The sequence below is a fragment of the Triturus cristatus genome, chromosome 3_2 (genome assembly GCF_964204655.1).
Source record: "Triturus cristatus chromosome 3_2, aTriCri1.1, whole genome shotgun sequence".
NCBI classification, from domain to species: Eukaryota; Metazoa; Chordata; class Amphibia; order Caudata; family Salamandridae; genus Triturus; species Triturus cristatus.
Genome location: NC_140584.1, coordinates 777,269,974 through 777,342,062, shown reverse-complemented (window position 1 = coordinate 777,342,062; position 72,089 = coordinate 777,269,974). Strand labels below are relative to the sequence as shown.

At 43.2% G+C, this 72,089-nt stretch overlaps 2 protein-coding genes across 2 annotated transcripts in view; one reads left to right on the top strand and one right to left on the bottom strand.

Moving 5' to 3' along the window:
• Positions 1-13,863: 13,863 nt before the first annotated feature.
• Positions 13,864-31,852, bottom strand: LOC146858087 (gamma-crystallin-3-like). Its single transcript, XM_085648848.1, has 3 exons — positions 31,786-31,852; positions 27,667-27,909; positions 13,864-14,214 (listed from the first exon to the last, which is right to left on the bottom strand). Exons 1-3 carry the CDS (start codon positions 31,792-31,794, stop codon positions 13,939-13,941), a joined length of 528 nt encoding a protein of 175 aa, XP_085504974.1. The 5' UTR covers positions 31,795-31,852; the 3' UTR covers positions 13,864-13,938.
• A 35,734-nt stretch (positions 31,853-67,586) lies between these two features.
• The window catches only part of LOC146858086 (gamma-crystallin-3-like), a 13,696-nt gene continuing 9,193 nt past the window's right edge, over positions 67,587-72,089 (top strand). The window contains exon 1 of the mRNA XM_085648847.1: positions 67,587-67,664. Coding sequence (XP_085504973.1) covers positions 67,656-67,664 — 9 coding nt within the window. The 5' untranslated portion in view covers positions 67,587-67,655. The remainder of the gene's footprint in view (positions 67,665-72,089) is intronic.

The window sequence follows — 72,089 nt, the reverse complement described above, 5'->3', positions numbered from 1 at the left end:
ATGACTTCCATCGCAGAATAGACAAGCAGATAAACAAATTCCTATGGCGGGATAAAAAAGCAAGAACAAGCCTTAAAATATTATGGCTAGACAAAAAAATGGGGGGACTAAACGTGGCTGATTTCAAAACATTCTAAACGGCCTTCTTAGCAAAACAAGCGGCCTACTGGGTCCTGCCTAGCCAGGAATACATGCCGGTCTGGCTTACAATTGAGAGAGCCATACTAGACAACCTTGACCCAATAGTCCTCCTCACATCCAGAAAGCAAGCATTAGCCACAAACTCAATACTCAAAAACACAAGAAATGCCCTGCTTAAAATAGACCAAAAAATGGAACACAGCATAAACAACTCAAGATGGGAATCCCTGTGGGCAAACACAAAGATAAAATATAGGGGGAAACCGCTAGCCATAGATACATGGAAAAAAACTAGGTATCTCATACCCAGCCCAGTTGGAGGAGGGGGAAAGCCCCGCAACCTTCAACATGCTAAAGCAAAAACACAATCTACCAGACATAGAACTGTACAACTTTCTTAAAATCAGGAAAGCCCTATCCAAAGCAAAACTCAATAAGCACAAGCCCTCAATCATACAATACATGGCGGACCTCAACAGAACAGGCCATCACGTATCACACATGTACAGACTACTTCGACACTGCTCGACCAAAATTAATGACAAATTAATCACATACTGAGAGAAACAACTCGGAGACTCACTCAGTGCGAAAGAGCGCCACCTACTGTGGTCCTCCCCCATGCAAAATAACTTCTCCCCGGTTTTGGCACAGACAAAATTCTAGCTCCTTCACAAAACTGGCCCGCCTGGCGACTCTGGACCTGATGGAGAATGACCTGTGCTGGAATTGCGACAAAGAAGTAGGGGACCTGGCACAACTTATCTACCACTGCCCCAAAGTCAAAAAATTTCTGGGAGAGGATTCTCGCCTTCATATCCAAAATGCTGGGCTGCACACTTAAAGCAGAATTTGCCACACTTGCCATCGCATTTTTAACAACAGAGCTAAACTCCCAACAAGATAGAGGCCTATTAGATTTCCTACTAACAACATCAGTTAAAATAATACTCACCAATTGGAAAGACACCTCTAAGGCAACCTTCAAGGGCTGAATCAATTGGGTGATGTACCTTAGAGGCGCTGATACAATTGCCCTACGAATCTCTCCGTGGAGACAACCGTATAGGGGAATGTGGGAGTCTCTGGACAAATTCCTAGGCCCTTACGACCCGCCGTGAATAGGCCCTTCATAACAAACCATTCGTAGCTCAAGCATACCACCGCCGGATCAAGAAATAAACGAGAACAATAGTAAAACTTCCTGTATGCTACCTCTCTCTCTCTACCTTAATTTCTTTCCCGCCCCCTTTCACCCTTTCACTTCCTCCTACTGTGACAGTGGATAGGGGGAACACCCGAACATACGTAAACCAGATATATACCGCAACCAACACGGCCAGTTTGGGCTACTACCCTGCAACAACAAAGCGAGGCCTATTACACGTTATATGCTATATGTTGTAAAAAAAAAATCAATAAAAATATACTTAAAAAAAGAAAAAGTCTGGAAGATATAATTCTGAAGAATACAATTCCGGGAAATGCAGTTAACCAGCCCAGTATTTTTAGTTCTGGGGCCAGGTACAACCTCACCTGAATCAGTCTAGAAATCTTTTCAAACATCAGTGCATAATAGCTAACTGTGCACCTACATGTAAAAAAGAAAACAAGCATTGGCAATGCAAATTGGTCTTGCATTTGTGAGAGTTAGAGGTATTGGTGCTGTAAATGAGATTGTCCTTTACTCGTCTTTTGGATTGTAGTGGATGCATGTGGTGTGGAGTGGAATTATGTGGCTTGGAATTGTTAGTTGTGGAATTGTGTGTGGTGGAATTATGTGGAGGTGTTGTTGTGTGGATTGGAGATATGTGTTGTGTTTGTGTGTTGAATTGAAATGTTTTGTTTTGTTGTCGACTTATGTTGTGTGAAATGTAAATGCGTAGAGTTTAATTGTGCGGCATGGAAGTGTGTAACCAAGAGTGAAATTATACTGATTACATCAGTACCAGATGGTGCTAATGTGAAGCTTCTGGAGAGGAGATAGCGGAGAGGAATGACCAAAAACAGGTGGTGAGGAAGGATATTGTTAGAACTAGCTTTACCGCTCCAATTCAAATCCTCTCCTACTGGGGTAAGAAGGGAAAGTGAAGAAAGAAGGACTATTCTTGTTCTAGTTTGGCAGGCCTCAGAGCTTGTGCTTTTTGCCTTAACTGTGTTTTCAAATCCTAGTCAGTAGTACAAATATGCTCTTTCCCTAGTTTATCAATAGCTGCGGGTGCAACGAAGAGCAGATGACTCTGTTTTAGCCTACGCTGCCTAGCATACAAAAATTTAAAAAGATATATAATTTATCCTGGGGAAACTCCATCAAAACGAAGGGAAGGCTCATTTTATTTTACTTGGAAGTTTAAATCCATCTGACATGTCGAATTTAACAAATACATTTGTTTTGCTCATAACCTCAAATTTTTAAGTATGCAGGCCTTCCCTGTTAATTCCGAATTCATTTTTTTGCAGTAAATGTATGTACCTTTTTTAATGCCTCTGAGGTGAGTAGACATTGCACTCGGCTCTGGAATGGTTTGCCAGCCCTGTCTATGGGCTAAGCAGATACTTAGGGGCAGATTTACAAGCCCCGTGCGCCACTTTTGCGTCACTGTTCCCATGTTAAACGTGACGCAAAAGTGGTGCAAAGGGCTTGCAAATCTGCCCCTAAGTTCTTGTGACTATGTGTTTTGACTTAATGTTTTTAGGGACCTTGTACGTTGAAGTAGATCCACGTCATTCAGGTACTCCTCAATATAGGTGTATACCTAAGGGTCAATCTTATGCTTCTACTGTATGAATCATTATGTAATATGATTTTTCTCACAAGCATACTCACAAAACACGTTGTTGCTAACTATTATCTGAGCAGCCACTACAGTCACACTTGTGGTATATAATATCATGTACAGGCTATGTAATCAAGGATTGGCAAAGCCAGTAAGTCTAGCTATAATATGGTAACACATGAATAGTGAATACTATTCGCATGGATTAAAGACAGACTGTTGGACTTGGCCCTTTTTGCAGGGTCATCCCTGAACTTTTTGCCTTCCTCGTATATTTTTTCTGACCTTTTGTTGGCTGTTTTATGACTCGGGGCACTTTACCACTGCTGATCAGTGCTAAATTGCATATGCTCTCCCCATGGTAAATTGATGTAAGAATTAGGGATTCCATGATTGGTTGGTTTGGTTTACCTGTCAGACCCTAGTACAGTGCACCAGGAGTGCCCAGGGCTGGTAATCCAAATACGGCTGGTGGGCCTGCAGCACTGGTTGTGCCACCCACAGAAGCAGCCTGTAAAAGTGTGTCTAAGGTCTGCCATTGCAGAGCCTGCGTGCAGTCTGGTACTATCATGCTGACTGGGCAAGTGCACCCACTTGCCAGTCCCTAAACCTTACCTTTTCTTCATATCAGACACCCCTATGTTAGGCCCAAGGGCAGGGTGCATTGTAAGTATAAGGTAGGGAATGCCCTGGTTGTGTGGCATGTTCTAATAGTGAATTACAGCCATTTTCGTTTTTCACTATTGCAAGGTTACCTGTTCTCCATAGGCCAGAATTGGCAGTTTGATTGTTACATTTTATAATCCTAACTGACTCAGGGAACATGGCAGAAATTCGAATCTAGTATGTCTGAACTCAGAATGATAAAATACATCTTTTAGTGAAGTTGGTTTTAACATTCTGTGTTTGAAAATGCCACTTTTAGAAAGTAGGCATTTTCTTGTCGAACCATTCAAACCTGTCTCTGCTAGGTTGTGTATTCCTTGTCTGGAGTTTGAGTGACAGGGCTGGGGAATTCCAGGAGACAGGGTGAGGTAGCCCAGTGGTGAATAGAGAGATCTGCATCTCAATGGGAGGAAGGAGTTGCACCTGGTACCTGAATAGGGCTGTGCCTTCCCTCCACAATGCTGGCTCCACCTCCTGTGTGCTGCATCTGATGTCTCTGCCATGCACTCTGAAAGGAAAGGAGTCATGTAAACAAAGTGCTCCAGGAATGACCAGAACTGGTTTGGACTAGGCAAAGGCCCCGGTGTTCACAGAGGACAGAGGATTTTGGGGTATAAGTATTGGGACCCTGATCCCAAGAATTTAGATCACTTTGGGAAACAAGACGAAACCTCTGCTGAGGAGAGGAACCAAGAAGAAACTGAGGAGAGACTATCCCTGAAACTGGGGGATTGGCCTGCAGGGGTTGTCTACTGCCAAAGAGAGGAGAAAGGAACTTTGTGTGTACTTTTGCTCAACTTGTGAAAGATCTCCAAGGGCTTGGAAAAGAGCTTGCCTCCTGCTGAAGTCTCAGGGACAACAGACTTCAACCACCAGCTCCCCAGAGTTCTTTGGAAGTGCCTGCTGCTGTTTTGGGCCTTCTGAGGAACTGCGTGTCGCAAGGAGCTGGAAGCGCGACTCACTGAGAGGATGTGTGTTGCAGTCGCAGCCGCTGCCATCGCATCACTGAACAAGGGTGTCACCGCTGTAGCTGTCGCATTGCACCGCATCCCGAGAAGTGCCCCGCAACACCAAAGAAGCGTATCGCCGTCGCAGCCATCGTAGCTGACACATTGCACCTCATCAAGAGAAGAGTCTTGCATCAAAGTAGAAGTGTGTCGCCATCGCAGCCGCTGCCGTCGCATCTTGGATGACGCCGCTGTAGCTGTTGCATTGCACCGCATCAAGAAAAGTGCCTCGCATCCACAGAGAAGCGTGCCGCTGTCAGAGCTGCTGCTGTCGCATCACTGAACAGGGGTGTCGCCGCTGTAACTGTCGCATCGAGCGGAAGCGTCTTGCATCGCTGGAGAAGCGTGTCGCCGCCACAGCCGCTGTCGTCGCATCACTGGACAAGGGTGTTGCCGCTGCAGCTGACACATCGAGCCGAGATCTCTCGCAACATCGGAGAAGCGTGCCGCATCAGGAAGATCTTCACGTCTTTATTTCTTTGCACCAAACTTTCATCGCATCAACATCGTGGCAACACTTTTGTTGCCCTGCGTGTCGCATCAACAGGTACATTGACTTAAAGTGGCGCATTTAAGAACGAAGGAGAACTAAGCTAAATTCTACCATCTTAAAGTAACAGTATTGTGGATTTTTGTCGTTTATGGTCTTGTGGTAAATTTTTATAAAGAATACTTATTTTTTATATAAAACTTGTGTGGTGTCCATCTGTAGTGTTGTTACTTGATTACTGTATGTGTTCACAAATGCTTTACACACTGCCTCTGAGATAAGCCTGTCTGCTCGTGCCAAGCTACCAAGGCGGTGAGCAGGGGTTATTTTAGGAGTGTAACCCCTTACACTGACTAGAGGCGAGGGTCCCTATTTTTCACAAGTACCTACCTGTGCCAACCAGAGACCCCCAAGTCTAACACAGACCTATAGACTTTGCCAGTGCGTGTATTAAAAATGTGGCTCCTGACCATATCTGCAACCTCATGTGTTGCTCTGGAGAGTTATGCATCGGTAACAGCGCTGTAGCAGCTCTGTCTTTTTGCGTTAAGTCCTTAGTCACTAAACACCCTTAAATCTAGAGGCAAAGACCAATATTTAGATTACAAACCCGTCTCTGCCTCCCTGAACTTCACACTTTGTACAAAAAGTAAAGTTGAAATAGTTCCAAACATAACAAGTCAACCATAGATTCAAAGATCGTGCACTTACACATTAAAAGCTAACACCTAAGTATAATTTAGAAAGGATGTTATACAGATGTTACCTGATAAAATAAAGGACAACTTCTACTTGTTAATACTTAATTAAAGAATGCTTCATTAGCTCCATTCATTGTGTCCATTTAGGGGAAATGGCAGTGTCCTGCCCTTGTTCATTTGGCCCTTCGGTTTGCAGCATTAGAATTCCCCATTTTGCACTACCTGCAACTGGAATGTATGCAGCGCTGTGTGTGCTGCAGAGGGTGAGATTGAGAGGGCTGCCCCAAAATAGAACAAACAAAAAATAAAAAAACATGAACACTTTAAAGTGGGCACAGCGTCCAATGGAAAAAAACAACGCACACAAAGGGCATTGAAGGAGGCGGGATCTACCTACTACAGCAGTCTCGCAGAGCGAGCAGCGCGTGCACGTTACCGCTAGGCCCGACCTAATGAGTATTGTCAGCCATGTATACCCCAGATCCAAAGCATTCAGATTTAGAATGAAATCCCCAATTGTATAGTCTCTTAGGAGTATAATTTAGATCGTGAATGACCAAATAATTATGTAATTTAAGCCTGGAAACATTTACTCATTGATTGTTTAGTCTGAAGAATTTTTCTCTATAAGCAACCTCGATAATCTTTTCTGAGCCATTTTGTGCTAGAGCAGATAAATGATCTGGTTATCTTAAATTAGCATCCCGTATGTCTTGCCCATCAGCCCTTTCCACGTATTGCTCCAAAGCAGTTCGACACATGGTATCTTGGAGAAACATAATTTATCCCGAATCTGATTTGGAAAAGATGCGTCAAATCCGCAAGTATTTACAAATGACAGACAGGTCAACGAAACAGCGTGAGAAGGTATCAAATCAGAAGAAGAGCATATTTCCTGTCCCTCAAATAACTGTGCAACATTCTGTAGCCAGATTTTGCCCATTCATTCGTAAAACAATGGTGTGACGAAGAAGGAAGATGTGCAGTTAGTTATGGGGGAATGCCAAGTTTGTCCCTTATGATCTAAAATATGACAAATTCTGACAGTCCTTAAATGGGTGCGCTTAAAATAAGAAGGGTTAATAAAACCCATTTGTGAGCCCACCTCAGAATATAATGGTCAAAGGTACCATGTATTTTGAAATGGTATAACCTAGGAGAGCCGGTCGGTAAAGGAAGCCTAAAAATAGAATCTTAAAATAGGAAGAGCCCAACCTCCTTCTTCTAACGGAAATTGGATAAGACAGAGAGTTTGACGAGCATGTTTATATTGCCATATGAACTTTTCCATAATCCCCCTACTCTGCAAAAGAAAATAGCAGGTAGGTGCATTGGTATCGCACTGCAGAGATACAAAAATCTGGGCAATGCCATAATTTTAAAGTGATTACATCTCCCAAAGAAGCCTAGAAGTAGTTGATTCCACTGACTGAAACATTGCTTAATTTTTTGGACAAAAATGTCATAATTCAATTATAATATTTTATGCATGAAGGGAGATAGCTGAACACTCAGATAAATAGACAACATAGAAAATAGAAAAGCCCAAGTTTGAGTGTTCCATGGCATCTCATTGAGGGACAAACCCCATGTTGCATGTTATCTACCCAGTTTACTTTTCTTAGTGCTAAGAGATTTGTCGTCATTTTAGCATACTTCTTGGTGTCACTATATATCGGTGAAATGGGCCAGTAAGAAGAGCAGACCTCAGGATGCTTGCCTTATTTAGGAAAAGCTGTGGTGAAAGTTTAGTGGCAGAAAGAAGGTGCATCTCTGTCTTCTTTCGTGGACTCAAGTAGCATGAAAACATGGAGATAGAATATCTATGAAGGTTTTATAGAATTGAGAGAGAATTGCATCAGGTTCAGTCGCCTTGCCCGCTGGCAGAGATTGAAATGCTTTAGATTAGGATAGTGTTGCTTGAACATAAAATACCTTGTACAAACAAGATACGAGAGGCGTTTGGTAAAACAGGAATAGATTATTTAATTAAACAGAGCGGCCAGGAGAAAAGTTACAGGCACAGGACCTGAAGACTGTCTCAATTTACAATCGGTCTGAGGCCTCTTGTTATACAGCTCATCGTAGACAATAAAGTATTTCCAGAGGTCCATGTATGGTAAGGAATGCAACCTGCTGCATTTAGAGTCATAAATTAAATGTCTAATGGAAGGTACAGGTGGTCATCAACCTTGCGTTGGCACAATGAGGCCAGTGGGTAACATGTCCAGATGTCCTGTATCGTGATCCCATGATCGCTGAGTGTGCTGTGTCCTGATAGACTATATGTTCCTAACTCATGTAGTATCTGACCTTATGGTGCTTTGGGAGCATTCATACCCCTCCGGCAATGTGTGCTTTATTGGGGTCAATCTCCCTGGACAATTGTAGTGTTGCTGTGACTATCTGAGGGATTGATCCAGGGTGTCATGTTTGTGCGTTTGTCTGCCAGCTTTGTGCCACTCCACTTGTGCCCTATCATTCAGTGACCTCGGGCTAGGTCTCAGAGTTTGCCTAACAATGTATATGCGAGTTGGAGTTGATGTGGAGTTCACAATGGGCACATTCATTAATATAGATGTGATTTCATTCTCATACATGAATGTATCATTTTTCATATTAGCATCAACTTTTTCCATATTAACATTGCCCTTGCTAGTTGATTTCCAAACTACACTATCTGACTCATACCTTTCGACAGTAACTTTATTGGGGACTTGTTGCTTGTTATGATCACTCTCAATAATTACTACCTTCCTAGTTAACTGCATTTTTCCTATTTTGAGCACTGTGTTTTTGCAGCAGGTGATCCCCAATTTTCCAGATCAGCACAAAAACAGGAGCACAATGAAAATTGGCAACAGCGATTAGGACAAACCGGAGAACTACCGGGGGAGCCAGGAGAATCAATTAGAAAACCGCTCCTGCTCAGGTGCACCTCCCTCCTCACGCATGTCTCTCTGTAAGTGGTGCAGTGCTTGGATGACAGGCATCAGCATCCCATTGTCTGCGTCATTCCCTGGAATGAAGGTGCAGCAGGACGCACCGATCTTGGCACACAACCCTGCCTCTATCGCACAGTCATTAAGTCCAATACATATCGATGCTGCATTACCATGAGGTGGATTCCTCTCAGTTCTTCCTTGATTGAAGTAAGGCCGAGCAGAGCAGTATTCATAATTTTAAGCATTTCCCATCTTATTTGTAACCAGCGGGCATTGGCTTTTGTCTGCAGGGTGAAGAAGGGTATCGACCCTCCTGTCAAAACTTGTATATCAGTAAAAAGTCTGAATTCTTCGGGAACGTCCTTGTACTGATGCCAGCCAAAATAGTCTGCAGATCTCTATTTGTCAGCATGGTGCAGCAAGGTTGTCTTCTTCCTTAACGGGTGCTGATATAAGTCTGATAGTTCTTCTCCAGGAATGACCATCGTTGGGGTGTGCATGGTGACCAGGGAACAGAGTCTGTACCATCCAGGGATGAGCTGAGCATAAGCAAACTTGCTACACTGCCAGTAGAAATCCATCAGCGTGGAGGTGCCCCATTGCATATCCGGAATGTGCATTACCGTGCTGCAGTTAGCATTTGTGCTCATTGGAAGTATTTCTCTTCCTCTGAAACATAAGAAATACAGTGTAAGTTTCTGTACAGTTAGGGGTTGCTCCTTCCCTTCTAGTATATCCACCCACCTCGGTGTCCCAGATTTCCTGACAGTGGGTGATCATACTCTCGCTCAACCCTCCCCCCTGCGACTGATTCCCATTCCTATCCTCAAGCTGGACGGCCCCACACAAGAACTCCATGTCTCTTACTGTTAAAGAAGACTGCCCAGATACGCTAAGGGCCATTCTCGGTCTACAGAAAGATGCAGGAGTGTATGTGTTTGTGCATTGAGTTGGGGGTTTTGCTATCTCCAAGAATCTCTTCTCTGGGAAGTTTCGGGGCCAAGTAGTATTCTTCCCTATAGTGCCCTTGTTGCGCATCCTGTCCAGCTCGGTTTGGATGTCATTAGGTTCAGTGAAAAGGTATAATACAGTTGAGTTTGTTTCATATCAGGTCAAATTTACTACTACCCTGTGTGGTTCTACCATGTTAGGTTGGATCTTGGCACTTATCCTGTATAGGTATAGGTGTATAAGGCATTTTGCTTTCTCAGGGGCTAACTCCTGGGATAAATAAAGCCTGTCTGAGCCTACTGCATGCGGGATCAGCAAACAGATGTAACATGACTTGGCGGATATATGGGAGCCAACTTGTGGTCATATTTTGATACCATGTGTTGTGCAAAAGAGCGCTATGTAGTGAATGTAGGGTGCTGGTGTTCTGCTGAGTGTAATTGTGGGTGACATGGGAAAAGTCCCTATGCAAGTGCTTTGAATAGTCTTAATTTTACTCGGCAGTTCCTTGGCAGTGAGTCACAGAGGGTACATAACAATGCAATAATATGTAACTTGTCACATGACAATGCAGGTCATGGTATGGGTCCCCTGGGTGGCATCTGCAGTCCGCCAGTGGCTGTGGTTTCCTTTATCAGTTCAAACAAAAAGTTTGTGGTGTTAGTTTAAAGTTTTCAAAAGCATGTTTCTTGTCTGGGCTGGCGTGTTTGCTGCAGCAGCTGGGTGTTGGTGCACTTGAAGATTCAGTGGTTGACCTGTTTGGACAAGAACTTGGTTCATTTCTAACTCCAAAAACATTACATGTGCACTGTAATCTGGGTTCTTGTATTTTTTCTCTAGAGGTGTGTCTCCCACACTCCACTGGTCGCTATTTTGTGAGGCCCCAGAAGGTGGCCTCAGTGGGGTATCTTTTTGATAGTTCTGGGGCAATAAGGGAGATTATTGGTTATCCAGGCAGTTTTAGTCTCTTCTATGAGCCGTTGGTCCCCCTTCCTCTTTTATTCCTAAAATGGACACTTTATTTAATGCAGGATATTTCTGGGAAAGTCGTCAGAGGCGGAGGAATGGATAGCATCATGCTCTATCGGGAATTCCGAGGGCATCACCAGCTCTTCCAAGGACGTGTCTCGCTTGGTGTGTGCATGGTGGCGCTGTTGGCGTGAGTTGCGTCTTTATGGTTTACGTGTGCACAGGAGTACGCGTTGGGAAGGCGTGTCACTATTTAGTGCCACTGATGGTTGCAACGTGTCCCAAGATTCAAGTGCGTATGTATCACTCACTTCCTGGCAAGTAGCATGCTATTTGCCCCTCCCTTTTGGCACCAGGTATCTGGACCCGACATTTTCTCTGGAAACCTCTTTTTGGGCTAACTTTGGGCTGTTTATCTTTAGTTTTGGGCATTTCCCTAAGTCTGGCATGATCTTCTATCTCCTTTGTCATGTGTAAGGGACTCAGAGGCTACTCCATGGCCCCTTTTTCTCCTTTACCTATGCAGCCTAGTACTGTCTGAGGTCGGGCCGACTGCTTTCCCTGGATGGTGCATGCAAAGTTTCGGGCACTGGTTAGTCGCATGTTGATATGGAGGTGAGCGCATCCGGTGTCCTACCTTCATCTGGAGCTGCAGTGGACATTTGGGGCCCCTCTTCCCAGGCACCCATCTCTCCCTCGGCCGACACCCTGCTTCCCTTCATCGTAATTGGGCCTTTGTCCCTAGCTGGTGACTAAGATTGCTACAGTTTTGCAGTGTAGGGGCATGGCAACTGAACTTCAGAAAAGTGGGATAATGCCCAAAACACAGGCAAATGCTGGTCTAGTCAATATGTGCCTTGTGACCTCAAAAGCATGGAGCTCAGGGTTTTTGATCAATAATTTCAAAACGTCTGCTGTGTGACGATGGAAGCAGCAAACCTTGGAACTGCCTTCAGTGGTGGGAGCCAGTGTTACTGTGTGCCTGAGATAGTAAAACCCTAAAAAATCCACAGCACACGCGCAAAGAGCCAGTAAGCTGTGAGGCATCCGTACATCGAGCTCAAGCTTCCAGTGTGGGGGGATTCATTAGAGTGACCACACGTCTTAGAATGGCTAAGGCAGCATTAATAGTCAAGTGGAAAGTACATGAGGTCCTCGACCTTGCGTGGACACAATGTGGCCAGTGGGTAACTTGTCCGGATATCCGGCCTGGTGGGCGCGTGACTACTGGATGTGCTGTGTCCTGATTGGCTATATGTTCATAACACATGTGGCATCGGACTTTATAGCGTTTTAGGAGTGTGCATGTCCCTCTGGCCATGTGTGCTTTATTGGGGCCAATCTCCCTGGACCATTATCGTGTCGCAGCCCCTATCTGTGGGATTATTCCTGGGTTTCCTGTTTGTGCATTTTTCTGCTGGCTATGTGCTGCCCCACCTGTGACCTGTCAATCAGAGACCTCAAACGTAGGTCTCAGAGCCTGCCTGACTACATATTTGCTAGTCGGAGTTGATGTGCAGTTTACAAAGGACGTATTAGCTAATAAAGATGCAATTTCATTCTCATGCATCATTTCTCATATTAGCATTGACTTTTTCCATATTACAATGGATAATCGAGAATACATCTATCAGAATCAGTAACAGTTTCGGAGACCACAGGGATCATGTAGTGGTTAATCTCCATTAAGGAGACAGTAGTCTCTTCACCGTATAGAATACCACAACATTTTCAAAAGACCTGTGTTATTTTGTTTTGTTGAGCTGACCTGAATTTTGCCACTAGAATCAGTGATAGATTTAATACAACCTTTGTTTGCTTTTTCTTTAATTTGCAGGGATAGGAGATGGCCCATATCCTACAGCTGATTCTGAGGTTAATCTTGAATGTACTTTTGTGCATTTAGTTTTGCCATATAGAAGATTATTCAAACCATACTCAGGTTTTGTTATCTACATATGTTTTTGAAGGCTAGAAGCTACTAGGTTTCATACTTTTGTGGGGTTTATCGTCAGCCAATAAAGGAATCTATTGTCTGTTGTTGTTAGGTTGAACCGCCTGGGGCTACCTCTGGATTTACTTAAAGGTATCAGATTTCATAGTTGCAAATAAATGGATATGCCTGTACATGTTTTCAAATCTAATGAGCGACTATAACTACATCCTCAAACTAGGAGGATGCCCGAAAAAATACATTTGTTTGACAGCATATTTGTTAGTGGTCAGCTACTTACAGTCTAGTAATATGGCTGCAGGTGTGCTCTTTTGGCTTTCCTTTTCCTAAGTTTCGAGTTAAGCAGAGGTTTATTGATTGCCTAATAATCATGGCATTTTCTTATTGATATTCCCTGAATAGCACTCACTAGTTGCAAACTATAGAGCCTGCCATGATCAAGTCGCTATTTCATGATAATCAGGAGATGCCTTGACTGCAAATTATTTTCGTAAATATTAACGATTTAAGAGTAGTCTATTTAAAATTCCATGCCACTCAAACATCTGTGCAGCAAAGTACAACTACCTATCAAAAAGGTATCATTTTTTAGTTGCATATTTGTTTCTTTTATCTCTGTTTAGCTTCCTTTCCCTATCAATCAAAATCTCTCTATTTCTCCCTTTTCATAACCCCCACATCTTCCCACATCAAGGCATACATAAAATTGTCTCTTCGCCAGTTTCTAATACCGTTGCTTTTTCTCTCCTAGAACATTTGTAAGGTTTCGTTTACCTGCAAGTTACACCCAGTTCTGAAATGCTGTTTGTCCTAAACCTTGTAGAACATATACACTCCTTTCTGTAGTTTCCATCAATTATTTGTGAAGGATATAAAATCAAACAGGACATGTGGTAATGTAAAGAGGACAATAGACAATAGATGGCCTTTTCTGTTGAATATATTCTGCAAAATAAATGCCTACATTAAAATTAGTAACAATTATTAAAATAAAAGGTTGTTTTAAACTTTTTTCTTTAAACTATTTGGAGATATAATACAGTGCATTAGCTTTCAGTTAAAAGAGATACCTTATTTTGATGTGTAACTCATCAACACCATATTTAATTGTCCCTGGGGATCTATTTGGTCTCAATGCTAACAAACCATGAAATATAGAAAGAATTTCAAAATCTGATAATAGCACTTATATCCTTGAACATACAAACGTCTGCCAGTGAAAAACACATTCTGAAATAAAGGAAGAAATGATAATACAAACATTTAGCAGTCAATTTCAGAAGATTTTATTGTATTACATGCAGATTTCTGACTTGTATTTTATGATGACAATGATCTTAATATTTCTCTCTGAGTCGTCTAATGGATCCAACTCTGGGACTGATAGCACCCCAGTCGGTGTATTTCCTGTACTCTCCAGGTCTCAGGTAGTACTGGTGTCCTCTATAGTTGGGCTCATCATAGAAAATCCAGTGCCCCTCGAACACATTGCAGGAGTAAATGTCATTGTACTGAAATTGTTCAAAAACATTCGGACAGTCTTCAGAGAACTCCACCATCTGGCCTCCAAAGTTTTCTCTCTCATAAAGCCTTATTCTGTTAGAGCCATGGTGCTGAAATTGAAAGATAATTGAAATACTAAACAAACTTCTAATGTAGTAAATGTTGCAAAAGCATTACAATGTCTAATACACAATTATATTTGAAGTGCATCCATCTTACACTTCAAGCATTTCATATATAATATGACATTATGTTTGCTGAGATCTAGGTTTTTACTTTTAACTACAAGAGTAGATGGAGAGAAAATATTAAATGATGCAATGTATAAAACATGAGCATTTGTTAATGAGAAACTGAAGTATGTCATTATCAACAAGGGCATTAATGTTATGCATAAAATGAACACAAGTATCAATTACAAACAGCTAAAAGTTAACCAATCCTGAATTTCCATTGTGGGCTCAATTTTGAGCAGCATAGTGCAGGCGGGTGATATTAGCTGGGTTGAAATCATCGATTCCCACCATTAATTCCTCCACGCCACTTCACTGTTCAGCGTTTACATGACTGCGGTGGAGAATAACCAGCAGTACCAGGTCAATTCCCACATGTTTATGCTGACTGAGGCTGTGTTTCAGAGGAAGACACTTGGGGCTTTATTGCATAAAGTGAGAGGTAAGAGAGATACAAAGCTATCTCTGCCACGGTTCTAAGCTGGCTGGTGTCTTACACAGTTGAAGAGCTGAAGTATCGCTATTTTATCACAATTAAACAGTTGCAAATGCCCTAATTACTTACCAGATAATTACATTACTCTAAGTCTGACTCCCTTGCTTTAATTCATTACAGATGAGGCAGCACTACCTCTCAAGATACCAGTCCCAGCAGTTCAGCTAAAAGAAATGGCCATCTCCCTGCCACTCCTCGTCCAGCACAGACTACAAGCACTCAAGTGTCCTGGCTTATAAAGGGATAGTGGAAGGCAAGTATGAACTAAAGCAAGGCAGTAAGATTATGAGTAATACAATTACCTTCTAAGTAATATGGGAATCATCCTCCAGTACCTTCCTCACTTAAATTCATTACACGAAAATTAGCAAGCAATGACATCCAGACAACAGAAGGGTCTTTATAGGCAGACAGAAAGTAATACTGACATAAGTATACGTTCTCTAGTATTTCATAGAAGACAATACTTTAGACGCAAAAACCCTATATAATTCAAATGTTTGTATATTCTATAATGATTGTAAAGCAGCAACTTGAGCTTTGTCTACTATCTTTTTCAGATTTAAGAAATTGAGGTTCCCTGCAAATCAGCCATAGAGGATTTACCTTGAATACTGGTAGGGGGCACTTGCCCTTCTGAACTATAAGCCAAAGCAATCTCAGATCTGACCCATTAGAGTAAAGAAGCTGTCAATGGCTTCTTCTCTTTTTTGCTGGTCCAAAATTAATAAAAACAGATTTGGCCACTCTAAAAGAAGCCATCCTTTGTGGATAGATCAGAAGGGACCATTTTACATGAAGTCTAAGCTCGTTCTCCAAGATGGATAGAATTCAGGGAAGATTAAGTCCTGATATTTGTGGAAGGCCTAATTGACCTTAAGAATGAAAGCAGGAAGAGGCCTCAGTGCTATTCTATTTTGAAAAATTGTACAAAACTAATGTTTATATGACATGGTAGCAATTCTCCCCTCCTTCATGCGGATGTTATGGCAACCAGGAAGAAGGTCTTAAGAGTTATAAATGTAAAATCTATCCATTCTAGAAGCTCAAAGGGTGTCTTTTAAATCTTCCAGAACCAACAGGAGATTGTAAGGTGAAAACTGGCAAGGAGGAGGTGGGTTGGATGTTAATTAACCCTTTAAAAAGCTGAGCCAATAATCTATCCTCATCATCCAGATTTTCCCAGGAGCTTCAAATGCCTAAATGGCTGCCCACAACATTCTTAGCGTGGCTACTCTCAGTCCCAAATCAGAATTATCCCACAAAAATTCCAATACGTGAATTAAATCAACAGTAGTGGGACCAAGACCTCTTGTATCATACTCTGTGCTAAAAGACCTCCAGTGTTTGCCTTCAGATGTAAGTGTAGAGGACCTTCTAGAAGACTGTAAGGTAGAGTCAAATCCTGAGGCAGATGCTTGTCCCTAAGACCCCTCCTCTCAACTTCCAGGCTTGTCTTAAGGCTGAAAAAAGAAGAGGAGAATGATGCAACCAAGATCACTTGTGCTTTCTCTCTCTTGAGTCTCCCAGAAAAGCCTGAATCAGAGGAAAAGGCAGAAACGCATACAGAAGAACCAAAGGCGACCTGCATGACAGGACATGAACCGCTCAAGCTTTCTCCTCCATTGTTCTCAAACCGAACCTCTGAACCTTCATATTCTTATGGAAAGCAACAAGATCTATTAAGGGGTTTCCCCGTAAGTGTACTATGAGCGTGACAACCCTTGGATGAAGGAAATAATTCACTGAAAAGACAATCTCTCTGCTCAGGTTGTTTACCAGTGTATTGGTCACTCCCTGAATATGAATCAATGAGAATGACCCAACTCTCTTCTGGTTCGGTTTAAAATTCTGTCCAGGGAACAGGATATTGTTACTCCCTGCTTGTTGATGTAGGCTTTGGCCATTATCTTATCTGTTCTGATCAACACATACCTGTCCTTGATCTGAGGAGCAACCAACTTCAGAGCTTTTTGCACAGCCTCCAATACCCTCCAGGTGGAAAATCTCCAACTCTGATGAATAGACCAGAAACCTTGGATCTGGTGCACTCCTAACCATGCTCACCACACCCTTAGACATGAGTCTGATTGTGACGTGGTTACCTTATGCCAGGATAGAAAAGCGATTTTACATGCTCACACTCTTAAATGCATCATGTTTAGTTGCCTAAACATGATAGCATTTGACTCACATTGATTTGCATGCATATACATGATAATATTCTTCAAACTCAGTTTTGCTTACACTGCCACTTCATAGGCACCCTATCAAAAGACCTTGAACATTCTCTTCAAGGTCTAAGTTCAAGTTCAAGGGCATCAAGCACAATGTTATTTGCTTTGGCCACTGTGCAACAGCGCTATCACAATAGAATAAACACTAGCAGCAGCTTGCTCCAGCATATATATAACTTCTGGAAAAATCTGGGAACAGTCACTCTTTCCAAGTCCTGCCATTCAACCAAAACCAGATCTTTCTTTTTACCGTGAGAGAAGGCTTAGCATATTGCGGAAACAGACACTTGTCATCCTCCTCTGACTGGAAAAGTGGGGACAGAATAACTTACATATCCTCTGTTAGACTTGAAATCTTTTGATTTGCTATTTCCCAATACTAATTTGTATTCACTACTCTGTTTTTGCTGAATACGTGTTTGTTGGCATTAAGACTCTGCATGCTTTGCCACAGCTAACCATTGATAAAGCTGTTGTGCCCATTCCCTTACACATGGTAAAATTGATATACACCTAATTAGCACATTCAATTTACTTATAAGTCCCTAGTAAATGGTACTGTATATAGCCAGGGCTTGTAAATTAAAGGCTATATGTGGGCTGCAGCACCCATTGTACCAGCCACGGAAGTGGCACTGTAAAACATGTCTCAGGCTTGCCACTGCAGTCTGAAGTGCAGTTTTAAACTGACATTTCAACCGGGCAAAATAAACATTTGAAATGTCAAAACAATGTAGAATGCACATGAAATTAAAATAATCTGCGAAAACCTAAAGGTTTATAGGGCAGGGTGCATTATATTAAAAAAGCAGGACATATGTGCTTAAGCTTTAATTGTCACGACAATGAAAAACTCTGAAAGTCATTTTTTACTGTGGCAAGGCTATTTTTCCCATGAATTTATACTGGATTACCTTTTTACACTTAACAAGTAATAACTTAAGTGTGGGAACATATAGAAAAATGCTCCTTCTACATTGTAATTGTAATTTAAAATCCTCTTTCATGGTAAAGTCGAATTTTAAGTTATTATTGTGAAAATACCACTTTTAGAAAGTTGGAATTTTCCTGTCTAAACCAGAGGCGCCTATCTGCCAGTGTCCAGGGTCACATGACTGTGAATGGCTCTGCTGTGGTGTGTTGCATATTCCTTTCAGACATGGAGATACAAGGGGTCTGGGTGTGGAGGGAGTGGGGCTTTCCTGACAGGAGGGTTGAGGAGGAGCTGTGCCCTGCCATAATTATTCTTCAAAGGACCTTGCCTGCAACACACACAGAGTAAACTGACGCCAGACCTGTCCTTGTCCCTTAGACAGATTGGAGCCAAACACAGGAGAGGGGGAAGAAGAACAGGGCCAGGGAGTGCCTCCTGCACAAAGGCTGGAATTGGGTGTAAAACTGGCACCCTCAGAATTTATCATCACAAACCTCCTTGACCTGTGGGTGATTTAGAAGAAGGACTGCTCTGCTGTTTGAAGAAGGAAGACTGGACCTACTTACCTTGAACCCAGGATCCCCCAGAGGTGACTCCAAGGGTTAGTTGGTTGACCTGTTGTTTGAGCTTGTGGAGGCAATAGCTTTCTTAATCTTCCTGACGGCCCCCAGCGCCGGGACACCTCTCCGGAGGTAGCTGTGCGCTTTACAAATGCTGGCATTTACATTTTACAGGGACACAAAAAGCTTCCAGAAATTTCCCCTACAACTGTCCAGCAACACATGGGTCTGCCTAAGCCCTGCAGTTGACCTCTCCAGGGGTGAGTTCTGATCTCCAAGAAGGCCCCCAAGTCCTGGGTCCTTTCTGGCCTCAGAGTGTACTACCGCTTCAAATCTACAACATCTGCACTCCAGGTGAAAATCCAGATGACCTGGCGACTGTGAGTGGCCTTCTCACATCAGCAAATATCGCCGCAACTCCTGCCAGCATGAAGTTCTGACAGCGACCTGTTCTTTATGTCAAACAGCCGATAGTAATCTCCTCATGGCCCCCGCCAGTGAGCAGATCCAGCTGAGGTCCCTTCTGTGGACTTGGAGTCAGAGTAGGTCAACCCTTCACCATGATGAACCTGATCCACACTCCAACGTGGTCAGCCTGAACTTGGGTCTGACTCGGCCCTGGGCAACAAGATACCTGTGTCACTTTGTGTTTTTTGATGATATTTTCACCTTAAACTTTAAAAATTCATGAATCCCTTTCTACTTATTGGATTTTATGTGGTTTTGGTGTAATTTTATGTATTACATTTTACTCTAGTTTTCTGCATTGGATTGTGATTTTGCTTGTGTTGGGTTTTCACTTTATTACTGTTTGAGAGCTGCATAAATACTCAACACAGTGCCTCTAAGTTAAGCTTAAAAAATGTTGTGCCATGCTACCGGAGGGTTAAGCACAGGTTTATTCAGCAACTTTTTTGGTTCACCCTGACAAGGAGTGTTTTTATTATTTGAGTGGGGCTCTCACTCCTCCCAACTAATAATCCAAATTCTTACATTCTCCCTTCTAATATATTTCTCAGAGGAAATGTGGAAGTTTCCGAATTCAAGGGAGAGGAATCTTGTGCTGAACCTGAGTCAGAAGACTTTCAACCCTTAGATGTATTGGGATTGTTTTTAGAGTTATGTGCCATTGCTTTGGCCACCACCACTCAATCCTTTGCTGGATCTCTGCAGGCATCATCAGGGACAGCATGTCTCTGGGGGAAGATCAGGAGACCGATGCCATAGATCTCCTAGCTTGAATCAGACCCTCTTCATCAGAAGAAGTAGATGAAACTTGCTTCCTCATGGAAGATCTTTTTGTCCTCCATGGCTAACCAGAAACTGATAAAGAAACACAGTTCATCCTCTGCTAAAAACCCCAAGGAGAGCCTAAGCAAAAGCCCACTAGACTGTCCTTCTCAAATCAATACACCAATTAGCTTCAAAGATGGGACCACCATTCCAACTTCTACAGTTTTAGGCAGATTAAAGCATAACAATCAGGAGGAATATTTGCCCTTATAGGGCGACTTTTCCATGCCATGCATAATGTTCTAGTTGGAGACAGCCTTGCTGACTCCACTGTAATGTGCTGTTCTAGCATGAGTTGGCTGCTCCCTTTGCCCCTTAAACACATCCCCAGCCATTCGTGATTCAGCCGGACTCTGTCACTGCAGTTCCAGCTCCAGCAAACATCAGCATCAGACGCTACGTGTTCAGGAGGCTTGCGCCCCTAGACTGCTACTCCAAAACCAATGCTGCCCACAGCCATCCAGATAGTAATCCTTTACGTTCATTTTAAAATATGACTAAACCAAGATACCTCCACCGCTCCACCACCGCTCCACCACCGCTGCTAGGTAAGAGTGTTTTGAAGACAAAAGCACCTCCGCTGGGTAAGAGTGTTTTGAAGACACAAGCAAACAGAAGGAATGGTGAGGGGGTGGCCCTTTCTTTCAGTTAAACTGTTAGGATTGGAGTCTAGAGAGCAAGGCCTGTCTCATGTGTAATGAATTCAAGTGTGTGAGGGATGAGGGGATAATGGTTTCTTTTCACAGAAACTTTAAAGTCAGAATCCATTGGCTGGAAATGTAGCAGCATTTTTGAGATCTATAAAATAAAACACAGTAACATACACAAAATAACATAATACAATTACAAGGTACCATGGCACATTGCAACAAAACAGAACGCAACACAACAACTGCAGTACAGCACAACACAATCACATTGTAAAAAAGCACCACCAAAACATGAGAGAAAACAAAACAAAATATATAACCGCCACAATATAAACATACAAATACATTTTTGCTAGACATTTCCACATCCATAATCCAGTTTTCTTATTACCTTTAGCTAGTCCTTAATCCACTCGACTCATGATCAAGGCCTATGTGGTAAATGTACCAAGTATCGCACCTACCATTGAAGTTTCTGCAGAAATTCTAACAGAATGTAAACATTTCAGGTTAAATTTGGTGTGTTTTGGTGCCTTTCTGAAACATCCATTACCACGGCTGGACTGGCTGTAGCAGGCACTGGGCATTTCCCCGGTGGGCTGCCAGGGTGGGGGCCGGTTTTGGGTCCCTGGAGGCCGTTTTTGTTACAGAGCCGTTTTTGCAGCATAGCTACAATATTGGCCCCTGTAACAAAATTGGCTGAAACCAGCCCTGGCAAAAAGTTCAGCCACACCCCCAACCCCTGGGGGGGCCAGCCAAGCACTTTGCCAGGGCCGGTTTTGATTCTCTGTCCATTACAAACAATCAAACAAGAAGTAATAAATGGCCGCACTCTAGGTTACAATGAGGAGCTAAGTCAGCAGGCACCATTAGAGAGGTAAACACTACATACAAGTTTAAAATATTAAGGAATCTTAATAAAGATGGTCATCAAGTCCTTGCATAAGGACAAAACCAGGAAAGATTGACCTGAGCTTTATCTACGAGGATAGAGATCAGTAGGTCAAAATTTGTAATCATCACAGCCTCCATATTGTTCCAGAGCCACTGGTGGATTTTGTTTGGGGTGAATTTAGAGAAAGATTTGTCAAAGAGGAAAACTATGAGTTGTCTTTAGAAGGCTGGCTGAGATGCTAGAGTTCAGCTTTCAAGAGGAATTGAGTTCAAATTGTAGGAACTTGGGTGACCGTTTGAGGGGGAGTGAAACACTTCTCGAGCAGCAGCCACAATATTTATCAGAGTGAAGTCACAAGCAAATCCCAAATTTACCTGTGCTCAACCCTATGGTAGCTGGGCACAGAGCAGTCAGGCTTAACTTAGAGGCAATGTGTAACGTATTTATGCAGCACTTCAAATGTAATAAAGTGAAAACATAACACCAATTTAGAAAAATAGAGTAAAATGTAATAAATAAACTGACTCCAAAATGACAAAAATCCAGTCAGATTTAAGTGAAAATAGTGACACAAAGCCTAAAGTGCCACTCGTGGCTATCTAGTCATGCGAGACCGGAAGAAAGTCACAAGATCAGGCCGACCATGATGGAGTGCAGGTCGGATACAGGGTCCAGGTTACTACTGCTGAAAGAGTTACCTTCTCAGTTCGATAACAAGAATTCCATTTGCAGTGACGAGACCATAGGGAGCAGGGGGAGCTTCATGGGTATCCATCTAAGTTTCAGGCTCCGGTGAGGAGTTCTGGCTTAAGTCCTCATTGGGTGTAATTGTTAATCTTCAGATAACGTTTCTTACCTGGAGCATTTTAGTAATTGACTATCAGCACATCAATTTCCTAAAGGCAGAGATAGTATCACTCTCTTAGTGCAAGTAGGTAGTTGGGTATGGGAATCATGGAGGGAATGTCATTTTTCAATTCCAGAGACTCAAGCTTCAATATTTTTGTGCTTAAGATTTTAAGTTCTGTGAAGAGGGGCGTGATACAGTTTGGTAAGGAGCTAATGACCTTGGACAACTTTGAAAATGCACATCCTTACTTGGAGTGCCCTTCACCTCAGTTATCCCTAAACCCCTTAACAGAACTTTTACTAACAGATTTTGTTTGTACTTTGTTGAGATTATTGCAACCCGCCTAGTCAAAGCATACAGACTGACCTACGGGTGACAAAACCCAAGAAAACGTCTCCATTTAGCCATAAATAACCTGCACCTGTGCTTAAATCTAAAGCTTCTGTTTGTCTGTGTAGGAATTCCCACAGCAACCAGAGAATACTTTCCCTGTAGTGCTGCACATTTCTGATGTATACTCTTGAGCTATAGTGTTAATAAAGTGTGGAAGAGGTGTGGCGTAGCGGCCAGGGTGCCTGACTCTGGACCACGGGGTTCACGGTTCGATCGCCGGCGGCAGGTCAGCCCAGCACCATGTGACTCTCGCATAATCTCCCGAGGGCCTCCAGCGCCAGGAAACCACTTCGGAGGTAGCTGTGCGCTTTACAAATTCAAGGTATTATTATTATTAAAGTATTTCTCTTTTTTTTAAGAGGGCTGGACGTTCCCTTAATGTGTTTATTGTTTGACCTCTTGAGTTCAGAGAAGGGGTGCATGAAATTCATGTAGTTTGCCTTTGCGTAATTATGTGTAATTTCAGCAACATTATGAGAAAATTCATTTAATTGCGTAAATTCCAAAACAGACATTTGGTACTGTGTTTTAGCATGGAGCTGGACACCATGATGCTTTTCAAGAAAAACAAAAGTCCAAAAGAATGAAAAAACCGTGAACGAAAACATGCGCTCAGTTGTCTGTGATGTTTCTGTGAATTTGTGGTAAATTTCACAATAATTACGCACTGTGGCCTAATAGGGTCATTTTAGGACTTCAGCAAAATGACCAAAATTATTCTAATTATGCCGGCTAACACAAATGTTGCCTGGGCCTTGTTCAGAGCCTCCAGATCCCAAAGTCTCTTTGGACTGCTGTCCCTCCCTCCCTTGAATCTCAAGTGCTAATGAAATGTAGTTGGCCCATAGTAGGATGGGCTTCACAACACCAAGGGTGAATGACCCCAGACCCCACCACTGAGGTCCAGTAGCTCCTGTCTACCCTATGGCCGGAGTCTGATAACTGTATCAATCCATCGTTTATTCGGTTATTTCATTTGCTTGCTAACAAGCCAAAAAATATTGATATGCTGTCAAATCAGGAGGGTTTGGTACAGTGGGATAGTGAGTACATGTGGGTGAGATGGCCGGTGTCAGTCAAAGTTCAGGGAGTTTTTTGAGACAGATAAAAAGATGCATGCAGGAAAGATCTGAGGAGGTTCTGCTGCCTGTAACCTTGCCAATATTACTTGTGTGGTGCATCCAATCATTCTATAGTGGAAGACGACTGTGGTATCCTGTCTGCTTTGTCTTGGAGTTCTCCCTTACTGTATTCTATGTGTTTAGAATACAGTTCATGAAATTCCAAGTGTAGAATCTTATAGTTTAAATGTGAAGCCGGTTGGAGAAGGTAAGGGAGCCGAAGGAAGGAGGCTGGGGTGGAAGATGTATCCTGAATAAACCTTTTTACACATCAAGCCCAGGTATCTCTTCCTTTTTAGGTCTCGCCTATGCAGCGCGCATGCGGTGCTTAGGAGAGAGGCCTAATGCCATCGGCACACCTTTGGGGGCAAAAACGTGCACGCGTTGCACTGCTTGCAATGGCAACGCGTGCACGTCTGGCGATTTCCTTGCGGGAACGCGCGGTGCGGTATGGTGGCACCATATGGCCGCAATCATCGCACCTTGCTTCATGCCCCCGCAAGGAAATTGCACAGGCCCCCTCCCCTGCTGCCGCGCGCTTGTGCTGGTTCACGTGTGGAGGCCAACCCTCAACACAGTTAATGCTAGAACTACTGGACTCGCCAGCAACCGAACCTAGGTAGTTTCTACCTTTGTTATTTGATAGTCAGCAAGAAGACGGGCTGGTCTATGCCGCTTGGCACCATTTAACTGCCTCAACGAATAGCCAAAATCCCTTTCTCTATTTGGCAACTGCACTTCGCACTCGAAGATGCATATTATTGCTGCTGTATGTATATCTTGGCATGCCCAGAGATCTGTACTCGAGCCTGCTAGAGGCAAGCAATCAATTTAATTCTGTGCAACAACATCAACTGTTGATTGTCCTGATTGGCGAAAGATACACAGCTGACGCCCACCTGGGTACCAATTTAGCCACTGCTTAATTTGTGCCGGTAGAAGGGAAGGTCGTGCAATATCAGTTTTTGTTTTTCATTCTCTGGAGGAATTGGGTACAATGACTATTCCAGGGGCTGTGGAGTCGTTCGCCTGAGTCTGTGCAACCGATGGTTCAGGGAACAGACTGTCTTTTGAGTCTGACACCCGCGCACCGCGAAGCAGGCTTTCCAGGAGCCCATGTCGGCCCACCGGAGCATCGAGCTGGAGCACTTCAAGGAGCAGGACCAGCGGCAGTCACGGCACAAAGCGGCGGGTTTGAGCATGGGGTCGGGCCAGAGCCAGAACGGGCTGGTGCCGAGCCCGGCGCACAGCGCCCACTGCAGCTTCTACCGTACGCACACCCTGCAGGCGCTCAGCTCCGAGAAGAAGGCCAAGAAGGTGCACTTCTACCGCAATGGGGACCGCTACTTCAAGGGCCTGGTCTACGCCATCTCTGCCACCCTGCTCATGGAGCTCACCCGCTCCCTCTCCGACAACGTCAACCTTCCCCAGGGAGTGCGGAGCATCTACACCATCGATGGCAGTAGGAAGGTCACCAGCCTGGACGAGCTGCTGGAAGGTGAGGACGGACAGATGTGCCCACTGGGCAGGGAGGAGAGGCAGATCAACAGTATTGTCCATACTCGTCTGCATTGTGATATTTGTACTCAAAGGGGGAACTTTACAGGTCAATGCACTGGTAAAGGCCAGCCCAATATCTTGTGAAGGGTCGTCTCTACCCAGACCTGGTGTTTAGTCAACGACACTGTTCACTGGGATCTGCAGGCCCATTCGTGTGTTGAGAAATGCCAAAAACAAGTCCCAGAATACAAAACGTCTTTGGTTTAAAATGAGGCCTAGTTGAAGGTACCACATGTAACCTGTAAGTTAGAAGTGGTCACTGCATGAGCATGTTATTTTTTTAGGAATGATTAATCCTATTTCTTCTAAAAATGCAACATTTAGTAATTTTCATTTATACAATTTTATCAATGCTTTTACTTTACCTATCTGTTTTGTGTTCCTTTTAAAATGTGTGTTGTAGTTCTGTATAGTTAACTGAGTTTTTTTATACAGCACACATTCACGATTACCTAGCTTCTAAATTCTTCATATGTCAACTGAACGCTACGGGTTAGTAACGCCCGCTGTTTGCATAATGTTCAGCATTAATTTCTTGAGTTTGCTGTGTCTATAGTACTTGCATTGTTCGAAAGACAGCTTCTCTGTGCAGTTCATATATTGCTACATCTCTTGCAGCCTCTGTTCTGTAAAAGCTTTCATGTATTGCACCTGCAGTGACTGGACTATTTGTATCTCCGTTCCACGTTTTATTATCCTACGAGTGCATCTCTAGGTAGTCAATCAGCCTGTGCTGTTTGTGCATTAGACACAGTAATCTATAAGAACTGAAACCTCTCTAACCATAGACTTTATGTTATCCTTGGTGCAACAACATCAACTGTTGCATGGCTAAACACTTATAAGGTCCCAAATGCGAGACCTATTGGCTATGCCAATGCTTGTTTATAATGACTTTCAATATTTCTCTTAGCAAGCATTTGGTATGAGTGAGCTTTCAATACCGGATCGAAAGTGTAAATGAATCTGGGGCCTTATGTAAAGAGGAAATAAATAATCCCTGTGTTTTGAAACTTTTAGCTAATGTTAACAGACACTTGTATAGTGCAGTGGGATTTAAATCCTGTCTGCTTCTCTTATATTGTGCAGTGGGATTTAAATCCTGTCTGCTTCTCTTATAGAGTGCAGTGGGATTTAAATCCTGTCTGCTTCTCTTGTATAGTGCAGTGGGATTTAAATCCTGTCTGCTTCTCTTATATTGTGCAGTGGGATTTAAATCCTGTCTGCTTCTCTTATAGAGTGCAGTGGGATTTAAATCCTGTCTGCTTCTCTTGTATAGTGCAGTGGGATTTAAATCCTTTCTGCTTCTCTTGTATAGTGCAATGGGATTTAAATCCTGTCTGCTTCTCTTGTATAGTGCAGTGGGATTTAAATCCTGTCTGCTTCTCTTGTATAGTGCAGTGGGATTTAAATCCTGTCTGCTTCTCTTGTATAGTGCAGTGGGATTTAAATCCTGTCTGCTTCTCCAGGATCCATTACAGGGCTTTTAAGAAGAGACCATTATGTTGTTCGTGTGATGGCACAATACTGTATGGGTATGTAGTTGATGCATGTCAGTGAGGTTTGAAGTGCCTGAACAAGATATCAGGAAATACTTGCTGAATGGCTTGGTAATTATAAAAGTGGTGGATTTTTCAGAACGTGCACAGTTGGACGTTATTTGGAGAGTAGAAGGTCAATTGGAGTTGAATGTCTAATTGATCAACAAACAAATATTAGTAGCCCCAGTACATGTTAAATTAAATAATGTCATCTGAAATTGTAAACCTGCTTTACATCTGTATACTCATCTAATTGAACATGAAGAACACTTATTATCATCTGAAGCATTGCATGACCAGAATACGAACCCCGGAAATATGTCTAACTTATAATTCATATTTTAAAAGCATATTCAAATAGCCAGGTACCGTCTTAAAATGTGGTTGTGCAGTTAGTTGGACTGAAACACGTCACTTAGTAAATGATACATACCTGTGTCACCACTGTTGTGCATACTCCTCCTACCACATTTTTTTTTTTAAATGTACAGCACGCACATTGTTTCTAACTATAATTGTTAGAAACATGTTGAACCCACGTCATAGTTGCCAACTGTCCCGTTTTGCAGGGACATTCCTGGCAAGTTGGAGACTGTCTCGGGCAATATTGTTGCAGAAACTGTTCCTCTTTATAACACACAGGTGCGCAAACAAGAACTTTCTATCCGTAGCAGCCCTGTGCTGCAAAGTGCCCCAGGATTTGTTTCCAAAGGTTGGCAACTATGCTATGTACATTTATTCATAGTATTCTAATGAAGCTTGCAAATGTGAAGAGAGAGTTCACTGAGGGAAAAGGTACCTCTGGGGTTAAGCGGCAGGATTTGATGGAATCGTTGTAGCCCATCCACTGTTGGACGTCAGGATACTCCCCCCTTCTCAGGAAGTACTGGTGCCCCCTGAAGTTGGGGTGCTCATAAAGGATCCAGTTGCCACTTTCCACCCGGATGGAGTTGCAGCGGCTGAAGTAAGAGCTCAGATCGGGACACTCAGAGCTGCACTCATGGGAGCGGCCTCTGAAGTTCTTGTCCTCGTAGAAGATGATCTGTAACAGGCAAAGATTACACAATGTCAGGGTTGCTGCTGTTGCGGACATGAGCAAGGCTGGTGTTCTGTGTAATACAAGCCATAGAAATAAGTTACTAATGGAACCAAGCAAATGATATTAGTGACAAACTTTCCAACTAATCATGATTGCCTCTCAAAGTTTAAATACATTTCATGAACACTAACATGCTGTCTGAAATTTCAGCATGACACTTGCTGAAAATACGGATACTTATCAATGTAATACGGAATGTGCGTTTTGCATAAATATTTTTTACTAGATTTTTATAGAGCAGTTCACATCCTACTTTTACTATTTATAAGTGCTTTGTCACTAAGACATAGTTTAATGGTTATCAATTTGCCCACCTCGGAATGATGAAAGGCTGAGTTGACGTTGCCAGGATTCAAATTATTTGTTTCTCGATCACTGCTTTTTCAGTGAAGACAATTCAATACCTTCCAAACCAACCTTTTTTCATTTTCATGAAAACATTTATTTTTCCTGAAATACGAGGCTTTCACTTGACTTTTGATTTTAATGTATCATTTATTTTAATATAGTATTTTGATCCCCAGACAGCAGCTTATCATTTTCACCAAAAGCTAAGGTGTACTTTTGGCTCACACAGCAATGGATTCTGTAAACCAGACATGTTCACAATCATCATCAAACTCCAGGGATTCCCACCATAAGGCAGCGCTTTTCACCACCATTATGCAGGGAAAAGACATCATTATCATAGGAACGGCCGCATCAGGCCAAGGACTGGCCAGCACATTGGTATGGATAGTATTCATGTTGTCTCAATGCCCAGGATGTCTCAAGAATCGGAAAATACCATGCTAGAGAGGGCAGAATGCCATCTCAATTGCTCACACTATGTGAACGGTGAGCCCCAATTATGCCACTGAAGTCCAATGTGTGACCAGGCGTGCCTACAATATGTCAGGGATAGGTCACAAAAAGAATAGGGTAGCCAGAAAGTCGCCCAGAAAGCCCTCCTTGTGGCACTGATAGCCCGCCAGCTAGAGTGTCGCGAAAATGTCTACACTTTATCAGACAAGAGCAAAAATTATGCCAAGTAAAGACAGAATGTTGCCCACAACACTTTATGGATGTCTACCATGGCATACTCACAAACCAAACCGAACAACTCCAGCCAAACACTTAGTGCCTAATTTGAGCAGGTGGATCCCAGTGCTGAGCACCGGCACTTATTCATACACACCAACGCTATCGTTTCATGAGCACCAGTTAAGAAGACACTCAATTTTGGTATGCACATGACATTTAGTGATTGGGGATGTTGAACCAATGCCAAAATTCGAACCTGGTTCCCTAGTTCCAAGGTGGACAGCTCTGGCCATTATGCCACATCCTCTCCCTATTTTATGGTTAGTAGTTGGTTCTGTTTTAGGCTGCGCTAGCAGGAGTAATGGACTGGTGTAAGCTGCCACTAGACGAGAGCCCCGGCACATTTTTTTTTACAAATTAACCACTGACTGACACAGACAGTAGACAACGTACACATGCTCAGGCTCACATCAGTCACCCAGACAGACACATACAGATATGCAAACTCACATGGACACTCATGCTCACTTTACTCTGTCTCTAACTCTCTCACCCTCACTCACATGCGAGCCATTCTCACTCACTCTCAGTCACTCACTCATACTCCTTCCACTCAATGTCCTCTCAAAAGGTTGTCTCTCTCACTCAAACCCAATTACTTCTACTCTTCCTATTACTCACACTCACACTCTTAGTCACTTAACAAACACACGTCACACAACCAATTCTCTCAACAATGGATTTCGCAAACAATTTTTATTTCAAAATCGATCTGTGCATCTGATAGATGTTCTGTACATTTTGAGCTAACTTAAAAAAACATATTTTTCATTCTGGTCAGGCAATCAGCAGCGCTGCTGCACCACACCACTTTCAACTACACTTCTCGGTTTTTGTAAACTAAAACACCCACCGGATCTTTAATGTCTCACTAAGTAAGATTCCCTTTGTGCACATTTTTCTGTGCGAAATGTTGGCCACTTTGTAGCAATAAAGAAGAACAGACGATGGACTGGAAAGCACCTCAGAGAATTAATAGTAACTGAGATGTATGCGAACATTTCACACATGAGGTGTGTGTTTTTTAAAGGCAACTAGTATGCCCAAATGTGCAGCTTTACTCCCAGTGACACTCGCCATGTCATAGCAGTAAAGCTTCACTTCACTGATGACAATCACAAAAGACAGAGTCAGTCTGGTTGTGCTTTGGTGTCTGTTTAGAGGAGGTGTCGCTGGCCGTTCGTTTTCACGGATTGCACTAGAGCACGGCTAGGCTTATTGGCAAACGAGGTGGCTCCCTGTCCATTATGGCAAAGGGAAAAAAAGGTTCGTGGATTGTAATGTGGACCAAGGAATTCCCACTGGCTGAAATTAATTATAACATTTCAAGCATTTTTGTTGTTTTGCCCTTGTGTCCATTATCCACCAGGCAGCTTTGAATTTCCCTTAAAGGTCTTTGGCTAATTAATGGCAATGGAACTTCATCAAACGAGTACAGTACCTCAGAAGAAAGGCTGGAATATGTTGCCTTTTATTTACAATGGCACATGACCAAAGAGGCTCGATCAAAATACACTGGAGTCGGATTCATTACTTTGGGGATGGGCCGCTCTGCTACAACGGACGGTGACGGATACCCCGTCCACCGAAATATAAATCCCATTATATCCTATCAGATTTATGTTTCAGGATATCTGTCACCGTTGTGATGGAGTAACCTAACCCGTCCGCCAAGATCTAAATCGGGCCCTTTGTCTTTCACACCACCCCAAAACTCAATCATGGCTCTGCCTGTGGCAGAGATAGATGCCTCTCTTGAAATAAGAATCTAAATAAAAGAGCCACCTAGTGAAATAATGCACCCGTACATTTACTCTGAGAGCTCACCAGGTAACTTCAGTTCAAATGAAGTGCCCTGTAGAATCTGCAGAGGAGTGCTGATCTGTAGTGCCCTAAATCCGAGTCTGTGTCCCTAGCACATCATCTGAAATTTGAGAAATAATTTGAGACATCCCAATTGGTCAGAGGTCTTGTAATGCCCATGCTCTCTAACGTTACTTGGCAGCACCCTATCAAGAAGCAGGCACGAACAATAGGGAATGGAACCTAAATGACTCAAATGATTTTGACAGAATATATTAACTGTACATTGTAAATTGTAGGAAATTAATTAGTGTGTTGAAGCAGAACCTTTCACTGGGAGTAGAAGATACACTCACCAGGGTAAAGGACTACTTACACTGCTCTCCTGTAGCCCTGTCCATCTCCAGAGCAAGCATGAGTGCTGACAAACTCTCCATCAGGAATGCATGTTTATTTCTTTTTGGACCCTGCCTGCTCTCTTGGTGCCATGCTTCATCGGCGGGACTCATTCTGGTCCCTATGAAGCAGGACGGGCTCAACCATATACCAGGGAGCACTTACGGCTATTCCGTGACCGGTGTTAATTACAAAAAAATACCTTAGGGACACCCGGCATTCCTGTATCATTGGTGTCCCTGGTATGGCAAAAAAAACATTTTTACTTGGGTCCTTTAAGCTTCCTAATCTTCCCTACAACTTACTCTGTTTTGTTGACGTTTCGGCCCTAGCCTAGCCTAAACAGTGTCTCTAGAGCCTGGGATTTCACCAGGACAAATCTTACCTGGTATCGAGTAGCTGTCCCTTTAAAGAAGTGTTTTCCATAGATGCAACTATAAATAACTAGCAGGATATCGTGGATACATGTAAAATAAGCCACACATTGAACCAAGAGACTCTGCGCGGATGCAAGTGAACATTGACGCGTTACTTTACCTTTCCCATTCTGGCTGCTTGGAGTCGTCAATGCTGATGGAAAGCTCTGTGCTGGTTGGCGTGCGCACAGCCGGCCTTATATACTGCATCCTTTTGTCCTTTATTTGCACGTGCACACACTGCCCTGAGTACCAGAACATTCATTCTGCACAGTATGGTGAATGCACATCTCGCCACATTCCGCTCTAGATTGTGCTTCAGAGGGTTCTTTCTGTCCACACTCTACTCTTCATTGTGCCTGGCGAGCATCCATCCCCTCTTTGCTAGGGACAGAAATGAACATATTACTGCTCTGCTGCATTCCTTTGTACTGTTCCTCGATAAGGGAAAAGCACGTTCACTGATGGTTAAAAAGAAGATATGATTGTACTGATTGATTCTTTAATATAGTTTCATTCCTTTCTGAGCAGGATACACTATTAGTTTGTAAATATGATGTAAATAAACCGGAGTGCTAAATATACCAAATAACTTTATAATTTGTGTCACCTTGTTGCACCTTTTATCTGTGCAGTGAGCCTTATTATCACTGACAGAAAACACCGAATTCATATATTGTCTCTGTTAGACCTGTCAGCCTTAGGGTGGTCTCCCCGCAACTTTTTGTCTTCCTCCTCCATTTCTTTCTGACCTCGTTTTAGTTGGCCTTAGGACTCTATGCACTTTACCACTGCTAACCAGTGCTAACGTGCATGGGCTCGCTCTTCTAAACATGATAATATTGGTTTATGCCCAATTGGCATATTTATTCCACTATTAAAGTGATACAATATGTACCATGGGTCTGTAAATCAGATCCTACTAATGGGCCCACAGCACTGATTGTGCCACCCACTTAAGTAGGTCTCTAACCATATCTCAGGCAGGCCTGCCATTGCGGAGTCTGTGTGTGAAGTATTAAACTGCCATTTCGACATGGCAATATACACCTTTTCCCAGGCCCAAACCTTCATTTCTAAATACATATGTCATCCCTAGAGAAGGCCCTGGACAGCCAGAGGGCAGGATGCAATGTATGTAAAAAGTAGGGCATGTACTGTTAAGTTTTACATGGCCTGGTAGTGAAAAACCCCTAAACTCGTTTTTCACTACTGCAAGGATAACATTGGAGTCTCACCAATTTTTTTTTTTAGAGTATCTTAACACTTGTTTATTAGATTTGAATTTCATGTCTCACACCAGTAATGAGTCCATTGATTTCTTGTATTTGACTAGTATGGTGTACGAAGGCAAATTAGCTGCAAGGCTATACACAAAGCCTTCTGCCCATAATACTTTGCTTCAATATACAAGCCATCGCCCTAAGGCTCTAAAGATCAGCTCCCTTTGGAACAGTTTGTTCGTGGATGAAGAAACTGTAAATTCAAGAATGATTACTTTTGTGAGGCAAATTTATTTATTTAGTGTTTTGGATATCACGAACGTGACAAGTTAGGGTATCAGAGCGCTTTACAGCGATATAAGTTATTTACAAGATTCAGCAATAACAACTTAAATACAGGATTGGAGCAGGCGACCATACAAATCCATTACAGAAATAACAAGCTATTTACAAGGTGTAGGAGTGGCAAACAAGAGTTCAGTTGGGGGAGATGAAACAAAACATTGGCAGGAGCAGAGGAAGACTGCACAACACAACACCAGCCTTAGCCCCTTGAAGTGACAGTGAGGCAAAAATTATGCAGCATGGTAAGCAACAACAATGAACTAACAGGCACATGCATCAAACCTTTTTGCGATCGCAAACGGTGCGAATCGCAAAAATTGGCCGTTTGCGATCGCAAAATACCGTGTAGAAATGCATCAACTGGATATTTGCGAAAACCCAACTTTTCGCAAAAATAAGGAATCGCAAAAAAGTCTGCAATTAAAATTGCAATTCGGTAGTAGCGTCTTCCAAATTGCGATTCGCAAACAAAGAATCGCAAAATGAATGCATGAAAAATCGCAAATTGCGATTTCCATGAAAATCACAATTTTGCGAGAGCAAAATAAGAAGGATCGTGTCAAGAATTCCTGTCATGCGAGGGGAGGAAAACGGTAACCAGCGAAAACGGACTACATCTCCCAGGATGCTTAGCGGTTGAGAGGTTATGTAAACAGGAGAGCGGTTACATAACTCAAGGAAAACACGCCCTTATGTAAACAGGAGAGCTGTTACATAACTCAAGGAAAACACGCCCTTATGTAAACAGGAGAGCTGTTACATAACTCAAGGAAAACACGCCCTTATGTAAACAGGAGAGCTGTTACATAACTCAAGGAAAACACGCCCTATAAAGGGAGGTACAACGCTGTCGGATATTGTGTTTACACCGACGTACCTGCTTAGTGAAGAGCAGTGTTCCGGAGTGGTGCTCCAGTAAGGCAAGAACGGAGGTAGGTCGAGTCGTTACTCCCTGGGCCGTGTCTTGCCCCATCGTCACCTGTGAAGGACCCGGAAGCTCTACCGGATAACCATTGAGCTTCGCTTTGTGACTCGGCTGAGTCAAAGCGCAGTGGCGCTTTTGCTGGTTGGAGTCGTAACTCCCAGCCCGACCAGAGATACAGGGACTGCCAGCTGTAACGCACACCAGGAGGTGTTTGCCGCGTTACAGACTCGGAAGTCCACGGGATCGATCGAGCGGCTGCTCTCGGTTCAGTCTTCTTTGCTTGTGATTGGGGTATCGGTGACGCATCACCAAGAGGTGACTCCGCGTCCCGGTGCAGTCTGAGGAAGAGGTTGAGCGGCTGCTCCCTTCAGGTAGAGACCCCGGCTGGGTGTTTCCCTGACTCCTCGATTCTCCCCAACACTCTTCGTGCCCCTCACAGCCTACCGATTGGCATTGTCGGCCATTTCATTTCTGCCCTCTGTTGGCATACGCCGGGATCGGCGTATATGCAGAGGACGGTTAGGACCATCCGTGCTGTGGGCTGGTAACGTACTTAGCCTGGAGGATTCCAGTGACTATAACCTTTGTTTATTCCTTGTATTATTTTTGCCTTCAGTAGAAATAACTAAACCTTCACAAGTGGTTGCGTTCTCATTATCGTGTCTGTTAAACGATCCTGAGACGTTCAGGGCGTTACAAAATATCCGACCGTCCTAACACTAACTGTCTCCCGGTCGATAACAGACATGGCAACACTTGATGATGTGCTGGCTGCTTTAGCGACCGTGCAAATTGAATTGGCTGCCTCCAGGCAAGAAACAGCCGATGTAAAAGCCAGACTGGATGCTATCCAATTGGACCCGCTCACGCCCAGCACCTCCCTCACGAACCAGACCCCTGCGGTAGTAGTGGAAATGCCGGTAGCCGTCCCCTTGGCAACACCAGAGAGGTACAGTGGGGATCCTAACACAGTGCAGGTATTCCTCACACAAGTGGCGCTACATTTATCGTGCAAACCAAGGGCGTTCCCCACGAGTCAGGCTCGTGTGGCTTTCCTTATATCCTATTTGGCTGGAAACGCGGCACAATGGGCCGTACCTCTGGTGAGCAGGGACGACCCCATCTTATGTGATTGGGGTGCTTTTCGCGAGGAATTCCTGAAGGTCTTCGACAGAAGGGCTGACTCGTACACAGCTCCTAAAGAATGTGGTACGACTGTATGGATTACCTGGGGTGATCGTGTCGGACCGGGGGTCGCAGTTTACTGCGCAATTCTGGAAGACTTGGTGCACTGCGCTGCAAGTTAAGACCGCCCTGTCCACCAGCTACCACCCTCAAACGGACGGCCAAACCGAGCGCCTGAACCAAACGCTCAAACAGTATCTGCGATGTTTTGTGGACCAGGGCAGGGAAGAATGGGTCGACTTGCTATGGGTTGCAGAGATAAGCCTATAACAACACCACTCACAGCTCCACACAGTCATCTCCGTTCTATAGCAACTATGGCCAACATCCCAGGTTCTTGCCATTTCTACATCCGTTCAGAGAGGACAGGATTCCCGCCACAGCGGACAGGGTGGCACACATAAAAGACACGTTGATGCACTCAAGGGCTGTCCTAATAGAGGCCAAGAGAAGATACAAGGCTGCGGCAGACAGGAAGAGAAGGCCCGGGCCACTGTACCGCACTGGAGACTACGTCTGGATATCCACAAGAAACATGAGGTTTCGAAAGAACAGTGTGTTCCATCCCAAGTACATGGGCCCCTATCGAATTACCAAGTGTATGGGTCCCGTGAACGTGAAGGTGTGCTTGCCCCAGTCATTGCGGATACACCCTGTCTTTCATGTATCATTGCTCAAACCAGCACCCTCCAAGCCGTCTGGGACACCTAGGCCGGTATGCGTGGAGTCGGAGGTGGAGTATGAAGTGTCGGGCATACGGGCGTCCAAATGGCGCAGGGGGAAGCTGTGGTACCTGGTTGCGTGGAAAGGCTATGGCCCGGAGGAGCAGTCATGGGAACCGGCTGAAGGGGTTCATGCTCCGCGCTTGGTCTCCTTGTTCCATCGGCGTTTTCCTGCCAGCGCTGGACCCGTGGGGAGCCACTGAGAGGGAGGATGTACTGTCAAGAATTCCTGTCATGCGAGGGGAGGAAAACGGTAACCAGCGAAAACGGACTACATCTCCCAGGATGCTTAGCGGTTGAGAGGTTATGTAAACAGGAGAGCGGTTACATAACTCAAGGAAAACACGCCCTTATGTAAACAGGAGAGCTGTTACATAACTCAAGGAAAACACGCCCTTATGTAAACAGGAGAGCTGTTACATAACTCAAGGAAAACACGCCCTTATGTAAACAGGAGAGCTGTTACATAACTCAAGGAAAACACGCCCTTATGTAAACAGGAGAGCTGTTACATAACTCAAGGAAAACACGCCCTATAAAGGGAGGAACCGGGAGGTACAACGCTGTCGGATATTGTGTTTACACCGACGTACCTGCTTAGTGAAGAGCAGTGTTCCGGAGTGGTGCTCCAGTAAGGTAAGAACGGAGGTAGGTCGAGTCGTTACTCCCTGGGCCGTGTCTTGCCCCATCGTCACCTGTGAAGGACCCGGAAGCTCTACCGGATAACCATTGAGCTTCGCTTTGTGACTCGGCTGAGTCAAAGCGCAGTGGCGCTTTTGCTGGTTGGAGTCGTAACTCCCAGCCCGACCAGAGATACAGGGACTGCCAGCTGTAACGCACACCAGGAGGTGTTTGCCGCGTTACAGACTCGGAAGTCCACGGGATCGATCGAGCGGCTGCTCTCGGTTCAGTCTTCTTTGCTTGTGATTGGGGTATCGGTGACGCATCACCAAGAGGTGACTCCGCGTCCCGGTGCAGTCTGAGGAAGAGGTTGAGCGGCTGCTCCCTTCAGGTAGAGACCCCGGCTGGGTGTTTCCATGACTCCTCGATTCTCCCCAACACTCTTCGTGCCCCTCACAGCCTACCGATTGGCATTGTCGGCCATTTCATTTCTGCCCTCTGTTGGCATACGCCGGGATCGGCGTATATGCAGAGGACGGTTAGGACCATCCGTGCTGTGGGCTGGTAACGTACTTAGCCTGGAGGATTCCAGTGACTATAACCTTTGTTTATTCCTTGTATTATTTTTGCCTTCATTAAAATAACTAAACCTTCACAAGTGGTTGCGTTCTCATTATCGTGTCTGTTAAACGATCCTGAGACGTTCAGGGCGTTACAGATCCCAACCAGGTGGTAATCATGAGTGCTAATCAGAGACAGCTGAAAACCCATTTAAACACAGCCAGAATGAGCTAGCACTTTTCACAATGGCAGGGATTTACCTGATGGCGAGGAGGATGAGGCTGCAGGCTACCGGACAGAGACGGAGGCGAATAAATGAGCGCATTTTCAGAGTCCGCATAACTTTGCTAGGACAGCAAGAGGATGAGATATACGATAAGTATCGATAAGTATAGGCTCAATGCAGCAATGATCCATGATCTAATCAATGAATTGGACCCCATTCTGCAACGACAGACACGTAGGACCAATGCTATCCCAACGCATGTGCAGGTCCTATGTTGCCTACACCTACTGGCATCAGGCAGTTTTCAGGGGGTCATTGCTGTAGCGGGAGGTGTGTCACAAAGCGCACTTTCAAGAATATTCAAAGCATTCCTTGATGCCAGGATGGCCTTGATCGGGTCTCACATCAAGTTTCCTACCACCGCGCTTGACCTTGCAAAAACAAAACAGGAGTTCTACCAGATAGCTCACTTCCCACATGTTTTGGGTTGTATTGATTGCACCCACGTGGCAATATGTCCCCCTGCAGCACAGGAATATTTATATAGAAATAGGAAATGTTACCATTCCCTCAATATTCTGGTGGTTTGCAAAAAACATCATCACTGACATAGTTGCGCAATTTCCCGGGAGTGCACATGATTCTTATATTTTCAGGCAAAGTGGCATCCACACCCGTCTTGTCAGGGGAGAATTTGGAGAGGGACATCTGCTTGGTAAATATGTGTAATTGTTTCTCACTGTCATTGTACGTATGTCAATGTCAAACTGCCACTGACCCTTTCCTTCCTTACATGTAGGTGACAGCGCATACGCCTTGCGTAATTACCTCATGACGCCTTACCTCAATCCCACAACTGCCAATCAACAGAGGTACAATGCAGCACATATTTCAACAAGGAACATCATAGAGAGCACATTTGGCCTGCTGAAGAGCCGATTCAGATGTCTACATAAGACCGGTGGAGCACTGCAGTACAACCCTGAACAATGCTGCAAGATAGTAGCAGCATGTGCCATGCTGCACAATATTGCGACAAAGGGAGGAATGGAAATCGAGGTGTCTTACAGCGATTCGGAGGATGGGAACCAGCAAGTGCCACACCACCATGCAGCACAAGGGGCAAACGCAGCAGAAGGGCGTAGGAGAAGATTGGACATCACACAAAGTTATTTCTGAGGTGAGTACTGATGACACAGAAACGTTATATTGCAATCAAAGTAATCTTTAATTAAATAAAAATGTCATGAGTGTTGAAGCACACTTTTAATCTGACCAGTGTAATGGACATAAGTGGTTTGCAAATGAAAATGTACTTGTAAGTCAGTAAAAAGTCAGATCCCAACAATGCTTACGTCACCATGGTGGAATGTACTTGTACATGCCAGTCTAGCGCTTTCTACCACGAACACCCAGACGCCTGTCAGAGCCAGCATGGTCATCCCCAATGTTGGAAGCGGCTGTGCTACTGCTGCGTGTGTTGTGTCTTCCTGCAGTGCCGACTGGAATTGCCAAACTACTTAGGCTTGAGGCACCCTCACTACCCTCTTCCGGCGTGGAAATGTTTGACGCAATTGTGGAAGCATTAAGCAATTCTACTGCATTGGTCACCTGGTCCAGTGCTTTAGCCACATCCCCGCTCCAATGGCACATTTCAGTTTGCATGGTCACAGACCTACGTGCCAGCAGTGCAGTTGTCGTGGCCAGCCTATTGTTTGATTTCGCAAACAGTTTGAGGTGCTGCATTAGTTCATGATGCTGTCTCTTCTGGAATACATTTCCCTCCTGCATCACCTTGCTCAGTTGCTGCAGACTTTCAGTTAGTACTGCTATGTTGCTTGCCATCTTGCCTATTTGGAATTGCACTGCACGTGTGTTTTTTGTCTGCAGGCGCTGCATACGGAGCATCTGTCACTCAAGACCACCCCAGACATCAATTGGTTGCTACTCCTGCTGTGTCCTGAGTGCTCTCCCTCTTCTACGCCGGACTCTGATATTGGTTCTGGGGACCTGTGGTTGTGGTTGTTGGATGGAAGTGGGCTGTCCATGGCTGGCACCTGGTGTTGCATCAGGCTCATCATCACACTCCATGGTGACTAGGGATGGAACAGTTGCCCTGCGTGAGTTTGTGGCACATGATGGATTTATTTGCACCACGGGTGTGTCCATATGTTCACCTGCGCTGGTGTCCTGCATGTCTGGGGAATCGCTATCCACAGCTTCTACACGTTGAGCATCTGTGAGGTGAATCAGTGCAAAACTGCATTATTTAATGTCTGTGATCAATATGTCACAGTAATACATTTTTGACTTTGTTAATGAATTTATAATCTATTAAACTATTTTGGGTTGTTCCTCTGAGATTTGTCATTGTAACTGCTTGACCTGACTACATCTCCCATAATGCACCTCCCCTAATGAATACATTGTGTACTGGATGTTCAAAGTGTGCACTTGGGCTGTACTGTGGTCATGTTCTACCTTTAAATTTTGGAATAATGGTAACATGCATTCATCTTACCTTCAGATGTGTTTGCTGCTCCGGACGTGTCAAGCTGGGTCACACCTACAACAGCTTCTGGCTGGATGGTGGATTCCACCAAGTCCTCCATGGGAGTGTTCCCAGTGTCTCTTGGTGTTCCCCCTCCTGTCTTTTTCGCCTCCTTGAGCCGGTCAGCCATGCGCACCTTAGCCCGACTGCGCAAGTCGTACTATCGTTTTTTCAGCTCTTCAATGGTGCGGTGTGTCACCCCAATGGCATTGACCCTGTTTTGGATCCGGAGCCAGATTTTCCTTTTCTCCTGCTCTGCCACTTTTAATGATGCCTTTCCAAACAGCTTATCATGGCTGTGGACTACTCCCTCAATGAGGGTGTCAATTTCTTTTTCTGCAAACTTTATTTTGCGCTTCCTGCCTGTTTGGCTCTCCTCTGCTGTTTGTGAGGCTTCCATTTGGTTGAGGAAGTTTTTCTAATGTCTCTGTCCCACTCCTGTTCAGCTCCCAGAGCCAGCTCCTTCCTCTCCCTGAGACTGTACACTGGAAATGAGGCTGGAGCTGCTCACTTCCTGGTTGTGATGTCGTCAGGATGCATCAAAATGCGACTTCGGTAATTGCGATTTCGCAAATAGCGAAATCGCTATTAGCGAGTTCGCAATTACCGGACTCGCTATTATATTTGCGATTTTTAGCGATTCTTTATTTTCTCGCAATTTTTTAGGTGCATCGCGTTTTGCGAGTCTTTATTTGCGATTCCTTAAAAATCGCAATTAAGAACACGCAATTTTTCTATTTGATGCATGTGCCTGTTTGAATCGTATGGGTTACATATATGAGAACAAGATCCGCTAGCCCTGGTAGAGCTCAAGTACAGAACAGTAGCAAATCGCTGGGCTGCTGGAACGGTAGATGCACTGAGAGAGTTTAAGGTAGGAGTTTGCACATTAGGAAAGTCTTTGCTTCCTTTTTGAATCTTGACAGAGATGGTATTCTTCTGATGTTGGGCAGCAGCGAGTTCCAGATTCTGGGTGCAGCCCCAGAGAAAGCTCTGCTGTATGTTTTTTTCTTTCCGGAAGAGGAGTGGTTTCAGCACAAAATCCCTGGCACACCAGGAGTGTTTGACTCCTCCAGAAACCACAATTTTCTGAGCAAGATATGCAGGAGACTTAGAGTGTACCACTTTGTGAGTGATACAGGCTAGTTTGAGTTGGATCCTGGCTTCGTACGGAAGCCAGTTCAGCGCTTCAGGTGCGGTGAAATGTGGTTGAATGTTTTTGAGCCTGTTATGAGTTGTGAGGCTGCGTTAAGACAGGCTTTTAGGAGAGCCGTTGAGATCTTGGGGAGGCCAGGTAAGGTTGTGCATCCATATTAGATCCTAGAGACAATTAATGCCTGTACTCCCATTTTCAGGTCTGAAGTATCTAGGAATGGTTTAAGATTTGTCAGGTAGCTCAGGTGAAACCTGGCATTTTTGGCAAGTTTTTTGATGTGGGCTCACTTATTCAGGTTTTTGTCCAGAGGGATTCCTACTAATTTGGCTGAGTCCACTATGGTTGGGGTGCAGTTCAGCGCGGTGATCGAGTTGGTCCATTCAAGTATGTCAGGGGAGCTTTTCGGAGGGGAAATTAGTAGGAATTCATTTTTCTGCACATTAAGTTTGAGCTGGTTGCTAGCAAGCCATTAAACAGTCAGCTTTAGAGCCTTGCTTATTGTTTTGAACTCCTCTAGGGATGAAATTTTGATGTGATCTGAGTGTCGTCTGCGTACATGGGGAAAGATATGTTGGCGATTCAAAGAATTTCGGTTAATGGTTCCAAATAGAAGTTAAAAAGAGTTGGGAAGAGAGTTGAGCCTTGGGGGACACCAATCGTAATCAGGAAAGGGGAGGATATTGCCTTGGTCTAGAGCTTGGAGGGGGTCATCTACTTTATGGAGAATAGTAGTTTCAGTACTGTGATCTGGCCTGAAACCAGATTGGCATTTGTCTAGCAGGTTGAATGTGATGATGTGTTAGCTGAGTTGTTGTTTCACACAATTCTCAAGTAATTTTGGTAGTAGAGGAATATTAGATATTGCTCTGAAATTGTCTGATTCAGCAGGATTCAGTGTGGGTTTCTTTAAAATGGGGATGACGACATTTTTCAGAGAATTTCTGAGAATGCGCCGCTAGAGGAAACCATACTCTATCACATAACGCACCTTAGCAGGTGCGCCACATAGATGGTTTCTAATACATCCAGTTTTAGACCACTCTTTTTAATTATGACACACATAAGGTCTTGAAGAACGCCAGCCCAGTAGTGAGAGTCTGGCTGAAACATGTTGACCACAGAGGATATTGGAGCCTAATTACCTCCACACATATCCACCTCTCGTTTTTAACTACTGCTGAGGGCCATACATTAAAGTAGCAATGTGTTGTCAATTGGGACCCTACATACAGTGTTTTAAATCACATTCATTTCACCTTCACTGCACACTCACTGCACAAAACCAGCTCCGCTGTATCCAGGTGTTAAAGCACACCCAAGGTGCACACGGTACCTTGGATTGGACCCGATGATGAAGCATGTCACCAACTAGGTTGGTGAGTGAGGGTCTTCTTAAACAACAAATGTGTTGTCTCGCAAACATACACCAGGAGCTTCTACATGGTAGCTATTTCCCTTTGATATATGCATATACCCCAGGGGAAGTGAACTGGCTCCAACCTTTTCCTCTCTCTTCATTTTGATTTTGATCATGAGTGTGTCGAACGCCAATGAGAGATCCAAAAGAACTAAGAGACATGTTTGCTCTTGGTCTAGAGCTTGGGCGGGAGGGGGGGTTATCTACTATATGGAGAATAGTAGTTTCAGTACTGTGATCTGGCCTGAAACCAGATTGGCATTTGTCTAGCAGGTTGAATGTGATGATGTGTTGTCTGAGTTGTTGTTGCACACCATTCTCAAGTAATTTCGCTAGTAGAGGAATATTAGATATTGGTCTGAAATTGTCCGATTCAGCAGGATTCAGTGTGGGTTTCTTTAAAATGGGGATGACTTGACCAGCTTTTAGAGAGTCTGGTATGGACCCTTGCATTAGGGGAGCGTTGATTATTGTGGTCAAGATGGGTATGATAAATTGTTTGGCTGCGGATAAGCAGTTGGATGGGAGCGGGTCATTGTAGTGGTTGTTCGTTTTTATGGACGAAAGAGTTTTTGAATGGTATGGTCGTCATATAAGTTGAAGGTAGTCCAGTGGGCTTGGTTTTTGGGTCCACCTGTAGGGACTGTTTAGCGACTTTTGGGGGTGTCACCCTGGGATGTGAGCAGACGCTAGCATCAGAATTCAACTTGTTTTCCAGAGAGTTGATTTTGGCCAAGAAGGAGGTGAACTCATCATAGCTTATTAGGGATTTTGTTGTTTCTTTAGAGGTTTTTGTCAGTTTGTTCGATTGCTGTTTTACCATTTGAAAGAGCTTTCGAGGTCTGTTCTTAGCGTTCTCCAGTTCCAACCAAAATAATTCTTTTTTTGATTTGAGAATGCTTTTATTGTACGCATTTCTGGTCTTTCTAAGAAGTTTTAGCTGGGGGAGGAGGGGTGTTGTCTCCAATTCCTTTCTGTTAGTCGAATTTTTCTCCTTTTGTTGTTTAGGGACCCATTGAACCAGGGATTTTTGTTTTTAACCTGAGTTCTTTTGAGTTTTAACGGGGCTAGTGAATCAATTATATCAGACATTGTTGAGTTGTAGTAGTCTGTAAGTTCACAGACATTGGATAGCTTGGGGGAGTGGGAGATCCAACTCGCATTGTGCTACCAGCTTCTCATAGTCTAGGCTTTTAGTGTCCTGGAGCCATAGTTTTGGTTTCACTAATTGCACTGATCTTTTCTTAGGCACGCCTGGTATTTGGAAGGAAATAGCATGGTGATCTGACCAGTCACAAGGAACAATTGAAGTTAGCCTGATCACATTTCCTTTGAGATGCTCCAGTCCAGTGTGGAGCCTTTCGAGTGAGTTGGTAGAGCGCAGACTTGAGTAAGTGATTGGTCAGCTAGGAAGTCTTTAAGGATGTTGACCTGAACATCATTGAGGTCATTCCAATGAAGATTAAAGTCTACTAAGAATATATCATTGGAGGGGGGGAGGCGTTTGCTGTAATGATTTCCATGAGGTGGTCTATGAATGGGTCATTCTTATCCGGAGGGTGGTTGAAGGTGTGCAATTTGCACAATTGGTTAGAGTTGTTACTTATGGAGAGAGCGAGATATTCGCAGGAGTCAAGCGGGTCGGAGCAGAGCTTGGTAACGGAGAGGTCAGAGCGCTGGATGCAAGCGATACCTCCCGCTTTTTTATTTGTCTGTCTAGACTTACGATGTTGTAGTTTGGAGGAACCAATAGATCCATGCAGGGCGATGATGCTTCGTTGAGCCATGATTCGCTTAAGATTGCCACGTCAATTTCTTGACTCAGGATGCGTTCTGCAATGTCAGAGGCATGCTTCACTGCTGATGAGCAGTTAAGTAGGAGACCAGAGAGCGGAGACATGGAGGTTTCATCCTGTGATAGATAGTTAAGTTGTTTGCAAGGGCTATAGTGTCTATTAGCCAGCGACAAGGGTTGATGGTAAAGTTAAATTTGGGGGTTGAGTACTGAATTTTGACTAAGCTTGATTTTAGAGAGAGAGTGTTCAGAAAGGAGTAGAAGGTTCCACAATTAGAGAATCGCGTTAATGATGCTCTGAGCTAGGCTGGCTGTTCGGAGGTTCAGAGCTTCAAGGTCCGTTAGCATGGGCAGTACTAGAGGCGAAGGGACAAGGGAATCCGGGCTTGGTGTGTCAAAATCGGGATCCTGATAAGGGCATTGGAGTTCGAGCTCCCAATGGCTGTATTTCTGTGTGGAGAGGTGAGCAGAGGGCTTGTTTGGCTAAGCAGGGTGGTCAAGAGTCTTTTGGGGGGGGGGGTAGGCGATGAGTTCTGGATGGTCTGAGTGCTTTCCGCTAAGGATGTGGGATGGAGACGATCATTGGATGGTAGGGTTATAGGCATAGCCTTTTTGTGAGATTGAGGTGGTGGGGTAGGTGGTACTCTATTGGATTTAGGGGAGAAGCTGCCATGAGCCAAGTGCTGAAGGGACATCACATTGGGGAGATTAGTGCCAGGGCTTTTGGCTTTGGTAGATGTGAGCGGGAGGCCCTTACCCCACAGAACTAACTTTGAGCTGTAGCAGACACTGCTCCGACATGCGTTAAGTGGAGACAGGAGGCGGTGGGGGTGCATTATGGATGGAGGAAAGCACCTGCTCTTTTAGGGTGGGGAAATGGACATCACATTAATTGAGATCCTAGTGAGGAGCTTGGATTAGTACAGTGACAATTTTATAGATTGTGACGTTAAGGTCAGCTCTTAGGTAAGGGAGCGATCATAATTTTGGTGCCATAAGGAATGTTTCTGGTTTCAATAACGTTTTGTAGGTTTATTATGGCTGCTCGCCGTAGTGCTGTTTTTCTGGTGCAGAATATTAGATAATTTACAATGATGCCCTTTTCCATGTTGTAGGATGGGCCGGAGATCAGAGTCTCTGGGTGTCTTCTCAGGAGACTGTGTTTGAAGGCTTTTGAGGTGGACTTGAATAGGTTGGGTGGTACGAGATGGTGTAGGAGTTACGTCCTGCAGCTTTTAGGGATGCTTCTGCCATACTGGTGGGAGTGATTCTAAGATGGTTGAAAGGATAATTTCTATCCGCTTTCTCAGTCAATATTCCTGGACAGAGGAGATTGTGCGAGAGTTATGCAGACTAGATAGATCTGTCCGCTATCACCTTAACTTTCCTAGACCACTGGTCGGGATGTCCAAATGCAGTGTGAAGAGGTGGTGGGTGCGTTCATCAGAGAGTAGAACTAGGAGTAGTGAGGTTGCTATTCTGGTGAATTCCCTACCTGTGTTGTAGGAGGTTATCAAGCGGTCACTATGTTATGTAGGGTAGATTTATAGATACAGTAGTATTTTTGTAAAAAAAAACTATATTGATTTTCTTCAAGGGTCCGAGGTGAAAGGACCTCAATACCAGACCCAACGCCCTCTATCCTATATATATGAGGGCATTTAAAGATGGCCCCTTCTTTGTAAGACAGTTTCTAAGGTCATATGTAGCTAGGGCCTCTTTCCATCCTTGCTGCTGGCTAACCCGGCGAAAGGGAAAAAGGAATCATTCAGGGACAAAATGAAGCCACGCATTTAAAGTCTGATGTACTTCCAGTCATATCATTCAGCTGATTTTGAGTTGCCCCGAGTTAAATTCACAGATGTGTTTGTTTGAATAGTAGGGGTATTGTGAAGCCCGCTACCCATTTACCGTTTCAATTCTAAATTAGGCACATACAAAGACCTCAGTGGCGTAAGGAAACTTGTCTCCAAATTAGTCTCCAAATGAGTGTCTGAGGCTCAAACTGGGAGCGAGCAGGCAGGCGGGACCACAGACGGGGAGCACAGCTCGCCTCCAGGTTGGATCCGGTAGGGAAAAACGTGGCACCGGGCGTTGGCCTCCAGGCCCAGCAGAAGGCAAGTGCAGAGTTTCCAAGGTCCAGGGGTCCCAGTTCCAGATAGAATTGCCCAATGTATATATAGGTTATTTTTTAGAGGAGATTGACTCGAGGCACTGGACCTCTATGGTCTCAAGAGAAAGTACATAGGTAGGGTTATGAGTCAGTAACTCCTCCTCAATTTGTTTGGTGTAAAGAATAGTCAGAGTACTTTGGTAAGTACACAAGTTTGTTTTATTTGTTATAGAATAAAGAGTTCTTTTTCCAAATAATCCAACATAGGAGTTACATCCTTGGTTATTTTTTTTGTCTTTATTTCTTTCTTCACACTGAAAAAGAGCTATCAGCCGACACGTGTTTCGCCCGATGGCTAGAATTGGGCCAGGGATTTTTCAAGGCTTATGTTTCGAGGTAGTAGCATGTCATATTAACAATGAAGATTTGTATTCAGTAGTTCTTCACAATAAAACAAAACAATTTTTTAATCTGTCTCAGAAGATCGTAGTCCGGGGGTAATCCCGACGCGGTGCTTCCCACTGGAGTATCCTGCAGAAGGCAAGCTCAGGGCAATATCCCACAGGTCTTAGGCAGAAGGCGGTCGGTGGCCTCATGCGTGAAGGCCAACCAGGAAAAACAAGAAGCCGCCCCTCCGCAGAGTCTGCAGACAGCTCACCACAGGACAGCACTCAGCAGGCCCGAGGCCTCAAGCAGGAAGCATGGCCCGTTTCAGGGCCGCACCCTACCAAGGAAATCGAGAGACTACCCCACGGCAGAGTCTGCAGGCAGCCGACCAGGCTGTGCGATGGCCGGCGGTCACAGGAGCACTCACCTGGTCCTAAGCATCCTTGTTCCTCCGCAGCAGTCGAGACAACTCTGTCAGCCCAACGCCACTGGGGAGTTCCGACGGTCCGAGCTTCACCTGTCTCCGAGGTCGCACAACACAGCAGCCGACGATGATGCAGCGGAGGCGATCTCATACAGTCCCGGCATACCCAGAAGGTGAGTCAGAACAAATACTCAGCAGCGTTGAAATTGTAGGGAGAGAGTTGCAGTGAGAGCCAGGGTGGTGGATGGCAGGGTTGAACTGGGATAACAACCGATTTGGTAATCCCCAACCCGGAGCTCACTGGAGGGGCTCCTGTACGGCGGCCATCTTGATATCTTAGCAAAAAAATGTAATCCCCAGTTTATCCACTGAGGACAAATAAGCAAATTTTAAAGAGAGCCTGGTACAATCACTGCGAATTCCAACTGACCCCAAGCCTAAAAAACCTATCGAGAGGGTGGTTTGTGCGATTACTTTTTGCATGGAAAGCAATGCTATAACAAAAATTGTCAAAAAAAAAATGCCTTTTAATTCAATCAATTGGCATTACTAAAGATCCACCATTGTATTCCCTTAAAAAGGGACTCAATTTGAAGGAACATTTGTTATGAGCCAAGATGCCCAAGTCAACTTCTTCTGATCTGGCCTCTCTATGGGAGTTCAATAAGGATCATGGGGCAACTTAAAAGTGGGAATTGTGTAATGTGCGATTCCACTTTCAACACTAGGCAATTTATTCACAGTAATATCATTCACAACTTACAAGACCATACCAACTTTAAAATTGCAAAATGTTGTTTACGTGAGTTGGTGCCCATGAAATTGAATCTATGTGGGGCAAACAACACAAAATATTACATCACGGCTGTCACAACACAAGAGCACAATTCGGTGCCAGATTCTATCGGCTTCATTGGTTTCCCATTTTGAAAGTTTGCCTCCACTATGTGACCTACTCCATAAAATGCTTCCACTTTCTACTTTTCTGCTACAAGTTGTTGTGTGGGACTGAGGTGGCTCATTTCAAATGTATCACATATTGAACCCGCTCTTCAACAATTCTAGCCTCATCTCAGCTCTGCTCATTTTAGCTGCATAGTGCTTCCTTCTCTCACCTCATATGCTCCTCAACTGCATCCTATTCTCAGCCCAGCTTTCTGACAATGTTTGCTCTAACTGTTTGAATAGCTCTGCATGGTGCTTTGTTTTTCTGCTAGCATACTTTTGTTCAAAAGGCTAAAAGAATTTGCTATGCTTCTCTTATATTTTTGATATTGCTATGACCCTGTGGTTATCATTTGCATATTTTGTTTCGTAGTACTTCATTGCTAGGTGTCTCAAATATATATTTTGCCCTTCAGTCTGCATATTCTGAACCAAATGACCCATGCAAATCATCATTAGCTCTTTCCTCGATTTTTCTCTCCTCTGTGGGCGTTTTTAGTAAAGTACTTCCTTTGCAAAGAGTTTTTAAAGCGCTCGCCTCTTGTACACTAAAACTTTGTGCTCATTATATCCAAATGGAAGTACCTTTGACTTCATCAAGTAAAATGGTGTCTTCATCTCTTGATAATGTTTCTTCAGCAGCTACTAAAGTAACAACTAAATGGCTGAAAAAGGACCAGCCTTCTCCGCCGAAGCAAACCTCATCAGTCTCCATGGATCTTCTTCTGGAGGAGATTTGCGCCTTGAGACCATTTGTTGAGGAGACAAACTCTAAAATACAATTCCTAGCAGATGATTGAGAGAAACTGGAAGAAAGAGTTATCAAAGTTGAGCATAATGTTGAAACGCTAAACTCATCATATGCCAAAACTGAGGCTCTTCAATCCCAAGTCACAGCTCTACAAAAACAGGTTGAAAACCTCAAAAACAGAAACACTACACAGCGTAATGACAGCGCCTGCATGCCGAGGGGGATCACTCGGGGGCGCTGCTTGCGAGATTGATCCGTAATGAGACGCCAGTGTCTCCTATTCTACAGATGAAGACCGCTGATGGCCGCACGGTGTACAGCCAGCAGACAATTCTAGCCGGAGTATACACAGGGCGAACTGCCACGGCCCTAGAGGAGATGGAAAGGCTCCTTACTACACTACCTTGGTTAGATAATGAGACAGCCAAGTGCTGGATGACCCGATCTCAAAGGAGGAAATACTAGGGGGTAGTAAGTCCCTGAAATCAGCCAAAGAGCCCTGGGAATTATGGCCTACCAGAAATTTGCCCACATTCTAGCAGATCGCCTTTTTGAGGTATACAACAAGGCATCCCAAAAACAGACACTCCCACCTTCCATGAGTGAAGCCGTGGTGGTTATGCTTCCTAAGGTGGATAGGAACGTCCAGCTCCCAAGGTCATACAGGCCCATCTCCTTGCTGAATATTGACATGAGAGTCCTAAGGGAGAATCATGGCGGCACGATTGCAACCATATATGCAGCGCCTAATTCGCCATAATCAAGAGGGCTTTATCCCCAAATGCAGTACGGCCTTTAACCTATGGCGATTGGCGCACATATGGCACTCACCCCTGCTACAACAGGAGGAGTGCGCCCTGGCGCTGTTAGATATCAAACAGGCATTCGACTCCGTCGTGTGGGTGTATCTCTGGGAAGTATTGTGGGCAGTGGGGGTAGGGGCACAATTCTTGCAATGGGTGCAGCTGTTGTACTCGGAACCCAGTGCCAGGATTAAAGTGGGCAGATTGATGTTGCAGACTTTCCGGCTACAATGTGGTACGAGACAGGGATGCCCATTATCGCCACCACTTTTTGCTATGGCAATGGAGCCCCTAGCGGCGGGCCTGCGAAGAGAGTTGGAGGCTTTAGCGATCACGTGGGAGACCAACCATGTGGTGTCCATGTATGCGGACGACACCTTCGTGTATGTCTGGGACCCTGCCCATGCAATACCGATTCTGTTGGGCGCCCAGGAGAGGTTTGGTCATTAAAAAAAAAAAAAAAGCTGTCATTCAGAATGATGGTGCCGAAGGTGGGATTGCCTACTTATAGCATTTCTAGAGCTAGGTCAAAGTGCTCCATATGTTGATAATGAAGTCAATTGCCATCCTGTTTAATTTTTAGGTGATAATGAAGCTACCCATTCTACAGTTCATTCTGTTGGAGTCCCACACCTACCCATCTCTGGAAAAGAATTCCAAGTTGTAGGGATCAGTAATAATCAAATTGTTAATCAGGTCACCGCAGATGACCCAGTTAAAATTGGTCAATTGAAAATAAACACCAATTCATTTTGTGTGATTCAAATCCTGTGAATGTGCTTTGAAGAGGCTTCAGGCCTTGATTATGACTTTGATGGTACTACAGCAGGGGTGGCAACGCGCCGTCCGCTGTAGGACCACCAAAGCCATGGTGCAGCCGCCCACCAGAGGCCGTATTATGGCAAATGCACGTTTTCATTGTTTGAGCTGGGAACACCTTTAAAAATGCCAAAATTCTGTTGTCAGCATTGGTCTGCTACACCGGGGGGGGGCCTTCAAAACTCCATTCTTCCTCTTGGAATCATTAAATACCACTCAGGCCCTCACTCCCTCCCTTTTGACATGGCAGTTCATCTGACATCGCAGGAGTCTCCACTTCCTCCCTTTTGACACAGCGGTTCGTCCGAGTTAATCTCCTGGGGGTATGGAGATTCTGTTCCCTTGTTGACGTTACTTGATGGTTATAAGTAACAAGATGAATATATTTAGTCTCCTGAGATTGAAAGGGTAAAATTATATTCTTAGTAAGTAGCCCTGCACATTTTTGTGTATATTTTCCTTACTGGGAGAATATGTTTTGGGGTTTTCTGGGATATGAATAAGTTTGGGCCTACAGGGATTCTATGCTGAACCTCTTTTCTGTTAGTATAATGTATACCTATTTTCATTGCGGTGTCTTGTTGTTCTAAACAATAGCTCATGATCTCATATTTTCTCCATATAGATATATATACCACTGACCCTGTTCACTATTATCCATATACCTAAGTGGAAGAGGAAATTCTACAGGTACTTATCCCATTATATCATTACGGGCCACAGTGTTGTTTTTTCCCTCTCATAGGCTTAAATTAATACATATAACCTTGTCTCCAGTACAGGAATCATAAGGACTATACAACAAGAAAATCCGTATCTGATGAAATGAAATGAAAATAGGTATTTATAAAGCGCGCGGCTACTCACAAGGAGTGTCCCGGCGCTAAAATCACCAAAGCTGTAACAGAAAAAGGCTCAACCCCTCCAACCCCAATGTTATTGCTGGAACAACCATGTTTTTAATTGTCTCCTGAAAAACAGCACATCCTGGGCTTGTCTAAGATGCAAAGGCAGATCGCTCCACAAGGCGTGCTGCTAAAACCTGAAAGGAACGCCCCCTATCCGAGAGCGGGTAAACTTGGGAGTCAGCACAAGGGAATGTCCAGAGGACCTTAGGACCCGTTGAGGATGATAGCGTTGGATCCTCCTTCTCAGATACACGGCACACGTATCATGAAAATCTCGAAAGGCCAGCACTAAGGCTATTTTTGCATGACAAATAATTTTGAGTATAAATGATTTTTATTTTAAACCCTACACGTAATCAGTGAAATAGATTTTATGCAGTTGATATTTGTTTAATATACGGTTAAGAAATGTGTTTAAAAACATGTTTTGGTTATACCCCATTTTAGTGAAACAGCCAAATTAGTTAAAGTGGTCGCTGTTTCTGTGTCTTCACTCCCCCTCAGGTCCTCGTGCGTATCCTCTCTCCCCACAGGCACCGCGGAAACCGAAGACGTGATGTAATGTGTTTCCTTGCTCAACATACAAAGTCTATTAAAACGTATCTTCTAGTGTACTAGCAAGGTTTTAACATTTAAGGTTACTTCCATTGTGTTTCTTGGCAGATTTCGTTTTGCACAGTCATGATTAGATTTTGATAGAGGTTGCAAGCTATGTTCAAAACTGCTCGGGAAGACTGCATCGCTGGTGAGCAGCCTCCTTACTTAAAAAATGGGATAGTGCTAACATATAATGCCATTTACTTGGCATATTCTGATTTGGCAAAATAAATGTTACATGCATCATGCCATGGTGAGTCAGTGATTTCAGCTAATTTTCTATGCAGGAATTATGTATCAGAACCCCTTGATTTTGGGGGTGAGCCCGATTGTCTGAGATGTTTCCTTGCAGACTTTTCTGTTTTATTGGGAAGTTTGTCCGACTTTTCTTGATTTTGCTGCTCATTTGAGCCTTGTAATGATTTATTGGCTCTTGACTAACTTGTATTAGCTTTGCAATTTGAGCCTACATTGCATTTATTCTGTACCTTTTGATTTGAGATTTATTTAATAAAACTCTAACTTTTCACTGATCTTGAACTCAGTTATTGAGTGGTCTTTATGACTTATTATGCTACTCATCTAAACAGATATGAGGTGGGGTGGTCTTTTACGCAAGATCAGCTCGGAAGTGGAACTTCTTAAGGTAATTGGTAATGTCTTAAAGATTTTGAAGGTGTCATGATTCTTGGGGTACATACTTGAAATTGGGGTACAGGGTTACACTCCCACGCCGGCATATTTTACATTTCACCCAGGCCTAGTCATCAGTGTTACATATGACAAGATGAAGTCCCCAAATATTCAAAACCCTCCTGAATATGCTCTTTGAACCTCTTGTTAAATCAGACTAGTATATGCGTGCAGCCAGTTTAAGCACCTCAATAACATGGATGAAAAAATTCTAAACCAACTCGTTCAAGGATTTCACTCTACCTATGATCAGTGATGGCTAATCCTACATTAACCAAGGATGTCACTCCTGTATATCATGTGTCTTGGTCACTATTACAAGCAGCCAGAGGGTCACATGCAGAGAGACAACACTTGTGGGTATAAAAATGACCAGTAAGACTACATTGCAAAACTTTCACCCACCACCTTGGCCTTCTGAGAGATATACAAATGAAGGTATGTAGCTTTTGTGGTAACAGCTTCCCACATCCAAATAGGGGGCCCAAGAATGGCCCCACCAAGGGCAGAATATCCTTGGCATGTGAGAGCCAAAGTTTGTAATTCCAGCAGTACCTCCCTGTGAAGCAAAATAGTGGTGTCATTCGTACAGATGATCCTGGCTACCTCACCGATGACAAGGACAAATATGTAGCAGAAGTTAGAACCTAGGTTTATGCGGCAATGGGTACGGAACCACATTGAGAAATCCAAAACAACCCTGTGAATGATTCCAGGACACTCCATCACATCACTAATAGACTGTGTTTGTTACTTCTCAGGATCACTCTCACAGTTTGACACCTGCTCTGTCTGCCAGTCCCATCTTTCATGAGGTGGAAACAACTCTCCTATCCCTCTCAGTGATGTGCTCACATTCAACAACAAATGCAATATACACTTTATCAAAATAAAGTTATTTGTCACAATAAAGGCAGTGGGACACTCCTCAGTTGTTGCAACAGCCAGGCATCACTGCCTCATCCACCTTGTGCTTAGATCTGTTAACTTCATGACATGCTGAATGAGTTCCAGAGTTGTGTCAGGGTAGGAGTGCAACTAATACAGATTCAAATTGATGAAACTGTCCATTTAGTGAAGCTGCAATGTGAAAATGGTGTTTAAAAGAAAAAAGAGAATACAAGTTGAAGAACTATAAAAAAGAGAGAAGCTTGGCATTAAGGACAAGATCAACAAATCACAGAACAATGCCATCTTCTCTGCCTGCAGCCGCACTCTGCACATGCTACATAAGATCTTCAAGTGGCTACCCCTACACACGAGAACCATCATGACGCACACCCTCATCACCAGCTGACTGGACTACTGCAACGCCCTCAACGTAGGATACGCCACACACCTCCTACAGAGACTTCAGACCATACAGAACGTAGCAGCCAGACTCATCCTCTACCTTCTCCGATGAACCCACATCACACCCCTCCTCAGGCAACTCCACAGGCTCTACGTACAGAAGAGATGCCAATTCAAGCTGCTGTTCCACATACACAAAGCTCTACATAACCAAGGACACGCATACATTAACTCTGCCGCCCATTTACTTGCCCACACTCCCCGCATCTACCAAAGCAGAAGTGGAGGATACTCCTCCCACATCGCAGCAAAGACCTGAACAGCCTCCCATCACACCTCCAGACCATCACCTCACTTCTGTAATTCCAAATTGGCCTCAAGTCCTGGCTGTTCGAATAGGTCTCTGGGACCTGCAAGCACCTGGATACCATATCAGGTGATTAGCAGTGATTTACAAATCCTGATTGATTGATTGAATGAAAAAGAAGTGGCTTACCCAGGCGTTCTCTTATGTCAAACATCCAAGCAGCTTAGAGAGGCGCAGATGTGCATACATGTGCACTGACCAAATAAAGCTAAACCTAGAGAATACCATTTCATGTTTAATGACCTTGTCCCAGAGGTAAATAGCTCCAAATGACTCCCAAAACAGACTTGCACTTTGGCATCAACCAAGTCATTTCAGATCGTGAATCAGAAAATGCCACCACATTCTCGATGCATGTTGGTCAGGGTATGTACAGTTACCTTAACGTTGACATTTTGCTAAGGTTTTTCATAACTGTAACAGGAAGCTGTATCACGTCTACAATATAGTATTAATGAGGGCAATGACAGCTGGATCAACTAAACCCCAACAGGCTCAAAGCCATGATCGTATACTCCATTACAATATGTGCAAGTTACCAAACAGCATAAATGTTTTTTTTGGTTTACCACAATACTGTGCAAAATACAGATGTCAAGCATTCTATTTTTGTTAATACCATCTTGGCTGTAACAATTTTACCGAGTCTTTTAAGGTACATTGGGCATTTTCACAGGAACCTGAAATCAGCAATAGGACATCATCATCCATATGGGGTTGAGCAGGGTTTTTGGGGTCAGCTTTCTCTTGCTACGAAGCAATAATTGTGGGTGCTGTTGACATGTCCACATTGTCACCGATAATAAGTCTTTGATCCCCCTGTTTCATGTTTCATTCTCCAAGAAATCCCAAGAATAGAAAAGATGTCCAACACCGGAATAAGAATTCCTGTCTCCCAAGACCCCCTACAGTGGACATGAAGATGTTGCAAATGCAAGAAACAGAACTAGGCAAATGTGTGCTTGATGGTTCAAGAACTTTGTTCAACTCACTAAAAGATATCTGAGATGTCTGAGATGTGACTGCTGATAACAAGTGTGTGTACATACCTCTGACAGTGACTTACAAGATTCTTGTAAAAATACCATAGAAAGACAAAGCCATTGCCCAAACAATGCCTGAAAAATGCTTTGGCACTGCATTGCAAGAACGCTCTCTGACAAACCTTGAGATGCCACTCATATGCACACTTCTTGTTATTCCAGTATTCCATGCTGAGCAAGCCTTTCAACTGTTTGACACAAGACACCTGAGCATTATGAAGACCATTGTACAAAACAGTGGGAATGTGTTGTTTCCCCCACTTGGACACCAAGGTAGAATCCCTAGTGGACAGTTTTACAATCTGCCTTGAGTCATGGTCTGGGTGCACCTTTCCCAGTCATTAAAGAGATCACCCATACCATTCCTTTGGCTTGAGCCAATGCAGACTGCCAGATGGTTATCAGCTACTTCTAAAAATAGATTACTTCAAATGCTTATAGATTGAAATAGTCCAGCCTAGTCTGGGTGGTCCTACTGAAAGCTGAAAACCTACTAGTAACTTTTGATTTTATCAAAGTCCTGCAAACAATGGTCCACCGTTCTTTGAAAAGGAATTTGTGAACTACCTTGAGTCCCATATCAAGTTATCATCATAGTTTCCATAAGTCAGTGGTTAGATTGAATGCTTCATGCAGGCACATGTTGGAAGTTCTAAATATCAGAACACTGAATGGGCTACTGACTGTTGCTTGCCAGAATACAGTTGCGCCCCATACATCACACCTACTGTGTATCTACATCTGTCGGTATAAGGTGAATGGCTCCATAATGTGAATACTCCTGGAGGCCAATATCCACCAGGAAGGGATACATCTTTTGAACTGAAGCGATTGTTTCTCTGCAAGCGCAGACCTATGACCACATTAACTAAAAGCAAGCAGCTCAAAAACCTGACCTGTAGGTTTTTTCTATTGCAGAATCATTGTCTTAGAAACAAATTCCAAACATTCCTCTAGTTAACACTAAGGTTTACCACATGTATCTAAGGAATGCTCCTCATCACCCAGAAAAATGGTGTGAAGTTATGCAACATTGTCTCATTACACATGATATTATGGTGGTCAGTACTTGATCAGGCTCTCTACATGACTGCCGCATGGCCTCCGAGATGTCTCAATGAAAACACTGGTCATGCTACGAATGTAGGGAATAAGACCTTATGTAATGGTGAAAGTCCAATAGAAGATGGAAGATTGGAAATACCACCTGACCTTGCAGTTAACAACGAAGAACCATGCACACCAACTCAGCTTAGAAGGTTTCAATAGGAGGATGGCTTGTGGACACATCTGGCTTGTCCAAAAGACTGAAAAGTGCTCTATTGTAGAATAAATGTGCCAATGCCATAACCATTCATTTGTTTTATTCCCTACATGATGCACGCACTTTTCCCATGTAGTTGGTAAAGTATAAATTATCAACAGGCTTTTGTGGTTACGGAAAGCAACAAACATCCATCATAGTAAAACCCATAAAACACTTGCTACAATAAAGCTGGCTGGTCTGTCATTATGGGGACAGTACAGTTATACACTGTAACTTGTGTTTTTGTACCTCTTTTGGTGTCTTCGCCAAACATGCCTATATCTTACCTTCACCACAGCAGTGCAACACATAAAAGTATATTGTGCTGATTTAGAGTTTGACTGAGAGTACCCTGCCTAATTTAGAGAAAGGCAGACCAAAAATATGTCGATGATAGAGCCTACTCCAGCTCCATCACTGACATACTCCTCCAACGGGCTGACAGGAACACTGGCCGTCAGAGGTGAGTAATCCAACCACTCGCTCAATGTAGAGTGGGTGATTGGATGGTCTGTGTTAGAAATTGGGTTTCTGATTGGCAGTGGTATGCACCGTGTCCTAGCATGAACCACAGTCCTAGTCAGGGTAAGTCAGCTACAACCTAAATTAGCCTGTGCTTACCCTGTGACAGGTTGGTACAGTGCAGGCAGTCTTAACTTAAGAGACGATGCGTAAAGTATTTGTGCAACACTTCAAACAGTAAAACCATGAAAATATAATCCACACCAAGTTAGAAAACGAAAGCTCAATTTTATGAACAAAACAAGATCAAAATGGCAAAAATCCAATAAGTAGAACTGGAGTTATGGATTTTTTAAAAATATTTTGAAATATAGTGCTTAAAAAAATAAAGCGCCAACCGGGGCTATCTGGTCGTGCTTGACTGGGTCAGATCCAGAAGTTCAGGCCAACTGCAATGGAGCACAGGCCGGATACAGGAACTAACCTTGTCCCGCTGAAAAAGTACCTTTGAATGGAGGCTGCGTCCATAACGAAGACCTGAAGCGGGGAGCAGAGGAGGTGATGCGTCGTCTGCAAACCCTTCACAATGAAGGCGATCCATAGTCATTGAGCCACGCAGCCAGTGATACGATGAGCTCGTCCTCAACAGCAATGGCGATGCATCAGCATCGAGGAGAGATGCATGGATTTTACAGGAAAACAGCATGAAACCCACTTCAAAGGGCACAGGCCTGGATTGGAACCACTTGGCAGGGCAGGACTCACAGTTGGCAAAATCAAGAGGCTGCAGCAGGGTTGTTGAAAGTTTTGATGTCCCTGAGACTTTGCAGCAGGAGGCATGAAGTTAGCCCTTGGTGTCACTTTGGTTCTGGGAATGCAGAGATGCAGGTCCAGTCCTTCTCACTCACAGGAAAGGAGGGCAGCATCAGCAAGGCTGGCACATCAAAGCAGGTGTATAGCAGGGTCCAGCAGAGTCCAGCAGAGTGACAGTCCTTTCAGCAACACAGCAGACTTTCTTCAAGGCAGAATGTCTTATTTTCCACAAGTGTACTGAGTTGGTTGTGTCAGGAGTCCAGTACTTATACCCAGTTATGCCTTTGAAGTGGAAGAGACTTCAAAGCGAGGCCTTTGAAGTGCACACAGTCCATGCCCTTCCTTTCCTGGCTCCAGACTCACTACAGGGGGTATGCAGATCTTTGTGTGGGGACAGGCACAGCCCATTCAGGTGTAAGTGTAAGCTCCTCCCTCCCATCCTTACCAGGATGACACATCAGGATGTTGGTGGCCCATCAGGATGTTGATGGTCCAGCGGTCACAGCTAAGCTCCCTTTGTGGCTGTCTGGAGGGAATGCACAAAGCACATTTGTCACCCACCTCAGTCGTGTTTTCAGAGACAGGGAGAAGGCATGGAATGGTTGAAGTAAGATTATGCCAAATTTCTAAAAGTGGCATTTTCAGACCTGCAACATAAAATCCCTTTTTTTTTTTAAGTTTAAATTTTATTGAAGAAAATTGTTTATAAAAATAGGAAGACTTCATATGGAAAATGAGATATAAACATTATAAGAATACAATCTTCATCAATAACAATCTATAAAAAGAGAAGAAGGAAAAAGGGAAAAGGGGAGGGGGGTCAGGGAGAAAAAGAGGAACAAGGGAGGCAGAAAGTAAAAAGGTAGACATCATCAAAATTAGACATAATACCTGAGCTAAAAACTTATAAGCATAGAAAAATAGAATGTAGAAAATATAGATTAACTGTAGTTAAAGCAATACAACGAAAGGAGAAACCATATGTGTAAATGTGAGAGAAGCAAAAAGACATAAGTATATCAAGGAGGTTTACGAACTTCTTCGGGAATGTTAACAGGCGTAATATTGGCGGATGCAACACAGGTTAGATAGGAGGATAATGGGAGCCATAGAAGATCCCTTTTGATGGAAAGAGATATGGGAGTGACATAATTAGTGTCTAGTCTATGATGAAAGCAAACAGCATTCCACCATGCGTTGAACGTGACTTTATCTGCTTGTTTCCAATTAGAGGTAATCAAATGCAAAGCTATTGCTAATAATCAATCAATTAGTTTGGAGTTAGGAGATGAAGAAGGCCAGGCCGGTGATAAAGAACCTAGGAAAATGTTAGTGTGTGAAAAAGAAATTTGGGTTCGAAAGATTTTGTTAATTTGAGACCAGACCAAGCTCCAGAAGCGAGAAATGGGAGGGAAGTCAAAGAGCATGTGTTTTAGGTCAGCATCTACACAGGAACAGGACCAGCAGGCGGGAGAAGAATCAGGAGAAATAGAAGCCAACTTCACGGGAGTAAATAAAATACATTTATAAATTAAATATAAGGTTTGAGAAGTATTAGCAGCCCTTAATGTCTTATGAATCTTTAGCCATAGCTTATCCCAAAGGGAAATAGGCCAACATTCGGCTAAGTCTTTTTCCCAAGCCAATTCAGCTTTCCCCTTGTCTCTAATCAAAGTGAAAAACAAGCATTTATATAAAGAAGAGGCAGATGGGGAAGATGATAGTAAAGAAAAAATAGTGGAGCAAATGGACGAAGGAGTGGAAGTAGCCGGTAGAGAGTGTAAATATTGGGAAAGAGAGGAACTGAGTAAGGTATATTTATCCTTATATGAGGATGGTAATGAAAATTGTGATCGTAAATCCAAAAAGGACCTGGGTATGTTATTAACTAATAGCTGGGAGATCCAAAGCAACCCGTTGAGCTTCCACGTTTTCCAATAAATTGTTCGATTATTGATACGTAACAATTTATTATACCAAATGGGTTGTTGATCTAACGAAGAGGAGGAAGGGTAAGAAGAAGGAAGAAGAGGTACAAGAATTTTACGCGTATGAGAGATAACTGGTGCGCGAAAAAGAGAATTATTGTTAGTAAAGGGAAGTGATTCTTTAAAATCAAAAGGGGACAAAAAATATTTTTCTATAGTCAGCCAGACGGGAGGATGAATTTGATGTGCCTCAGAGAGCCAGCGAGAAGACTGTTTTAGAGAGAAGGCATAATGATAAGATTTAAAATCAGGAAATGTAAAGCCAAACAGAAGATTTATCTGCTTTTAGGGGAGGTTTATTTTTCCACAAAAACTTGGTTAAAAGAGAGTCAATTTTTTTAAAAAAGAAGGCAGGAATGTGAACTGGAATCATGAAGATAAAGAATCAGAGGAGAAAGCATCATCTTGATAGAATCTAGACGTCCCCACCAAGAGAGAAAAAGTGGATGCCAACGATCAATAGAATCAGAAAGAGTCTTTGTAATACTATCAAAATGTATCTTTAATGTATCTGAAATGGAGGAGGAGAACCATAAGACCAAATATTTAATCTTAGAAGTTTGCCAGGAAAAGCCAGTTTGTATAAAATCTTGTTTAAGACAAAGAACATTTAGAGGCAAAACCTCACATTTATCAGAATTGAGACGATACCCAGATTATCGAGAAAAATTATCAACCTGAGATAAAAAGGCAGGTATGGAGGTAGTCGGATTGGAACAGTATAAAAGAATATCATCCGGAGAGATGGATAATTTGACATGAGAGGAGTCAAGCTGAAAGCCAGTAATCTTTTCATCCAGTCTAATTTTAGTTAAAAAGGGTTCCAGGGCTATTATAAACAAAAGAGGAGAGAGGTGGCAACCTTGAGGCACTCCCCTGAAAAGTTTTCCCATTCATAAAAATAGAAGATTTAGGACTAGAATATAATATGGAAATAAGAGATATTAGTTTAGGGGGAAATCCTATCCATTTTAGTGCCCGAAACATAAAATCCCAACCGATTCTATCGAACGCCTTTTCTGCGTCCAATGCTATAGCCGCAATGGGATAATCAAGAGAAGACGCCTTGCTGAGAATATTAAAAAAGACTCTGGAATTGTCAGAAGATAAACGACCTTTTACAAAACCCGATTGTTCAGGACCAATAAGGTTAGGTAAAATAGGGTCAATGCAAAGTGCTAGGATTTTAGCAAAGATTTTATTATCCAGGTTGACTAAAGAAATTGGTCTATAATTTTTACATAGAGATGGATCTTTATTGTCTTTAGGAATTAAACAAATCATGGCCTCTTGAAAAGTCCCAGATGAAGAACCACTAGAGATAAAGTCATTGTAAAGTGATAAAAGATGAGGAAGTAAGAGATTAGCAAAATGGGCGTAAAATTCAATAGTAAATCCATCTGGACCCGGGGCCTTCCCTCTTTTTAATAGTGATATAGTGCGTGTAATTTCAGATGTCGTGATATCAGTCTCTAAGGAAGAAAAATCCGTGTCATAGGGCAAAGGAGGTTAAATAGATTGAAAATAAGTAGAGAGATCTATCGAGTTTGGCTGTTGTTCAGGGGTGTATACATTTTTATAAAAAGAAACAAATGCATTTAATATATCCGCGTCTTTAAAGAAAGATGCACCAGTGTCATTTCGTATAGATTCTGTTTTGGTCCGTTTACGTCTGAGTTTCAGATAATTCGCTAACAATTTCCCCATCTTATTTTGACCTCCATAATATCAAGCACTACATTTTAGAAGATAAGAAGAAGCGGCTTCAGTAGATATTTTGTTAAAAGTAAATTTTGCGTCAATAAGATTTTTCAATGCGGATTCAGAGTTCGAATGATAAGAAGCATATTCAAGCTTTTTGATTTTAGAAAGTAATTGGGAATTTTTTTCTTGAAAATTCTTTTTCTTTTTTGAGACAAAATTTATAATAAAGCCTCTGGCAGCAGCTTTAAAGGAGTCCCAAACCATTACAGGGGAATAGTCTGTGGTAGAGTTGAAAGAAAATAATTCAGAAGCAAAAGAAGTGAATTGGCTTGTGAAGTTTGGATCTGATAGCAACGCATTGTTAAAATGCCATCTGCCTGCATGAGGTGTAAAAAGAAGTAACTCAAAATCAACTAAAACTGGAGCGTGGTCCGATATCAAAATAGAGCCAATTTCAGGATGGGAAACTTGTTGGGATAAGGGTTTACTGAAAAAGAGATAGTCTATACGAGATTGTGAGTGATGAGGAGGGGAATAGAAACTATACTCTTGAGTAGTAGGATTGCAAAGCCTCCAGATATCAACTAAGGATTTACGGCATATGGAGGATGTAAATTGTGAGTGCATCTTTGTGGTCGTAAATTTAACAGACGATCGTGTATCCAAAATAGGGTCAAAAACCTGATTACAATCCCCACCAAAAATAATATGCTCATCATCAAACAAAAGAAGTTTATCTGATACCTGTGACCAAAATGTATTATCTACATTAACTGGTGCATACACATTAAAAGAAGAAGAGGTATTTGATTTATAAGAAGTTTGACAATTACCCAACGACTCTCTAAATCAGCTTCTTGATGCGTAACTGTAACTTGGTATTTCTTATGACATAAGGTAGAAACTCCGTTTTTTTTACCTAACGCAGGGGAAGAAAAGACATTGCCTACCCAACTGTGTTTCAGCTTAGAAGCCTCAAGTTCTGATAAATGCGTTTCTTGAATTAATGCAATATCAGTGTTTAATCTGGCTAAATGTGTCAGCACCCTTTGTCTTTTAATGGGGTCATTTACTCCTTTAACGTTCCAAGTTACAACTCTAAAAATGAACCATCAAATATAACATGAACAGTTATTATGCAAACAGTATAAGCATTACAATTTTTACTACATATGAGAAAGAAGTTAGAGAGCAGAATAATGCAAGAGAGACTCAGGAATGAAAAGAGAAAGAGGATAAGAATGAGAAGAATATTGTAAGGTATAGGGAAATAAATGGAGAAAGAGATAGAGAAAAAGAGAAAGGAGAAAAATAGGAAAGGAAATGATTGAGAGAGATGGAAACACAGAACAAAAGTACAATACAGATGTAACAGATGACAGTAAAGGTTGTAAAAAATAGAAAAGTGAGAAGAAGAAAGATTAAAGGAGAAAAACAGGTAAGGAGAGAGCTGAGGGAGAGCAAAACACAAAACAAAAAATACGATATAAAAGCAGCATTTGATAGTAAAATAAAATGTCGAAAAGACATACCACAACAAAGCAATGAAAAAGGGGATGGTGGGACCACATGAGGAAGATAGCACACCGGGTTGAGGACTCCGTGAGGACGCAGCACAGGGAGAACGGTCTCTAGGGAACAAGAAGATAACATATATCAAAGGGTCACAAAAACTGCACCTAAAGGGGTTCAAAAAGAAATAATGTTAACAACGGGACTTACTGCAAGACAAAAATACAGCAGTGAGAAAGATATAACAAATACAATAACATAGAATGGATTGATACTCAAAACAATTATGCTCGAGGAATGTCCATAGAAACATCCCTACAAGAGTTCAGGAATTGTTGAAGCAACGCTGGATCCTCATATTTCGTTGTTTTATTGTTGTAAGTCACTTTGAAGAGGCACAGGTGGAATAAGCCATAACGAGCATTCAAAGAGCGAAGAGCAGGCCTCATTTCCAAAAACCTTTTTCCGACGATCAGCAGTAGCTTTGGGGTAATTCTGCGCAAAGAAAAGACTGGAGCCATTCCAAGTGATCTTTCCTTTCTGCTTGGCAGCCTGAATAACTTTAAGTAAGTCTGTGTACTCTAAAAAGTACAGGATGACACCCCTAGGCCTAGTTGAAGAGGGAGAGGAGATAGAAGAACTTGAAATTGAGCCCAAACGATGTGCTCTCTGAATATTCAAGGATGGAGAACTTGGAAGGCCAAGAAGCTTAGGTAAAAATGATTGGAAGAAAGATAAAGGATTCGTTCCTTCAAGGCCTTCCGCAAGCCCGTAAATGCGAAGATTATTACGTCAGTTTCTGTTTTCTAAATTTTCGACCTGTTGTTTGAGATTTTGAATTTCTCTGGGAAGACAAGGAACTTGGTCAGTGGCTATTTGGATTGTAGCGACTTTTTTCTCAAGATCCTCGACTTTTTGTTCAGTGTGCGACCAATTAACTTCGAGAATTTGTAGACGTGAATTTGTTTCAGCCATATAGGGTTTAAGTGAGCGAATTTCCTCAAGTAAAAGCTCCATAGAAATAGAAGGAGAAATATTGGTAGGGGAGGGAGGATTCGCTTTCACTCGTTTTCTAGGAGTAGAGGCAGAAGTGGATGGTAATTTAGATGAAATTTTAGAGGTTGTGCGACAAGCAAGGGGAGAGGAGTTTTTAGTTGCAAAAAAGTCAGTTGTTGCATCCTCCATATTGTCTTGTAGTACACTAAAAGGATTGTGGTCTTCCAAGGACCTGTTGGGTGTAGTAATTCGCTGAGAAGAATTCCGGTTGTAGCGTGATGTTGCCATTGGAAGTAAGAATAGCAAAACAGGCTCCAAAATGGGGGGGCCAGAGAAGAGCGAAAGAAAAGCTAAATTGAATGTCTATAAAGGCCAGCCAAAAATGAGTATCTTAGTAGCAGGAGTTCAGTGAATTGTATTATGAGACAGGAGATAAGCAATATGCAAAGGAGGTGGTAAACACAGCAAAAATGGCGGCCGCTTCAATGCCGCGGTCAGCAAACGGCAAATAATTGAAAAATAATGTGAAACTTCTTCCCCCAGCTACGCACAACAAAAATCACAATGTAGGTCTCAGACTTTTTGAGAAAAAGGTGAGCAAATACCCTACAATGTAAGCATGGGTGATTGTAACCACATCCAACTGAAAATGGCGGTCGCTTAATTAGAGTCGGTCTGCAGGCAGTAGGCTGCTCAAAAGCAGTAAGTTTTATCCTATCTCCAGTACTATATAACTACATTCCATAGCACAAGCATTTGGGAAGAGAGAGCTCACATTTTACAGCCCTGCTGCGGTAAAAGATAAGCAGTGGCTCTGAGGCTCAGCACTAACAACAAAATGGCGGCCATGTTGTGAGGCTCGAGGTACAAGAATTCATTACCTCATAAACAGCAGAATTTTGTCAGGTTGTAAAAGTCCATAAGGAATGTCCCCATAATAAGGAGCGTTTGGAAGAAAAAACTTAATTTACCATGCAGTGTGAGGCAGAAGACTGACAGCGGCTACTGGGATCGGCACTGAAGACAAAATGGCGGTCGCTACTCATCTGTGCATCCCAGGCAGCAAAAAGTAGAAAAACAGCAATTTCCCCCTCACAACTTCCATCCGCAAAGGTCTCCGGAGAAGCAGCAGGAGTTCTGCTGTGATTAGAGGCAGTCTTGAAGACCGGGTAGCCGTTTAAAATCCCCAGAGAGCTCCCGTTGCCACTACGTATCCATGGAGCTCCCGAGAACGGCAGCCATCTCCTCCGGTGCCTTAGCCACGCCCCTAAAATCCATCTTTACCATAAGTTGTGATTTTAAATTGTGAATCCAGAGACACCATAGTTGAAATGTCTATCTTTTCCCAACTGGAAATTACACTTATAAAAGGTAATAAGGTAATCCTAATGTTAACCTATGAGAGAGATAGACCTTGCGGTAGTGAAAAACTAATTTAAGAGTTTTCACTATCAGGACATGTCAAACTTAAAAGTACATTTCCAACTTAAGGACTTATATGTAGCAAAAAGGAAGGTTTGGGCCTAGCAAGAGGTAGTAAAAAGGAAGGTTTCGGCCTAGCAAGAGGGTTAACTTGGCAATTCGACATGATAGTTTAAAACTGCGCATACAGGCTCTGCAATGACAGGCCTGAGACAGCTTTAAAGGTCTATGGCACAATAAGTGCTGCAGGCCCACTAGTAGAATTTAATTTACAGCCCCTGGACACATGTTGAGCACTTTACTAGGGACTTGTGTGTAAATTAAATATGGCAATTGTGGACAAGACAATGTTACCATGTTTTAGGGAAATAGATAATGCACATTAGCACAGGTTAGCAGTGGTAAAGTGCCCAGAGTCCTAAAGTCGGCCAACAGGAGCTCAGAAGGCAAACAGTCAGGGGAAACTATGCCAAGGATGCCAAGTCTAACAGTCAGTGTTTTTTTGCTGTCTGTCGCCACAAGGCAAAACTAGGTGGTGAGGGTTATTAATAAAATAATAATAAACCATGGGAGAACATTTACAACACCTACAAGAACTACTGTGATGGGAGTTCCAGTCAATGTTCAGTGTTGTCTGTCAGCCTGGCAGACAACTTTAGATTTGGTGATTGGAGGTCTGTCAGGATAGCGGGGACAATGTCCGCTACCATTCCAACAGTGTACCCTCAGTCCACCAAACTTTAAATCAGCCCCTATGTCTTTTGTTGTTAGAATCTCCAACAAAATCTTCCAACCTGGTGGCAGTCTCCATGCCACAGCAGTCCTTATGCAAACAAAAGTAAAAGTCTTTATTAGTTCAGTCGTAAAATTAAAATTGTCTGAGCTGTGATACTTTTAAGGAAAGACTGAAAATAAAAGGCACAGATCATACCATACAACATTTTTGGGAATAACATTGTGATCTAAGTGGTACCAGTGGTGCAGTGATATGGAGGCATTGTATATAGTCTGTGTCAAAACATTTGTATAGGGGACTTCCCCTCTCAGAATAAGCACGTTATTTTAAGGCTTCAATGGGAGAAATCTCTCTATCACTTTTACTATTTAATAATGGTTTATTTAATTTAATTACTATGTAATTAAAAACACCTCACTCGAAATACAATCATAACATTCAATATGGCATCTTTTAACCGAAGTATTTTTACGTACATTAAATATGAAATACTATTATGTAAAAAAATATGTAAACAAATTCAAGAGTTTGCATCTATTGTACATGTCTGCGGCTTCCAGGTAATCATTTTCTATTTTATCTTTGAACTTTCAAAGAACGATAATGGTCGTGGCAAGTATTAAATGAGATGAATCCATATATCTTAATACTATATTTCTTGTTGCATATTTAGATATATAGATGATTCCCTTGTCCTCTTATCTCCACTTTTTCCCCATAACAGCAGAAGTAAAAACAAATCCACCGTGATATGTTATCAATGTGTTTGCTTTATACGTTTCTGTCATGAAAATCTGAATTGAAAGTAAACTCGAGCGACAAAAAACAGAGGTATCATTGCCAGCCCTCAACTCTTTTCATTGAAAAAAGGGACAATACACCGTTCACCAGGCAAACAGTAATGCAATGCATTCCTTTCACAGCTCTTACGCAAATTGCATTGTACTTTTTACCCAAAAAACACAGTAGTTGAAGATCGAACAATCCGCAGAACAATCCACCATGGAAATGAGAGTGCTGTACATTTGACTTACTAGGCAGAAAGCGGGGCCCCTTTAGAGAACGCATTGTTTGCATTGACCGAGACCCAGTCCCGGTGGAAGTATATAAGGCCAGCCAGATAAACCCACTCACAACAAGTAGACCAGCTCTGGCGCCATCGACAGCAGCCCTCCAGCCAGCATGGGGAAGGTATGAGAGATGCCTCTGAACGCTTTGTCTGGTATTCCTCCTATTCTCGTTTGCACACACGTTGTTCACTGATTCCGTTCAGGCTGAACCCACCCCTGGAATAAAGCTCAAAAGCTGGCGTTTGTACGATTATGGATAATTTTTGAGCTCTGCAAACGTTTGTAACTACTTTTGCTATCACTGCTGTTACCTTGTAGTTTATTTTCTGTTCATTGTGATTAGATGATGTGGAGACTTTCGCATTTCCAATGCTAAATGCACGTCTTAAAAGTAATGCATCCATATCAGGAGTAGGAAGATAAGCACAATGACATATTTAAATAATAAATTAACATTTAACTAATATAAAAAAAATCAGCGCATAAAAAATCACTCGGTGTCGGTCATTAAATTATTTAACAATTAGCCACATGGTGGAGAAGTGAGCAATATTAATTACACTTTTGAGTGAACCGCATCCGAATTAGTTGTAAGATACACTTACGTTTGACGTGCACGCACACATATATGTACAGATATGTTAAAACATAAAATAATCAAGAATTGGCAAAGCCAATAGGTCTCGGCTGCCAAAGGGGAATCTATTGGGTTTGCCAATTCTTGTTCACATTGGCATTAGCAATTGCCAAATTGATTGCCAGCGCGACATAGTGCATGCATCATGATGTGAAATGGGGAGCAGGATTAGGGAGCAACGGATGATTGGGAGAACAGGAGCATACCAAATAAACAGTGCACGAGGGGCTGGATGAAAAGACAAAGGATGATGAGACAGGGAGTCATGATGTGGCAAACCAGAACAAAGGATCAGCGTGGAAGGTATATTAGAAGGATCAAGAAAAACATGCATTCTCATGCAGTGCTAACAACTAATTTCAGCAATAGAGAACGCATCTGTAAAACCGAACTACCACTGAGGAGGGTAAATACAAGATTAGGTAAGACAGCTATTGAATCAAGATCAGACTTCCTAGATAAGCAAAAAGTTATCCAATCACGAGCATAGGGGCTGGCCAAAAGCCCACTCCAACTATACGTAATGGTTCAGAAACAATAGGTCCTGGCAGGCAGTTAACGCTGGCTACAGCCAAGACCTAAAAATGGAAAGCTCACTGATAAAATAGGCTTTACAGCACTGCAGTGAGTTTTTGGTGCCCCATTTTCAAGCATGTGTTCAGAGAAGCGTACATACTGTCCAAGTCCTGACTGCCCATACTGCGTACCAGCCGTTTCCAGAGGAAGCTGGAAGGGTGAGACTGGTCTAGTTTTGTCATAGAGATAATTTGTTACTTGCAGTTCATAAGTTACAATCATAATATAGCACAGTGAGCAATTGTTAGAACTGGAATTCCTGGTTGGCTGAAGTATGCACCCAGGTCACACAGGAACAACCACTCTAGTCAGGGAAAACTAGATACACACTTGTAACACACAAATACACAGTAACACAATGAATACACCAAAAAAAGACTCCACACAGGGTTAGAACAACTGAGAATATTTATCTGAGCAAACTGAGACCAAAATGACAATATTCCAATCAGTGGAAGCTAAGATATGAATTTTTAAAGATCAAATGCAAATATAGTGCTTAGAAGTCACTAGCGGTCAAAAGGTTACTTGAGGTTGCGAGGGACTGGTGCACAACCAAAGTTCGGGCCGACCGCAATGGATGGCAGGCCGGCTACTGGACCCACCCACGGTCCGCTGAGAAAGTACGTTGGATCGATCAAAGCGTCACCTCGTCACCTCTGAGCGCACTATGCATCACTCTTTTCTATGCAATTGGGTCGCTGTCAAGCTTTGCAGAAATGAAGGCAATGTGTCATCATTGATCCGCACAGAGCATTGTCGGCAGGCCGCGTAGGCTGTAGAACCAATGTAATTGTACAGCCTCTTAGTCGGAGATGAAGGATGATGCATTGGTTCCGACCGGCGCAGTGGTGATAATGCTTCCGTTTTGTAGCAAAACAGCTGCATAATCCACTTCTAAGGCCCACAACTTGGAGAGAGCACCTCAGGCGAGGGTAGGACTCACAGAAGGCAGAGTACAGCAGCATCAGCAAATTTGTAGGAAGTCTTTTGTGTCCTTGGACTTCAGAAAAAAGGAAGCAAGCCAGCAAGCACTTGGAGAGCACTTAGAGGGAAGTTAGAGTCCAGCTGTCTTTCAGCAGAGTCAGGAGCAGCAAGGCAACAAGCAGAAAAGCAGTCCTTCCAGCAAAGCAGTCCAGTTAAGTCATTGAAGCAGTACAGTAGTTTTTCTGACAGAGCTTCAGTTCAAGATCCAGGAATGTTTGATTTAAGGGGGTCAGAGACCCAGTACTTATACCTAAAGTGCCTTTGATGTAGGGGGTGACTTCAAAGCAGCTCTCTGAAGTGCAGAGGGATGCCTTTCAACCCAGTCCTGTCTGCCAGGCTACTTGTGAGGGGTCAATCAGTGCTTTGTGTGTGGACAGGACACTACCTAATGGAGAGTAAGTGTCAGCCCCTACCATTCCTCCCTGCCCAGGAACACACATCGGAATGTAGATGAATGCAGGTGAGTTCTCAGAATCCAGATGAGCCTCACCTTCCTTTTTTGTGGCTGTCTAGAGTGAATGCACAAAGTGTATCTGTCAACCAACCCAGAAATGTGTTGGAGACAGGCTGTACGCACAAAGAGCAGTAAGTACAGAGAAATGTCCACTTTCCAAAAGTTTCAACAATGCACTAACCATCACGTTTGAACTGCTATTAACATTATTTAACAGAGTAAGGCCATTCAATGAATTATATGATCTTAAGTATTTATTTACTATATTGATGTCATCTTTTTGAGCTAGTGAAATAGTTTATTTACTTTAAGAGTCAGACCAAGGGGGAAACTTCCTTTTCCCCATTTGTCAACATACATTGAACTTTACATGTCAAACATAAAATAACACTGTTGTACACAAAAAACATAAATTACACACATTATTGAGCCAGTCTTGTCTTTCAAACAGGCAGCAACCTTACAACTGTTTCAACAACCAAATTCTTTGTCAATATTGCGGTGCTGCCCACCAAAGGGAAATATTGCTAGGCCTAGTAGGAAGGTAGAAATTTGTATAACTTCCTACATAGGGCAAAATGTATTAAATACATATTCCCTGTGTTATGTGGTGCCCACGCGTTTCAAGCCCCAGAGTAAATGTAGGGATTCTCTTCAGGGCTTAGACTGGATGCAATCGAAAAAAAGAAAAAATGGGGGAAGGTTCAAGAATCAATTTCTAGACTCTCCTAAAAACTAGTTACATATATACAAATGTGGTTCTGGTACCTAATTAAATGTTTTCTTGCTTTTGTATGGGCACAAAATCAGAATTCAAAGGAGTTCCAAGTGACTCCGACTGTAATGCAAATAATGCCATGATAAGTGTGCGCACCAATCAAAGACCACAAGGTAGCACTTCTGTAGTGTGAAAATGCAATAATAACTTACGTTTGATTGTTAAAAAAATACACTGATTAGTGATAAAGCCTCATGGCGGTTTATTCAAGTGATGTCGTCATCCTTATACGTAGCGGCGATCAATCTCTTAACCGTTCATTCTGAAAACAATGAAATACTCCGTCTCAGTAGAGGAAAGAGGTTACGCGATCATTGGTAGAGTTTGATACAGTTGCATAGCTGACTTACTTTCACGGGCGCTCGTCGAAGCGTGTTAGGGGTCTTGACCTCACTTCGTTCATGCATTCACTTATGAGTTAACAGTTGTTTTGTACTTCTTACCAGTGATGTTGCAGTGTGGGTAGATGAGTCCCAGAAGAGGGCTGGTTCATCTTAAGATTGTCTACCTTTTATGGAGGGAGAGCACTAAATTCTACCTATTTCTGCCATTTCGTTCAAACCACTAATAATACTGTTAAATCTTGCAATCTGATAGGCTTCTTTTCACAATAAAAGTGTCTCTGTGTCACCTCCTCTGGGGTTCGGTTTGATCACAGAAATGACAGTCCAGTTTAAATCTTTCTTGCTATGTTTTTTTTGTGTGAAATGATTAACCATTGGAGCTGTCAGTACTTTATTTTTAATCCGTTGTCTTATCTCCTGATTTGTCTTGGCAATGTAAATTTTACCGCATGGGCAAATTATGGCATATACAATTTTTCTTTTTTTCTGCCTGTATGGAGGAGAGGGCGGTGTCCAGATCCGAGTATAGATGACTCGGGTGACATGCCTCACCCACATAGGTTCATCCCCTCCACGAGCCTGGGCTATTCCTGCTGACTGTATGTCTGTGGTCCTGCGCCTGCAGCGGAGATGGATAGGGACTGCTCCCCCAAGACATCCGCTCTGCAAACTCAGACTAAGATGGACCAATATACCACCACAGACCGCAACCCAACAGATGGGACGCCTGGGGGCCCTGGGACTGATCTCTCAACCATCCTACAGGCCAT

Excerpts from the sequence above, each read along its gene's own strand:
- LOC146858087 (XM_085648848.1), bottom strand. Across the intron at positions 14,215-27,666 it reads CCTGCCGCTTAACCCCAGAG|CACCATGGCTCTAACAGAAT; the intron begins GTACCTTTTCCC and ends TTTCAATTTCAG.